The sequence below is a fragment of the Nerophis ophidion genome, linkage group LG14 (assembly GCF_033978795.1).
Source record: "Nerophis ophidion isolate RoL-2023_Sa linkage group LG14, RoL_Noph_v1.0, whole genome shotgun sequence".
Classification (NCBI taxonomy): Eukaryota; Metazoa; Chordata; class Actinopteri; order Syngnathiformes; family Syngnathidae; genus Nerophis; species Nerophis ophidion.
The window spans coordinates 55,390,181-55,462,269 of NC_084624.1; the positions used below are offsets into that span (position 1 = coordinate 55,390,181).

The following is a 72,089-nucleotide window of genomic DNA, read 5'->3' on the forward strand; positions in this document are numbered from 1 at the left end:
AGGGGGCATCCGATGATCTTCTGGGCGGTCTTTATGAGCCTCTGGAGCGCCGTTGTCTGTGCGGCCGTGCAGCTGCTGAAGCACACGCAGATGCAGCAGGTCAGGATGCTCTCAATGGAGCAGCGCTAGAAGGACACCAGCAGTTCCTGAGAGAGCTGCTTGTTCCTCAGTATTCTCAGCAAGTGCAGTCTCTGGTGGGCCTTCTTGATGGTAGCCCTGCTGTTGGTGCTCCAGGATAGGTGGTCGGCCAGGTGGACTCCCAGGGAGCAGAAGTCAGAGACCCTCTCCACGCTGTCACCGATACTGCTTTTGTAAAATACCATCATATTTATTCTTCATGGACAGGATGTGTGCCAGGCAGCACAGGGGTTAGGGCTAAGAGACGGTTTCTCCGAATAAGAAGGTCCTGAGTTCGATTCCCGGGCTCGGGGTCTTTCTGTGTGGAGTTTGAATGTTGTCCTGGTGATTTATCCACCTTCCACCCAAATGCAGCGGGAATAGGCTCCGGCTCCCCCGCCACCCCGAGAGAAACAAGCGGTAGGAAATGGATGGATGAATGACGTAATAATGGCAATGCTGGCATACAAGCCGAGGCACATGTTTGTCAACACACACACACGCACACACACACACACACACACGCACACACACACACACACACACACACGGAGGACGTGCAAGCATACACAGTGTAGAGACAGAAGATGGAGAATAGACGTAGTTTGGCTTTAAAGCCAACTATAAAGTTGGAGCTAAAAACACTGAAGGGCTGCTCTGTTCTACTTCAAGTTGTCCAAGTCCAAGTCCATGTCCAAGTCCATGTCCAAGTCCATGTCCAAGTCCATGTCCAAGTCCATGTCCAAGTCCATGTCCAAGTCCTCCTTACTCACAAAGGTAAAAAAGTCAACATTTTCAAATAACATGCAAATGTACACTAAAAACAGCAATAACTCATATCTGTACATGAATGCACACCTTGACAATCCTTCACTATTACATACATTAATAAAAGGAAATGAAGCCAACTTCTTGCAGTCCACAAAAGATGTCAGGCTTTACTTCCAATGTTGGACAAAGGTGTCTGCATAGAAGATTCTCCCGCGGGGCAAAGAGCACGGAGGTCAGCCAACATCACGATAGTCCAGCTCTCACAAATGTCCATCACTACTGTCTCTCCGGCTGGACATGTCTGCTCTTAGCCGTCTTCATCAATAAATAACACCAAACTTACATTTCAGAGTCATCAATAGATAACACCAAACTTACATTTCAGAGTCATCAATAGATAACACCAAACTTACATTTCAGAGTCATCAATAGATAACACCAAACTTACATTTCAGAGTCATCAATAGATAACACTAAACTTACATTTCAGAGTCATCAATAGATAACACTAAACTTACATTTCAGAGTCATCAATAGATAACACCAAACTTACATTTCAGAGTCATCAATAAATAACACTAAACTTACATTTCAGAGTCATCAATAAATAACACTAAACTTACATTTCAGAGTCATCAATAGATAACACTAAAGTTACATTTCAGAGTCATCAATAGATAACACCAAACTTACATTTCAGAGTCATCAATAAATAACACTAAACTTACATTTCAGAGTCATCAATAAATAACACTAAACTTACATTTCAGAGTCATCAATAGATAACACTAAAGTTACATTTCAGAGTCATCAATAAATAACACTAAACTTACATTTCATAGTCATCAATAGATAACACTAAACTTACATTTCAGAGTCATCAATAGATAACACCAAACTTACATTTCAGAGTCATCAATAAATAACACTAAACTTACATTTCAGAGTCATCAATAGATAACACCAAACTTACATTTCAGAGTCATCAATAGATAACACTAAACTTACATTTCAGAGTCATCAATAAATAACACTAAACTTACATTTCAGAGTCATCAATAGATAACACCAAACTTACATTTCAGAGTCATCAATAAATAACACTAAACTTACATTTCAGAGTCATCAATAAATAACACTAAACTTACATTTCAGAGTCATCAATAGATAACACTAAAGTTACATTTCAGAGTCATCAATAGATAACACCAAACTTACATTTCAGAGTCATCAATAAATAACACTAAACTTACATTTCAGAGTCATCAATAAATAACACTAAACTTACATTTCAGAGTCATCAATAGATAACACTAAAGTTACATTTCAGAGTCATCAATAAATAACACTAAACTTACATTTCATAGTCATCAATAGATAACACTAAACTTACATTTCAGAGTCATCAATAGATAACACCAAACTTACATTTCAGAGTCATCAATAAATAACACTAAACTTACATTTCAGAGTCATCAATAGATAACACCAAACTTACATTTCAGAGTCATCAATAGATAACACTAAACTTACATTTCAGAGTCATCAATAAATAACACTAAACTTACATTTCATAGTCATCAATAGATAACACTAAACTTACATTTCAGAGTCATCAATAGATAACACTAAAGTTACATTTCAGAGTCATCAATAAATAACACTAAACTTACATTTCATAGTCATCAATAGATAACACTAAACTTACATTTCAGAGTCATCAATAGATAACACCAAACTTACATTTCAGAGTCATCAATAAATAACACTAAACTTACATTTCAGAGTCATCAATAGATAACACCAAACTTACATTTCAGAGTCATCAATAGATAACACTAAACTTACATTTCAGAGTCATCAATAAATAACACTAAACTTACATTTCATAGTCATCAATAGATAACACTAAACTTACATTTCAGAGTCATCAATAGATAACACCAAACTTACATTTCAGAGTCATCAATAAATAACACTAAACTTACATTTCATAGTCATCAATAGATAACACCAAACTTACATTTCAGAGTCATCAATAGATAACACTAAAGTTACATTTCAGAGTCATCAATAGATAACACCAAACTTACATTTCAGAGTCATCAATAGATAACACCAAACTTACATTTCAGAGTCATCAATAGATAACACCAAACTTACATTTCAGAGTCATCAATAGATAACACCAAACTTACATTTCAGAGTCATCAATAGATAACACTAAAGTTACATTTCAGAGTCATCAATAGATAACACTAAACTTACATTTCAGAGTCATCAATAGATAACACCAAACTTACATTTCAGAGTCATCAATAAATAACACTAAACTTACATTTCAGAGTCATCAATAAATAACACTAAACTTACATTTCAGAGTCATCAATAGATAACACTAAAGTTACATTTCAGAGTCATCAATAGATAACACCAAACTTACATTTCAGAGTCATCAATAAATAACACTAAACTTACATTTCAGAGTCATCAATAAATAACACTAAACTTACATTTCAGAGTCATCAATAGATAACACTAAAGTTACATTTCAGAGTCATCAATAAATAACACTAAACTTACATTTCATAGTCATCAATAGATAACACCAAACTTACATTTCAGAGTCATCAATAGATAACACTAAAGTTACATTTCAGAGTCATCAATAGATAACACTAAACTTACATTTCAGAGTCATCAATAGATAACACCAAACTTACATTTCAGAGTCATCAATAAATAACACTAAACTTACATTTCAGAGTCATCAATAAATAACACTAAACTTACATTTCAGAGTCATCAATAGATAACACTAAAGTTACATTTCAGAGTCATCAATAGATAACACCAAACTTACATTTCAGAGTCATCAATAAATAACACTAAACTTACATTTCAGAGTCATCAATAAATAACACTAAACTTACATTTCAGAGTCATCAATAGATAACACTAAAGTTACATTTCAGAGTCATCAATAAATAACACTAAACTTACATTTCATAGTCATCAATAGATAACACTAAACTTACATTTCAGAGTCATCAATAGATAACACCAAACTTACATTTCAGAGTCATCAATAAATAACACTAAACTTACATTTCAGAGTCATCAATAGATAACACCAAACTTACATTTCAGAGTCATCAATAGATAACACTAAACTTACATTTCAGAGTCATCAATAAATAACACTAAACTTACATTTCATAGTCATCAATAGATAACACTAAACTTACATTTCAGAGTCATCAATAGATAACACTAAAGTTACATTTCAGAGTCATCAATAAATAACACTAAACTTACATTTCATAGTCATCAATAGATAACACTAAACTTACATTTCAGAGTCATCAATAGATAACACCAAACTTACATTTCAGAGTCATCAATAAATAACACTAAACTTACATTTCAGAGTCATCAATAGATAACACCAAACTTACATTTCAGAGTCATCAATAGATAACACTAAACTTACATTTCAGAGTCATCAATAAATAACACTAAACTTACATTTCATAGTCATCAATAAATAACACTAAACTTACATTTCATAGTCATCAATAGATAACACTAAACTTACATTTCAGAGTCATCAATAGATAACACCAAACTTACATTTCAGAGTCATCAATAAATAACACTAAACTTACATTTCAGAGTCATCAATAGATAACACCAAACTTACATTTCAGAGTCATCAATAGATAACACTAAACTTACATTTCAGAGTCATCAATAAATAACACTAAACTTACATTTCATAGTCATCAATAGATAACACTAAACTTACATTTCAGAGTCATCAATAGATAACACCAAACTTACATTTCAGAGTCATCAATAAATAACACTAAACTTACATTTCATAGTCATCAATAGATAACACCAAACTTACATTTCAGAGTCATCAATAGATAACACTAAAGTTACATTTCAGAGTCATCAATAGATAACACCAAACTTACATTTCAGAGTCATCAATAGATAACACCAAACTTACATTTCAGAGTCATCAATAGATAACACCAAACTTACATTTCAGAGTCATCAATAGATAACACCAAACTTACATTTCAGAGTCATCAATAGATAACACTAAAGTTACATTTCAGAGTCATCAATAAATAACACTAAACTTACATTTCATAGTCATCAATAGATAACACTAAACTTACATTTCAGAGTCATCAATAGATAACACCAAACTTACATTTCAGAGTCATCAATAAATAACACTAAACTTACATTTCAGAGTCATCAATAGATAACACCAAACTTACATTTCAGAGTCATCAATAGATAACACTAAACTTACATTTCAGAGTCATCAATAAATAACACTAAACTTACATTTCATAGTCATCAATAGATAACACTAAACTTACATTTCAGAGTCATCAATAGATAACACCAAACTTACATTTCAGAGTCATCAATAGATAACACCAAACTTACATTTCAGAGTCATCAATAAATAACACTAAACTTACATTTCAGAGTCATCAATAAATAACACTAAACTTACATTTCAGAGTCATCAATAGATAACACTAAAGTTACATTTCAGAGTCATCAATAGATAACACCAAACTTACATTTCAGAGTCATCAATAAATAACACTAAACTTACATTTCAGAGTCATCAATAAATAACACTAAACTTACATTTCAGAGTCATCAATAGATAACACTAAAGTTACATTTCAGAGTCATCAATAAATAACACTAAACTTACATTTCATAGTCATCAATAGATAACACCAAACTTACATTTCAGAGTCATCAATAGATAACACTAAAGTTACATTTCAGAGTCATCAATAGATAACACTAAACTTACATTTCAGAGTCATCAATAGATAACACCAAACTTACATTTCAGAGTCATCAATAAATAACACTAAACTTACATTTCAGAGTCATCAATAAATAACACTAAACTTACATTTCAGAGTCATCAATAGATAACACTAAAGTTACATTTCAGAGTCATCAATAGATAACACCAAACTTACATTTCAGAGTCATCAATAAATAACACTAAACTTACATTTCAGAGTCATCAATAAATAACACTAAACTTACATTTCAGAGTCATCAATAGATAACACTAAAGTTACATTTCAGAGTCATCAATAAATAACACTAAACTTACATTTCATAGTCATCAATAGATAACACTAAACTTACATTTCAGAGTCATCAATAGATAACACCAAACTTACATTTCAGAGTCATCAATAAATAACACTAAACTTACATTTCAGAGTCATCAATAGATAACACCAAACTTACATTTCAGAGTCATCAATAGATAACACTAAACTTACATTTCAGAGTCATCAATAAATAACACTAAACTTACATTTCATAGTCATCAATAGATAACACTAAACTTACATTTCAGAGTCATCAATAGATAACACTAAAGTTACATTTCAGAGTCATCAATAAATAACACTAAACTTACATTTCATAGTCATCAATAGATAACACTAAACTTACATTTCAGAGTCATCAATAGATAACACCAAACTTACATTTCAGAGTCATCAATAAATAACACTAAACTTACATTTCAGAGTCATCAATAGATAACACCAAACTTACATTTCAGAGTCATCAATAGATAACACTAAACTTACATTTCAGAGTCATCAATAAATAACACTAAACTTACATTTCATAGTCATCAATAGATAACACTAAACTTACATTTCAGAGTCATCAATAGATAACACCAAACTTACATTTCAGAGTCATCAATAAATAACACTAAACTTACATTTCATAGTCATCAATAGATAACACCAAACTTACATTTCAGAGTCATCAATAGATAACACTAAAGTTACATTTCAGAGTCATCAATAGATAACACCAAACTTACATTTCAGAGTCATCAATAGATAACACCAAACTTACATTTCAGAGTCATCAATAGATAACACCAAACTTACATTTCAGAGTCATCAATAGATAACACCAAACTTACATTTCAGAGTCATCAATAGATAACACTAAAGTTACATTTCAGAGTCATCAATAAATAACACTAAACTTACATTTCATAGTCATCAATAGATAACACTAAACTTACATTTCAGAGTCATCAATAGATAACACCAAACTTACATTTCAGAGTCATCAATAAATAACACTAAACTTACATTTCAGAGTCATCAATAGATAACACCAAACTTACATTTCAGAGTCATCAATAGATAACACTAAACTTACATTTCAGAGTCATCAATAAATAACACTAAACTTACATTTCATAGTCATCAATAGATAACACTAAACTTACATTTCAGAGTCATCAATAGATAACACCAAACTTACATTTCAGAGTCATCAATAAATAACACTAAACTTACATTTCATAGTCATCAATAGATAACACCAAACTTACATTTCAGAGTCATCAATAAATAACACTAAACTTACATTTCAGAGTCATCAATAGATAACACTAAACTTACATTTCAGAGTGTTGCTATGTTGAAGGCAGCTTTCACAGCGCAGCGCCCAAAAGGTTTTAAAAAGGAAGTGAAATTGACATTGATGCACACCTTATGCTAGAAGGAGAAAAGACACATTGTCGGCCAGATTTGAAGGACACTTGGAACTATTTAGAATTGGGACAGCCTTGGCACGGTGGCATGATGTCAGCATTGCACCAATGTGCACTGCCCAGGATGCAAGTGCCCACTTCAGATACTGCTAACAGCTCCCAGTCAGCGATAACAGCAAGCTGCTGCTCCTGGATGGAGACAACACAGATATCTACTGGAATGATATCAAGGAAAAGAGCTGTATGATACTACAATGATTGCATCCACATGTTTTATCCACACTAAATTCTTGTTTCCTTTTTTTTCTTACTATGTTTATAAAGTGAGGAACAACTAATGTGGGCAGCACGGTGGGAGAGGGGTTAGTGCGTCTGCTTCACAATACGAAGGACCGGAGTAGTCCTGGGTTCAATCCTGGGCTCGGGATCTTTCTGTGTGGAGTTTGCATGTTCTCCCTGCAAAGACATGCACCTGGGGATAGGCCCCTCCCACCTCCAAAGACATGCACCTGGGGATAGGCCCCTCCCACCTCCAAAGACATGCACCTGGGGATAGGCCCCTCCCACCTCCAAAGACATGCACCTGGGGATAGGTTGATTGGCAACACTAAAATTGGCCCTAGTGTGTGAATGTTGTCTGTCTATCTGTGTTGGCCCCGTGATGAGGTGGCGACTTGTCCAGGGTGTACACCGCCTTCCGCCCGATTGGAGCTGAGATAGGCACCAGCGCTCCCCGCGACCCTAAAAGGATTAAGTGGTAGAAAATGGATGGATGGATGGTGTATATAACACTTCATTTTGTGGTCAGAGGCCAACTGCACTTTTTAAAAAAGTTCACAATCCTTATGTCAGACAATCTTTCTCTTTTTACTGCAGTCTAAATCCTAAGTAAACGCTAGAAAAGAGGTGGCTAGCAATTCTGGTAATAGAGATTGGATTTATTCCCACTAAAAACATCCAACAAGCTCCGTTATACGCACATTCTGTAAGTATATAAGTCATTTAGTATGAGGCACATTTCATATTTACCATATTTTTGTCATTTTAAGCATAAGCAGAACTTATTAGCAGCACATTGGTTTGACTGAGTGCATCACAACGTTGACTATTTGCTTCCACAAAATACAACTGCTACTAATCATGGCAGACTTCATGAGAGCCAACAAGGACTATTTTGGGACAAATGATCATTCAGAACCTTATATTTTTGAGCCTGAATATACGGAGGATGACTCACAAGCTTTAGAAGCGTCATGTAGCAACAGTGCCAAGTGCTAAACGAGCAATACAACATAATAAAACAATCATTTGCTGTACAATGTGGGATGACAACTCCACAGGTCAAAAAAAAATGTGGGGCGCAAAGGCTTATGGTCACAACTCTCTCAAGTCTGAGTCCTAAACTAACACAAACTTTCACCAGGTCACAGGTCAAGAGGTCAAGTTAAGGTTAAAGTAGCAATGATTGTCACACACACACACTAGGTGTGGTGAAATGTGTCCTCTGCATTTGACCCATTCTCTTGATTACCCCCTGGGAGGTGAGGGGAGCAGTGAGCAGCAGCGGTGCCGCGCCTGGGAATCATTTATGGTGATTTAACCCCCAATTCCAAGCCTTGATACTGAGTGCCAAGCAGGGAGGCAATGGCTCCCATTTTTTTAGTCTTTGGTATGACTCGGCCGGGGTTTGAACTCACAACCTAGCCATCTCAGGGCGGACACTCTAACCACTAGGCCACTGAGTAAATTTGTTGTGTTCTACTTCAAACATGACAATGACATTAAAGACTAGTCTATTCGTCTACTATGTGGAAATAAGCGACTTTTACTTAGTAGGTTTGTTGTGTTCTACTTTTTTGTTCCCTGGACATCTGACCTGATGCTAAACATCTGCCTCCCTCTGGGATGTGTTGTTTTTGTGGACATCTGGCTGGCAGATGTTGATAAACAGTGGACTTGCACTACAGTTGTTGAGACAACTGTAAGAAAGAAGCTGCGACTCAGCGCTGCACTGAGTCAATCAATCAATCTATGTTTACTTATATAGCCCTAAATCACTAGTGTCTCAAAGGGCTGCACAAACCACTACCACATCCTCGGTAGGCCCACATAAGGGCAAGGAAAACTCACACCCAGTGGGACGTCGGTGACAATGATGACTATGAGAACCTTGGAGAGGAGGAAAGCAATGGACGTGGAGCGGGTCTAACATGATACTTTGAAAGTTCAATCCATAATGGATCCAAAACAGTCGCGAGAGTCCAGTCCAAAGCGGATCCAACACAGCAGCGAGAGTCCCGTTCACAGCGGAGCCAGCAGGAAACCATCCCAAGCGGAGGCGGATCAGCAGCGCAGAGATGTCCCCAGCCGATACACAGGCGAGCAGTACATGGCCACCGGATCGGACCAGACCCCCTCCACAAGGGAGAGTGGGACATAGGAGAAAAAGAAAAGAAACGGCAGATCAACTGGTCTATAAAGGAGTCTATTTAAAGGCTAGAGTATACAAATGAGTTTTAAGGTGAGACTTAAATGCTACTACAGAGGTGGCATCTCCAACTGTTACCGGGAGGGCATTCCAGAGTACTGGAGCCCGAAATGAAAACGCTCTATAGCCCGCAGACTTTTTTTGGGCTTTGGGAATCACTAATAAGCCGGAGTCCTTTGAAGGCAGATTTCTTGCCGGGACATATGGTACAATACAATCAGCAAGATAGGATGGAGCTAGACCGTGAAGGGAAAGGTGTGTTCCCATTCCTGCATTCCACTGGATGATGAGTGTGTGTGTGTGTGTGTGTGTGTGTGTGTGTGTGTGTGTGTGTGTGTGTGTGTGTGTGTGTGTGTGTGTGTGTGTGTGTGTGTGTGTGTGTGTGTGTGTGTGTGTGTGTGTGAACAATGTCAGCTCCCTGATTCATGCTGCGACTCCACCACTGATCCGTAGGATGATGCTTCAAGGCGTCAGCAGACTGCACTCATCCATCACCTGACTTCAAAGCCTGGCTCATGTACACACACACAAACACTCTACTGTACACACACACACACACACACACACACACACACACACACACACACACTGTACTGTACACACACAAGATGACAACATCCCTGTAAAGCTTTCAGAGGCTAAAAGCCAAGGCAGTAAATAATGATGTAATATTCTTCAGAACATCACTTGATGTTTGTTTGTGAACCGTCGCTGTGGTTTTCCCGGGCCGTCTCCCAAACAGAAGCCGGGGTTGGCTGCAGGGTGTCCACGGTCTGGGTGAGTTGTTGCCGGCTGACAGCGTGAGGCTGAGATGCTGTGGAGAGAGAAGTGGGTCACTTTGTGCAGCAGTCGGCAAAGCCTCGTCTTGTTTTGTCACCCAGACAGAAACTCTGCTAGATTTGAAGTTGATCTTCAAGGCCAACGTTGTTTCTCTCACAGGGCAGGCATACCCTCATTTGTCCTTGAATTCTTTACGCGAATCTAACCTCTCGTTAGAACACCTTCAAAGTCAATCTATAAAACTGTAAAACCCTTTCCCAACTCTAGCGTTTAAACAAAATGGATGAAGGTCGCCTTAATGAGGAGGTTGAAGGGTTGCCGACCCCTGTTCTAAACCCTATGATATGCCTCTGGGACCCCTGTTCTAAACCCTATGATATGCCTCTGGGACCCCTGTTCTAAACCCTATGATATGCCTCTGGGACCCCTGTTCTAAACCCTATGATATGCCTCTGGGACCCCTGTTCTAAACCCTATGATATGCCTCTGGGACCCCTGTTCTAAACCCTATGATATGCCTCTGGGACCCCTGTTCTAAACCCTATGATATGCCTCTGGGACCCCTGTTCTAAACCCTATGATATGCCTCTGGGACCCCAGTTCTAAACCCTATGATATGCCTCTGCGACCCCTGTTCTAAACCCTATGATATGCCTCTGGGACCCCTGTTCTAAACCCTATGATATGCCTCTGGGACCCCTGTTCTAAACCCTATGATATGCCTCTGGGACCCCAGTTCTAAACCCTATGATATGCCTCTGGGACCCCTGTTCTAAACCCTATGATATGCCTCTGGGACCCCTGTTCTAAACCCTATGATATGCCTCTGGGACCCCTGTTCTAAACCCTATGATATGCCTCTGGGAGTTCCAGTGGTAAACACATGTCAAAATCAATTAGGAAAGCAACTGTCATACTGCAGTGTACATCATCAAACAAGCAAGCAAGCATGACGTAACAACAGTAAAACACGGTCAAATCAAAAGGAGTTTGTCACAGTGGCAAACGCAAGCAAGAAACAGAAGATAACCTAAATGATGAAGGTTATGATGTGTAGAAAACACCTGAGAAAATGTAAAACACTTGTACAATGCACTTGCAAAAACCCTCATGTCACAAAAAATGCACCTTATTATTCTGTCTAAATGAAAGATTTTTCAGATTGTACATTTACATTTAGCTGTTTGTGGCAAAGCTTTAGCCTCGTTAACAACATCTTTTCTAGTATATCTGTGGCAGGTGGTTTCAGGCATTGAGGGGTCCTCCCTTCTCGGTGAAGTGCTTTCAGTGTCTGAAAAAGCGCTATATAAATGTAATCTATAATTATTATTAGTATTATTATGTCTACGTGCTTGGTTGCAAAGTGCAAAGCACGCTGGGTGTTGAAGTGAGTTGGAAGTGTTTACAAGCAGACATTTAGCAGTAACGGAGCCTTTAAGCTGGTCTTGAACAGCTCACTAGAAGGAACATGTTGCAGAAGGTCATGTTGTGAGTTGTCCAGTGAAAGGTTGTACAAAGACTTTCAGGTTCAAATCCTAAGTGTGCCGTGCACATGTCTCAGAAAGACAGACATTTTGCAGACACGGGTGTTGGTGACAGGGCAGCATGGTGCCAGTGTTGCTAGCATTCATGCTACATAGTGAGAAAGAAGGGTCTGGGTTCCATTTCCGGGCTCGGGGTCTTTGTGTGCGTGGAGTTTGCATCTTCGCTGGGTGGCTTCTCTCTGGGTACTTGGCTTCCCCCCAACCTCAAAGGCATGCACCTGTGGATAGGCTGATTGGCCCTCAGAGAGTACCTGGCAACCACGGCTGACAATATTTTACCTTCAATTCTGTAGGGATTTTTTGGAACTGGTTAACAATAAAAACAATTTTCCATATTAATTTACCGTAAGCAAAAACAGTTCTCAACTTTAGAATTTACAGATTTGCCATCAACTTACCGTAATGTAAATGCATTTTTTACAGTGAACCACAGCTGCCGGTTTTTTACCGTAAATTGTGCGGATTTTTTTTTTACGATGTACATAGATGGGGAGTTAATGTAGTCAATGTTTAGCTTGGAGAACATTAGCGTATGGTTGCATTACCCACAACCAGTGAGTACGTGACTGTTAGCAAGACACAGTTAGCTTGTGTTGCCATTGAAACAATATTGGCTATGTGTTGATTGATTGATTGATTGACTTTCATTAGTAGATTGCACAGTACAGTACATATTCTGTACAATTGACCACTAAATGATAACACCCCAATAAGTTTTTCAACTTGTTTAAGTCGGGGTCCACCTTCTGAGTAGGGTTGAGTCCTTTTCAGTGGGAAGCATATATATATATATATATATATATATATATATATATATATATATATATATATATATATATATATATATATATATATCTTGATTGGATTATCCGGAGAATAGTGCTCGATACCGTGGTAGAGCGCAATATGTAGGTGTGGGAAAAAATCACAAGACTACTTCATCTCTACAGAACTGTTTCATGAGGGGTTCCCTCAATCATCCTGATGATTGAGGGAACCCCTCATGAAACAGATCTGTAGAGATGAAGTAGTCTTGTGATTTTTTCCCACACCTACATATATATATATATATATATATATATATATATATATATATATATATATATATATATATATATATATATATATATATATATATATATACATATATATATATATATATATATACATATATATATATATATATATATATATATATATATATATATATATATATATATATATATATATATATATAGCTGTACAATGACTCCTCTAAATTAGCACCAAGTTGTAGTTCTAGAGCACAGGTGTCCAAACTAATTCCACTCAGGGCCATATACTGAAAAGGCAAAGCTTGCAGGGGCCTTTTTTTTCTTTTTTAAAGATATGCTAAAAGCAGACGTTGTATAAATATTCAAGATAAATGTTTGTAATGAGTGACAAAGCGGGTTATTGTTATTAATATCAATTTTAATTACATTACAGCCTGTTACTCTTTTTTTCTTACTGTTTTTTGTTAGATTGTATTTTGGACATTATCTTGCCGGCAAACAAAACCCGCAAAGGGCCCCAGCGCCTCACTTTGGACACTAAGTATGCCTTGAGGAGATTTACTATTAATCAATCAATGCAAATGTGTGTTTATAGCTCTTATAGACAAGTGTCTCGAAGGGCTTCACACATCACGACATCCATCGAGCTAAATCCACATCAGTGAAAAAGTCAAAAGAACCCGGCAGGGGGGGGAGAAGAAGGGAGTGCAGATCTAGGGAGGCCACTTCAATGGATGTGTAGGTATAACTATTGAATTATTCCAGTAAATGATAATGTGGGAGTCCAGTCCATTGGGAAGCAAACAGATAGTCCTAGGGGAATCTTTTTCTGGGTTGATCCAGGCCAACGTCCACAGCAGTGCATGGAAGAGTGATGCACCCTGGGTCACAACTAGGGTTAGCTAGCATTAGCATAACAATGTTTTTTGAAATGAGGAGGGTGTACTCACTGATAAGATTTGGTGTACAATTTCCATTTACCTGGATTTTCCATTGCCTTATCTGGAAAGGACTTTTTGCAGACTTCTGACTAGCTCAAATAAAGGTTTATTCAAGGTTTAGGGGTTAGGGTGGCATCTTTTGTGTTTGGCATGCTCTTGTCAATGCCCGGAATGCCAAGCATCGACCCAAGCAAGAGGGTAAATTAATGTGAACTGTAGCTTGAAGGTCTCCGACTGGACCAGCGATTTTGAAAGGGTAGCTTTTGTGGTGCAGTCCTCTCACTCACACTGTAAGACATTTGTGTCCAAGTGGACGCACAGACCAAGTTGAAGATGTAATGACCAGCGGTGACTGAGTAGAAAGAAGCGTGTGGGAAGGATGAGAGGTTGCCCAAAGGAATGTTGAAGCACGAGTGATTCATGGCTTCTGTGCGACTAAAAGGAGGGCCAGTAAAGGGCCTCGTCCTACGCACACATGCATCATCGCACACCTGACCAAAAAGACTTGAGTCTGTGAGTCAACCTACTTCTCTTTGTTTATGCAGGCTGATGATATATTCATTGTGTTTGCAAGGAGAAGCAGCAACATTCTGTCATCCATCTGAAACCTGGGATGAATTAGTTCAATGACAAATTCTCCTAAATATCTTAAATGGAGCCGCGTGCCCGACCAGAGCCTGTCAGTTGTATTTTAAAGCCGTGTCATGATAGGCTGCAAATCTGCACGGCTTCAGTACCAAATGACTTAACCAGAAGAAGCATGGATCATTTACTGCGGACTGGATGTCATTTTTATGAGCCTTCAAGATGGTAGGAGATAGGCTTCATCTTTCTCTTGAGAGAGACTATCTCTGCTCGTGCAAATATTTGACTTCCTCTTCCTGTCTTCTGTATTTTTCTCTCACAGGTCCAAGTTACCCTGCCTGCAATAGGCGAGGAGTCCAAAAACCAGGGCCATGGTTGGCTCTCCTGGCCCTGGTGGGCGTGCCTTAGTGCCATGGCCGAAGATGTGGTGGGGGGTCCTGGCTGCTTCTCTGGTAGCCGTCTTAACTTTGACGCTGCCAGGAAGTAGCCAGGCCTGCCCGCCGCGGTGCGAGTGCTCGGCTCAGCTGAGGTCGGTGTCGTGTCAGCGGCGGCGGCTCACCAACATCCCCGAAGGCATCCCCACCGAGACACAACTCCTGGATCTCAGCAAGAACCGACTCCGATGGGTACAAGCAGGGGATCTGGCACCGTACCCCCGGCTGGAGGAGGTGGATCTTAGTGAAAACCTCATCGCCACATTAGAGCCCAATTCCTTTGCCAGTCTGCCAGGTCTTAAAGTGCTGAAGTTACGAGGCAACCAGCTGAAGTTAGTGCCCATGGGGGCTTTCGCCAAGCTGGGCAATCTGACCAGCCTGGACCTGAGTGAAAACAAGATTGTCATTCTGCTGGACTACACCTTCCAAGACCTGAAGAGTCTAAAACACCTGGAAGTGGGAGACAATGACCTGGTTTATATTTCCCACAAGGTATGTTATGTCATTGTAGATACGATAAGCATGACTCTATGAGACTAGAACTTGCATTTGAAAGCTGCTGAAAGTCGTTGCCAAGCCAAAAATGCAACAGAAAGTCTGGATTGAGGACAATGAAACAAGTTAATACCGTACAAACCAATCCTCTAGCAGAGCCATTGATATGGAAGTAATCTGATGCATGGTATTATTGCTGTATCACTGGTTATGTTGCCCTGGTCTTGCCTTTCATCGTCTTACAAGTTGAATATTTCCTAACCATTACTTTCTTTCAGTGCAAAAAACCCAGCATTGTCTCTTCAAATAAATTCTCTGTTTACCAAATCCACAGGCATTCTCGGGTCTGCTGGGACTGGAAGATCTCACCATAGCTCGCTGTAACTTGACATCCATTTCAGGCCAAACGTTGTCCTACCTGCGCAGCCTCGTCACCCTTCGCCTCCGTCACGTCAGCATTACGGCTCTTGAGGACCAGAACTTCCGAAAGCTCTCGAACCTTCGAGGTCTAGATATCGATCACTGGCCCTACCTGGAATACATCTCCCCTCTTAGTTTCCAGGGTCTTGACCTCCACTGGCTGTCCATTACAAACACCAACATCACCTCCGTCCCTTCTGGTTCCTTCAAAAACATGGTGCATCTAACGCACCTCAACCTCTCCTACAACCCCATCACCACACTGGAGCCATGGGCCTTCAGAGACCTGATGAGGCTGAAGGAGCTAATCATGGTCAGCACAGGCTTGACGACGGTGGAGCCCCACGCCCTTGGAGGCCTTCGGCAGCTTCGGGTCCTCAACTTCTCATCGAATGACCTGCAGACATTGGAAGAGGGTTCCTTCCACTCTGTCAACAGCCTGGAGACCCTCAGAGTGGATGGGAACCCTCTAATGTGTGACTGCCGTCTGTTGTGGATCCTGCAAAGGCGCAAGACCCTCAATTTTGACGGCAGGGTGCCTGTGTGTGCAGGACCTGTGGAGGTGCAAGGGGTCAGCCTGAGTACCTTCACTGATTCTGCACTCTTTGATCATTTTACATGCCAAAAACCCAAAATACGCAACCGTAAGCTTCAGCAGGTAACAATGCATACTTTACATACAATCATTAAGTGTGAGCCGTGTATTGTTTGACAGTACTAGTTTAAAGTTCAATTACTATATGACATGTATTCTCTACAACATTGTTTGACGGTACTAATTTAAAGTTCAATTACTATATGACATGTATTCTCTAAAACATTGTTTGACAGTACTAATTTAAAGTTCAATTACTATATGACATGTATTCTCTACAACATTGTTTGACAGTACTAATTTAAAGTTCAATTACTATATGACATGTATTCTCTAAAACATTGTTTGACAGTACTAATTTAAAGTTCAATTACTATATGACATGTATTCTCTAAAACATTGTTTGACAGTACTAGTTTAAAGTTCAATTACTATATGACATGTATTCTCTACAACATTGACAGTACTAATTTAAAGTTCAATTACTATATGACATGTATTCTCTACAACATTGACAGTACTAATTTAAAGTTCAATTACTATATGACATGTATTCTCTACAACATTGACAATACTAATTTAAAGTTCAATTACTATATGACATGTATTCTCTAAAACATTGTTTGACAGTACTAATTTAAAGTTCAATTACTATATGACATGTATTCTCTACAACATTGTTTGACAGTACTAATTTAAAGTTCAATTACTATATGACATGTATTCTCTAAAACATTGTTTGACAGTACTAATTTAAAGTTCAATTACTATATGACATGTATTCTCTAAAACATTGTTTGACAGTACTAATTTAAAGTTCAATTACTATATGACATGTATTCTCTACAACATTGTTTGACAGTACTAATTTAAAGTTCAATTACTATATGACATGTATTCTCTAAAACATTGTTTGACAGTACTAATTTAAAGTTCAATTACTATATGACATGTATTCTCTAAAACATTGTTTGACAGTACTAGTTTAAAGTTCAATTACTATATGACATGTATTCTCTACAACATTGACAGTACTAATTTAAAGTTCAATTACTATATGACATGTATTCTCTACAACATTGACAGTACTAATTTAAAGTTCAATTACTATATGACATGTATTCTCTACAACATTGACAATACTAATTTAAAGTTCAATTACTATATGACATGTATTCTCTAAAACATTGTTTGACAGTACTAATTTAAAGTTCAATTACTATATGACATGTATTCTCTACAACATTGTTTGACAGTACTAATTTAAAGTTCAATTACTATATGACATGTATTCTCTAAAACATTGTTTGACAGTACTAATTTAAAGTTCAATTACTATATGACATGTATTCTCTAAAACATTGTTTGACAGTACTAATTTAAAGTTCAATTACTATATGACATGTATTCTCTACAACATTGTTTGACAGTACTAATTTAAAGTTCAATTACTATATGACATGTATTCTCTAAAACATTGTTTGACAGTACTAATTTAAAGTTCAATTACTATATGACATGTATTCTCTAAAACATTGTTTGACAGTACTAGTTTAAAGTTCAATTACTATATGACATGTATTCTCTACAACATTGACAGTACTAATTTAAAGTTCAATTACTATATGACATGTATTCTCTACAACATTGACAGTACTAATTTAAAGTTCAATTACTATATGACATGTATTCTCTACAACATTGACAATACTAATTTAAAGTTCAATTACTATATGACATGTATTCTCTAAAACATTGTTTGACAGTACTAATTTAAAGTTCAATTACTATATGACATGTATTCTCTACAACATTGTTTGACAGTACTAATTTAAAGTTCAATTACTATATGACATGTATTCTCTAAAACATTGTTTGACAGTACTAATTTAAAGTTCAATTACTATATGACATGTATTCTCTAAAACATTGTTTGACAGTACTAATTTAAAGTTCAATTACTATATGACATGTATTCTCTACAACATTGTTTGACAGTACTAATTTAAAGTTCAATTACTATATGACATGTATTCTCTAAAACATTGTTTGACAGTACTAATTTAAAGTTCAATTACTATATGACATGTATTCTCTAAAACATTGTTTGACAGTACTAGTTTAAAGTTCAATTACTATATGACATGTATTCTCTACAACATTGACAGTACTAATTTAAAGTTCAATTACTATATGACATGTATTCTCTACAACATTGACAGTACTAATTTAAAGTTCAATTACTATATGACATGTATTCTCTACAACATTGACAATACTAATTTAAAGTTCAATTACTATATGACATGTATTCTCTAAAACATTGTTTGACAGTACTAATTTAAAGTTCAATTACTATATGACATGTATTCTCTACAACATTGTTTGACAGTACTAATTTAAAGTTCAATTACTATATGACATGTATTCTCTACAACATTGACAATACTAATTTAAAGTTCAATTACTATATGACATGTATTCTCTACAACATTGTTTGACAATACTAATTTAAAGTTCAATTACTATATGACATGTATTCTCTACAACATTGACAATACTAATTTAAAGTTCAATTACTATATGACATGTATTCTCTACAACATTGACAGTACTAATTTAAAGTTCAATTACTATATGACATGTATTCTCTACAACATTGTTTGACAGTACTAGTTTAAAGTTCAATTACTATATGACATGTATTCTCTACAACATTGACAATACTAATTTAAAGTTCAATTACTATATGACATGTATTCTCTAAAACATTGTTTGACAGTACTAATTTAAAGTTCAATTACTATATGACATGTATTCTCTACAACATTGACAGTACTAATTTAAAGTTCAATTACTATATGACATGTATTCTCTACAACATTGTTTGACAGTACTAGTTTAAAGTTCAATTACTATATGACATGTATTCTCTACAACATTGACAATACTAATTTAAAGTTCAATTACTATATGACATGTATTCTCTACAACATTGTTTGACAATACTAATTTAAAGTTCAATTACTATATGACATGTATTCTCTACAACATTGACAGTACTAGTTTAAAGTTCAATTACTATATGACATGTATTCTCTACAACATTGACAGTACTAATTTAAAGTTCAATTACTATATGACATGTATTCTCTACAACATTGACAATACTAATTTAAAGTTCAATTACTATATGACATGTATTCTCTAAAACATTGTTTGACATTACTAATTTAAAGTTCAATTACTATATGACATGTATTCTCTACAACATTGACAATACTAATTTAAAGTTCGATTACTATATGACATGTATTCTCTACAACATTGTTTGACAGTACTAGTTTAAAGTTCAATTACTATATGACATGTATTCTCTACAACATTGACAGTACTATTTTAAAGTTCAATTACTATATGACATGTATTCTCTACAACATTGACAATACTAATTTAAAGTTCAATTACTATATGACATGTATTCTCTAAAACATTGTTTGACAGTACTAATTTAAAGTTCAATTACTATATGACATGTATTCTCTAAAACATTGTTTGACAGTACTAGTTTAAAGTTCAATTACTATATGACATGTATTCTCTACAACATTGACAGTACTAATTTAAAGTTCAATTACTATATGACATGTATTCTCTACAACATTGACAGTACTAATTTAAAGTTCAATTACTATATGACATGTATTCTCTACAACATTGACAATACTAATTTAAAGTTCAATTACTATATGACATGTATTCTCTAAAACATTGTTTGACAGTACTAATTTAAAGTTCAATTACTATATGACATGTATTCTCTACAACATTGTTTGACAGTACTAATTTAAAGTTCAATTACTATATGACATGTATTCTCTAAAACATTGTTTGACATTACTAATTTAAAGTTCAATTACTATATGACATGTATTCTCTAAAACATTGTTTGACAGTACTAATTTAAAGTTCAATTACTATATGACATGTATTCTCTACAACATTGACAATACTAATTTAAAGTTCAATTACTATATGACATGTATTCTCTACAACATTGACAGTACTAGTTTAAAGTTCAATTACTATATGACATGTATTCTCTACAACATTGACAGTACTAATTTAAAGTTCAATTACTATATGACATGTATTCTCTACAACATTGACAATACTAGTTTAAAGTTCAATTACTATATGACATGTATTCTCTACAACATTGACAGTACTAATTTAAAGTTCAATTACTATATGACATGTATTCTCTACAACATTGACAATACTAATTTAAAGTTCAATTACTATATGACATGTATTCTCTACAACATTGTTTGACAGTATTAATTTAAAGTCCAATTACTATATGACATGTATTCTCTACAACATTGACAGTACTAATTTAAAGTTCAATTACTATATGACATGTATTCTCTACAACATTGACAATACTAATTTAAAGTTCAATTACTATATGACATGTATTCTCTAAAACATTGTTTGACAGTATTAATTTAAAGTTCAATTACTATATGACATGTATTCTCTACAACATTGACAGTACTAATTTAAAGTTCAATTACTATATGACATGTATTCTCTACAACATTGACAATACTAATTTAAAGTTCAAATACTATATGACATGTATTCTCTACAACATTGACAGTACTAGTTTAAAGTTCAATTACTATATGACATGTATTCTCTACAACATTGACAGTACTAATTTAAAGTTCAATTACTATATGACATGTATTCTCTAAAACATTGTTTGACGGTACTAATTTAAAGTTCAATTACTATATGACATGTATTCTCTACAACATTGACAATACTAATTTAAAGTTCAATTACTATATGACATGTATTCTCTACAACATTGACAGTACTAATTTAAAGTTCAATTACTATATGACATGTATTCTCTACAACATTGACAATACTAATTTAAAGTTCAATTACTATATGACATGTATTCTCTACAACATTGACAATACTAATTTAAAGTTCAATTACTATATGACATGTATTCTCTACAACATTGTTTGACAATACTAATTTAAAGTTCAATTACTATATGACATGTATTCTCTACAACATTGACAGTAGTAGTTTAAAGTTCAATTACTATATGACATGTATTCTCTACAACATTGACAGTACTAATTTAAAGTTCAATTACTATATGACATGTATTCTCTAAAACATTGTTTGACGGTACTAATTTAAAGTTCAATTACTATATGACATGTATTCTCTACAACATTGACAATACTAATTTAAAGTTCAATTACTATATGACATGTATTCTCTACAACATTGACAGTACTAATTTAAAGTTCAATTACTATATGACATGTATTCTCTACAACATTGACAATACTAATTTAAAGTTCAATTACTATATGACATGTATTCTCTACAACATTGTTTGACAATACAAATTTAAAGTTCAATTACTATATGACATGTATTCTCTACAACATTGACAATACTAATTTAAAGTTCAATTACTATATGACATGTATTCTCTAAAACATTGTTTGACAATATTAATTTAAAGTTCAATTACTATATGACATGTATTCTCTACAACATTGACAGTACTAATTTAAAGTTCAATTACTCTATGACATGTATTCTCTACAACATTGTTTGACAGTACTATTTTAAAGTTCAATTACTATATGACATGTATTCTCTACAACATTGACAATACTAATTTAAAGTTCAATTACTATATGACATGTATTCTCTACAACATTGTTTGACAGTACTAGTTTAAAGTTCAATTACTATATGACATGTATTCTCTACAACATTGACAGTACTAATTTAAAGTTCAATTACTATATGACATGTATTCTCTACAACATTGACAATACTAATTTAAAGTTCAATTACTATATGACATGTATTCTCTACAACATTGTTTGACAATACTAATTTAAAGTTCAATTACTATATGACATGTATTCTCTATAACATTGACAATACTAATTTAAAGTTCAATTACTATATGACATGTATTCTCTACAACATTGACAATACTAATTTAAAGTTCAATTACTATATGACATGTATTCTCTACAACATTGTTTGACAGTATTAATTTAAAGTTCAATTACTATATGTCATGTATTCTCTACAACATTGACAATACTAATTTAAAGTTCAATTACTATATGACATGTATTCTCTAAAACATTGTTTGACAGTACTAATTTAAAGTTCAATTACTATATGACATGTATTCTCTACAACATTGACAATACTAATTTAAAGTTCAATTACTATATGACATGTATTCTCTACAACATTGTTTGACAGTACTAGTTTAAAGTTCAATTACTATATGACATGTATTCTCTACAACATTGACAGTACTAATTTAAAGTTCAATTACTATATGACATGTATTCTCTACAACATTGTTTGACAGTACTAGTTTAAAGTTCAATTACTATATGACATGTATTCTCTACAACATTGACAATACTAATTTAAAGTTCAATTACTATATGACATGTATTCTCTAAAACATTGTTTGACAGTACTAATTTAAAGTTCAATTACTATATGACATGTATTCTCTACAACATTGACAGTACTAATTTAAAGTTCAATTACTATATGACATGTATTCTCTACAACATTGTTTGACAGTACTAGTTTAAAGTTCAATTACTATATGACATGTATTCTCTACCACATTGACAATACTAATTTAAAGTTCAATTACTATATGACATGTATTCTCTACAATATTGACAGTACTAGTTTAAAGTTCAATTACTATATGACATGTATTCTCTACAACATTGACAGTACTAATTTAAAGTTCAATTACTATATGACATGTATTCTCTACAACATTGACAATACTAATTTAAAGTTCAATTACTATATGACATGTATTCTCTAAAACATTGTTTGACATTACTAATTTAAAGTTCAATTACTATATGACATGTATTCTCTACAACATTGACAATACTAATTTAAAGTTCGATTACTATATGACATGTATTCTCTACAACATTGTTTGACAGTACTAGTTTAAAGTTCAATTACTATATGACATGTATTCTCTACAACATTGACAGTACTATTTTAAAGTTCAATTACTATATGACATGTATTCTCTACAACATTGACAATACTAATTTAAAGTTCAATTACTATATGACATGTATTCTCTAAAACATTGTTTGACAGTACTAATTTAAAGTTCAATTACTATATGACATGTATTCTCTAAAACATTGTTTGACAGTACTAGTTTAAAGTTCAATTACTATATGACATGTATTCTCTACAACATTGACAGTACTAATTTAAAGTTCAATTACTATATGACATGTATTCTCTACAACATTGACAGTACTAATTTAAAGTTCAATTACTATATGACATGTATTCTCTACAACATTGACAGTACTAATTTAAAGTTCAATTACTATATGACATGTATTCTCTAAAACATTGTTTGACAGTACTAATTTAAAGTTCAATTACTATATGACATGTATTCTCTAAAACATTGTTTGACAGTACTAATTTAAAGTTCAATTACTATATGACATGTATTCTCTACAACATTGACAATACTAATTTAAAGTTCAATTACTATATGACATGTATTCTCTACAACATTGACAGTACTAGTTTAAAGTTCAATTACTATATGACATGTATTCTCTACAACATTGACAGTACTAATTTAAAGTTCAATTACTATATGACATGTATTCTCTACAACATTGACAATACTAGTTTAAAGTTCAATTACTATATGACATGTATTCTCTACAACATTGACAGTACTAATTTAAAGTTCAATTACTATATGACATGTATTCTCTACAACATTGACAATACTAATTTAAAGTTCAATTACTATATGACATGTATTCTCTACAACATTGTTTGACAGTATTAATTTAAAGTCCAATTACTATATGACATGTATTCTCTACAACATTGACAGTACTAATTTAAAGTTCAATTACTATATGACATGTATTCTCTACAACATTGACAATACTAATTTAAAGTTCAATTACTATATGACATGTATTCTCTAAAACATTGTTTGACAGTATTAATTTAAAGTTCAATTACTATATGACATGTATTCTCTACAACATTGACAGTACTAATTTAAAGTTCAATTACTATATGACATGTATTCTCTACAACATTGACAATACTAATTTAAAGTTCAATTACTATATGACATGTATTCTCTACAACATTGACAGTACTAGTTTAAAGTTCAATTACTATATGACATGTATTCTCTACAACATTGACAGTACTCATTTAAAGTTCAATTACTATATGACATGTATTCTCTAAAACATTGTTTGACGGTACTAATTTAAAGTTCAATTACTATATGACATGTATTCTCTACAACATTGGCAATACTAATTTAAAGTTCAATTACTATATGACATGTATTCTCTACAACATTGACAATACTAATTTAAAGTTCAATTACTATATGACATGTATTCTCTACAACATTGACAATACTAATTTAAAGTTCAATTACTATATGACATGTATTCTCTACAACATTGTTTGACAATACTAATTTAAAGTTCAATTACTATATGACATGTATTCTCTACAACATTGACAGTAGTAGTTTAAAGTTCAATTACTATATGACATGTATTCTCTACAACATTGACAGTACTAATTTAAAGTTCAATTACTATATGACATGTATTCTCTAAAACATTGTTTGACGGTACTAATTTAAAGTTCAATTACTATATGACATGTATTCTCTACAACATTGACAATACTAATTTAAAGTTCAATTACTATATGACATGTATTCTCTACAACATTGACAGTACTAATTTAAAGTTCAATTACTATATGACATGTATTCTCTACAACATTGAGAGTACTAATTTAAAGTTCAATTACTATATGACATGTATTCTCTACAACATTGACAATACTAATTTAAAGTTCAATTACTATATGACATGTATTCTCTACAACATTGTTTGACAATACAAATTTAAAGTTCAATTACTATATGACATGTATTCTCTACAACATTGACAATACTAATTTAAAGTTCAATTACTATATGACATGTATTCTCTAAAAAATTGTTTGACAGTATTAATTTAAAGTTCAATTACTATATGACATGTATTCTCTACAACATTGACAGTACTAATTTAAAGTTCAATTACTCTATGACATGTATTCTCTACAACATTGTTTGACAGTACTATTTTAAAGTTCAATTACTATATGACATGTATTCTCTACAACATTGACAATACTAATTTAAAGTTCAATTACTATATGACATGTATTCTCTACAACATTGTTTGACAGTACTAGTTTAAAGTTCAATTACTATATGACATGTATTCTCTACAACATTGACAGTACTAATTTAAAGTTCAATTACTATATGACATGTATTCTCTACAACATTGACAATACTAATTTAAAGTTCAATTACTATATGACATGTATTCTCTACAACATTGTTTGACAATACTAATTTAAAGTTCAATTACTATATGACATGTATTCTCTACAACATTGACAATACTAATTTAAAGTTCAATTACTATATGACATGTATTCTCTACAACATTGACAATACTAATTTAAAGTTCAATTACTATATGACATGTATTCACTACAACATTGTTTGACAGTATTAATTTAAAGTTCAATTACTATATGTCATGTATTCTCTACAACATTGACAATACTAATTTAAAGTTCAATTACTATATGACATGTATTCTCTAGAACATTGTTTGACAGTACTAATTTAAAGTTCAATTACTATATGACATGTATTCTCTACAACATTGACAATACTAATTTAAAGTTCAATTACTATATGACATGTATTCTCTACAACATTGTTTGACAGTACTAGTTTAAAGTTCAATTACTATATGACATGTATTCTCTACAACATTGACAGTACTAATTTAAAGTTCAATTACTATATGACATGTATTCTCTACAACATTGTTTGACAGTACTAGTTTAAAGTTCAATTACTATATGACATGTATTCTCTACAACATTGACAATACTAATTTAAAGTTCAATTACTATATGACATGTATTCTCTAAAACATTGTTTGACAGTACTAATTTAAAGTTCAATTACTATATGACATGTATTCTCAACAACATTGACAGTACTAATTTAAAGTTCAATTACTATATGACATGTATTCTCTACAACATTGTTTGACAGTACTAGTTTAAAGTTCAATTACTATATGACATGTATTCTCTACAACATTGACAATACTAATTTAAAGTTCAATTACTATATGACATGTATTCTCTACAACATTGTTTGACAATACTAATTTAAAGTTCAATTACTATATGACATGTATTCTCTACAACATTGACAATACTAATTTAAAGTTCAATTACTATATGACATGTATTCTCTACAACATTGTTTGACAGTACTAGTTTAAAGTTCAATTACTATATGACATGTATTCTCTACAACATTGACAGTACTAATTTAAAGTTCAATTACTATATGACATGTATTCTCTACAACATTGTTGGACAGTACTAGTTTAAAGTTCAATTACTATATGACATGTATTCTCTACAACATTGACAATACTAATTTAAAGTTCAATTACTATATGACATGTATTCTCTAAAACATTGTTTGACAGTACTAATTTAAAGTTCAATTACTATATGACATGTATTTTCTACAACATTGACAGTACTAATTTAAAGTTCAATTACTATATGACATGCATTCTCTACAACATTGTTTGACAGTACTAGTTTAAAGTTCAATTACTATATGACATGTATTCTCTACAACATTGACAATACTAATTTAAAGTTCGATTACTATATGACATGTATTCTCTACAACATTGTTTGACAGTACTAGTTTAAAGTTCAATTACTATATGACATGTATTCTCTACAACATTGACAGTACTATTTTAAAGTTCAATTACTATATGACATGTATTCTCTACAACATTGACAATACTAATTTAAAGTTCGATTACTATATGACATGTATTCTCTACAACATTGTTTGACAGTACTAGTTTAAAGTTCAATTACTATATGACATGTATTCTCTACAACATTGACAGTACTATTTTAAAGTTCAATTACTATATGACATGTATTCTTTACAACATTGACAATACTAATTTAAAGTTCAATTACTATATGACATGTATTCTCTAAAACATTGTTTGACAGTACTAATTTAAAGTTCAATTACTATATGACATGTATTCTCTAAAACATTGTTTGACAGTACTAGTTTAAAGTTCAATTACTATATGACATGTATTCTCTACAACATTGACAGTACTAATTTAAAGTTCAATTACTATATGACATGTATTCTCTACAACATTGACAGCACTAATTTAAAGTTCAATTACTATATGACATGTATTCTCTACAACATTGACAATACTAATTTAAAGTTCAATTACTATATGACATGTATTCTCTAAAACATTGTTTGACAGTACTAATTTAAAGTTCAATTACTATATGACATGTATTCTCTACAACATTGTTTGACAGTACTAATTTAAAGTTCAATTACTATATGACATGTATTCTCTAAAACATTGTTTGACAGTACTAATTTAAAGTTCAATTACTATATGACATGTATTCTCTAAAACATTGTTTGACAGTACTAATTTAAAGTTCAATTACTATATGACATGTATTCTCTACAACATTGACAATACTAATTTAAAGTTCAATTACTATATGACATGTATTCTCTACAACATTGACAGTACTAGTTTAAAGTTCAATTACTATATGACATGTATTCTCTACAACATTGACAGTACTAATTTAAAGTTCAATTACTATATGACATGTATTCTCTACAACATTGACAATACTAGTTTAAAGTTCAATTACTATATGACATGTATTCTCTACAACATTGACAGTACTAATTTAAAGTTCAATTACTATATGACATGTATTCTCTACAACATTGTTTGACAGTATTAATTTAAAGTCCAATTACTATATGACATGTATTCTCTACAACATTGACAGTACTAATTTAAAGTTCAATTACTATATGACATGTATTCTCTACAACATTGACAATACTAATTTAAAGTTCAATTACTATATGACATGTATTCTCTAAAACATTGTTTGACAGTATTAATTTAAAGTTCAATTACTATATGACATGTATTCTCTACAACATTGACAGTACTAATTTAAAGTTCAATTACTATATGACATGTATTCTCTACAACATTGACAATACTAATTTAAAGTTCAATTACTATATGACATGTATTCTCTACAACATTGACAGTACTCATTTAAAGTTCAATTACTATATGACATGTATTCTCTAAAACATTGTTTGACGGTACTAATTTAAAGTTCAATTACTATATGACATGTATTCTCTACAACATTGACAATACTAATTTAAAGTTCAATTACTATATGACATGTATTCTCTACAACATTGACAATACTAATTTAAAGTTCAATTACTATATGACATGTATTCTCTACAACATTGACAATACTAATTTAAAGTTCAATTACTATATGACATGTATTCTCTACAACATTGTTTGACAATACTAATTTAAAGTTCAATTACTATATGACATGTATTCTCTACAACATTGACAGTAGTAGTTTAAAGTTCAATTACTATATGACATGTATTCTCTACAACATTGACAGTACTAATTTAAAGTTCAATTACTATATGACATGTATTCTCTAAAACATTGTTTGACGGTACTAATTTAAAGTTCAATTACTATATGACATGTATTCTCTACAACATTGACAATACTAATTTAAAGTTCAATTACTATATGACATGTATTCTCTACAACATTGACAGTACTAATTTAAAGTTCAATTACTATATGACATGTATTCTCTACAACATTGACAGTACTAATTTAAAGTTCAATTACTATATGACATGTATTCTCTACAACATTGACAATACTAATTTAAAGTTCAATTACTATATGACATGTATTCTCTACAACATTGTTTGACAATACAAATTTAAAGTTCAATTACTATATGACATGTATTCTCTACAACATTGACAATACTAATTTAAAGTTCAATTACTATATGACATGTATTCTCTAAAAAATTGTTTGACAGTATTAATTTAAAGTTCAATTACTATATGACATGTATTCTCTACAACATTGACAGTACTAATTTAAAGTTCAATTACTCTATGACATGTATTCTCTACAACATTGTTTGACAGTACTATTTTAAAGTTCAATTACTATATGACATGTATTCTCTACAACATTGACAATACTAATTTAAAGTTCAATTACTATATGACATGTATTCTCTACAACATTGTTTGACAGTACTAGTTTAAAGTTCAATTACTATATGACATGTATTCTCTACAACATTGACAGTACTAATTTAAAGTTCAATTACTATATGACATGTATTCTCTACAACATTGACAATACTAATTTAAAGTTCAATTACTATATGACATGTATTCTCTACAACATTGTTTGACAATACTAATTTAAAGTTCAATTACTATATGACATGTATTCTCTACAACATTGACAATACTAATTTAAAGTTCAATTACTATATGACATGTATTCTCTACAACATTGACAATACTAATTTAAAGTTCAATTACTATATGACATGTATTCACTACAACATTGTTTGACAGTATTAATTTAAAGTTCAATTACTATATGTCATGTATTCTCTACAACATTGACAATACTAATTTAAAGTTCAATTACTATATGACATGTATTCTCTAGAACATTGTTTGACAGTACTAATTTAAAGTTCAATTACTATATGACATGTATTCTCTACAACATTGACAATACTAATTTAAAGTTCAATTACTATATGACATGTATTCTCTACAACATTGTTTGACAGTACTAGTTTAAAGTTCAATTACTATATGACATGTATTCTCTACAACATTGACAGTACTAATTTAAAGTTCAATTACTATATGACATGTATTCTCTACAACATTGTTTGACAGTACTAGTTTAAAGTTCAATTACTATATGACATGTATTCTCTACAACATTGACAATACTAATTTAAAGTTCAATTACTATATGACATGTATTCTCTAAAACATTGTTTGACAGTACTAATTTAAAGTTCAATTACTATATGACATGTATTCTCTACAACATTGACAGTACTAATTTAAAGTTCAATTACTATATGACATGTATTCTCTACAACATTGTTTGACAATACTAATTTAAAGTTCAATTACTATATGACATGTATTCTCTACAACATTGACAATACTAATTTAAAGTTCAATTACTATATGACATGTATTCTCTACAACATTGTTTGACAGTACTAGTTTAAAGTTCAATTACTATATGACATGTATTCTCTACAACATTGACAATACTAATTTAAAGTTCAATTACTATATGACATGTATTCTCTACAACATTGTTTGACAATACTAATTTAAAGTTCAATTACTATATGACATGTATTCTCTACAACATTGACAATACTAATTTAAAGTTCAATTACTATATGACATGTATTCTCTACAACATTGTTTGACAGTACTAGTTTAAAGTTCAATTACTATATGACATGTATTCTCTACAACATTGACAGTACTAATTTAAAGTTCAATTACTATATGACATGTATTCTCTACAACATTGTTGGACAGTACTAGTTTAAAGTTCAATTACTATATGACATGTATTCTCTACAACATTGACAATACTAATTTAAAGTTCAATTACTATATGACATGTATTCTCTAAAACATTGTTTGACAGTACTAATTTAAAGTTCAATTACTATATGACATGTATTCTCTACAACATTGACAGTACTAATTTAAAGTTCAATTACTATATGACATGTATTCTCTACAACATTGTTTGACAGTACTAGTTTAAAGTTCAATTACTATATGACATGTATTCTCTACAACATTGACAATACTAATTTAAAGTTCAATTACTATATGACATGTATTCTCTACAACATTGTTTGACAGTACTAGTTTAAAGTTCAATTACTATATGACATGTATTATCTACAACATTGACAGTACTAATTTAAAGTTCAATTACTATATGACATGTATTCTCTACAACATTGACAGTACTAATATAAAGTTCAATTACTATATGACATGTATTCTATACAACATTGTTTGACAGTACTAATTTAAAGTTCAATTACTATATGACATGTATTCTCTACAACATTGACAGTACTAATTTAAAGTTCAATTACTATATGACATGTATTCTCTACAACATACAACATAATTTAAAGTTCAATTACTATATGACATGTATTCTCTACAACATTGACAGTACTAATTTAAAGTTCAATTACTATATGACATGTATTCTCTACAACATTGTTTGACAGTACTAGTTTAAAGTTCAATTACACTATGACAAGTATTCTCTACAACATTGACAATACTAATTTAAAGTTCAATTACTATATGACATGTATTCTCTAAAACATTGTTTGACAGTACTAATTTAAAGTTCAATTACTATATGACATGTATTCTCTACAACATTGACAGTACTAATTTAAAGTTCAATTACTATATGACATGTATTCTCTACAACATTGTTTGACAGTACTAGTTTAAAGTTCAATTACTATATGACATGTATTCTCTACAACATTGACAATACTAATTTAAAGTTCAATTACTATATGACATGTATTCTCTACAACATTGTTTGACAGTACTACTTTAAAGTTCAATTACTATATGACATGTATTATCTACAACATTGACGGTACTAATTTAAAGTTCAATTACTATATGACATGTATTCTCTACAACATTGACAGTACTAATATAAAGTTCAATTACTATATTACATGTATTCTATACAACATTGTTTGACAGTACTAATTTAAAGTTCAATTACTATATGACATGTATTCTCTACAACATTGTTTGACAGTACTAGTTTAATGTTCAATTACTATATGACATGTATTCTCTACAACATTGACAGTACTAATTTAAAGTTCAATTACTATATGACATGTATTCTCTACAACATTGACAGTACTAATTTAAAGTTCAATTACTATACGACATGTATTCTCTACAACATTGTTTGACAATACAAATTTAAAGTTCAATTACTATATGACATGTATTCTCTACAACATTGACAATACTAATTTAAAGTTCAATTACTATATGACATATATTCTCTACAACATTGACAGTACTAGTTTAAAGTTCAATTACTATATGACATGTATTCTCTACAACATTGACAGTACTAATTTAAAGTTCAATTACTATATGACATGTATTCTCTACAACATTGTTCGACAATACTAATTTAAAGTTCAATTACTATATGACATGTATTCTCTACAACATTGACAATACTAATTTACAGTTCAAATACTATATGACATGTATTCTCTACAACATTGACAATACTAATTTAAAGTCCAATTACTATATGACATGTATTCTCTACAACATTGACAGTACTAATTTAAAGTTCAATTACTATATGACATGTATTCTCTACAACATTGACAGTACTAATTTAAAGTTCAATTACTATATGACATGTATTCTCTACAACATTGTTTGACAATACTAATTTAAAGTTCAATTACTATATGACATGTATTCTCTACAACATTGACAGTACTAATTTAAAGTTCAATTACTATATGACATGTATTCTCTACAACATTGACAATACTAATTTAAAGTCCAATTACTATATGACATGTATTCTCTACAACATTGACAGTACTAATTTAAAGTTCAATTACTATATGACATGTATTCTCTACAACATTGACAGTACTAATTTAAAGTTCAATTACTATATGACATGTATTCTCTACAACATTGTTTGACAATACTAATTTAAAGTTCAATTACTATATGACATGTACTCTCTACAACATTGACAATACTAATTTAAAGTTCAATTACTATATGACATATATTCTCTACAACATTGACAATACTAATTTAAAGTCCAATTACTATATGACATGTATTCTCTACAACATTGACAGTACTAATTTAAAGTCCAATTACTATATGACATGTATTCTCTACATTATTGACAGTACTAATTTAAAGTTCAATTACTATATGACATGTATTCTCTACAACATTGTTTGACAATACTAATTTAAAGTTCAATTACTATATGACATGTATTCTCTACAACATTGACAATACTAATTTACAGTTCAAATACTATATGACATGTATTCTCTACAACATTGACAATACTAATTTAAAGTCCAATTACTATATGACATGTATTCTCTACAACATTGACAGTACTAATTTAAAGTTCAATTACTATATGACATGTATTCTCTACAACATTGACAGTACTAATTTAAAGTTCAATTACTATATGACATGTATTCTCTACAACATTGTTTGACAATACTAATTTAAAGTTCAATTACTATATGACATGTATTCTCTACAACATTGACAATACTAATTTAAAGTTCAACTACTATATGACATGTATTCTCTACAACATTGACAATACTAATTTAAAGTTCAATTACTATATGACATGTATTCTCTACAACATTGACAGTACTAATTTAAAGTTCAATTACTATATGACATGTATTCTCTACAACATTGACAGTACTAATTTAAAGTTCAATTACTATATGACATGTATTCTCTACAACATTGACAATACTAATTTAAAGTTCAATTACTATATGACATGTATTCTCTACAACATTGTTTGACAATACAAATTTAAAGTTCAATTACTATATGACATGTATTCTCTACAACATTGACAATACTAATTTAAAGTTCAATTACTATATGACATGTATTCTCTAAAAAATTGTTTGACAGTATTAATTTAAAGTTCAATTACTATATGACATGTATTCTCTACAACATTGACAGTACTAATTTAAAGTTCAATTACTCTATGACATGTATTCTCTACAACATTGTTTGACAGTACTATTTTAAAGTTCAATTACTATATGACATGTATTCTCTACAACATTGACAATACTAATTTAAAGTTCAATTACTATATGACATGTATTCTCTACAACATTGTTTGACAGTACTAGTTTAAAGTTCAATTACTATATGACATGTATTCTCTACAACATTGACAGTACTAATTTAAAGTTCAATTACTATATGACATGTATTCTCTACAACATTGACAATACTAATTTAAAGTTCAATTACTATATGACATGTATTCTCCACAACATTGTTTGACAATACTAATTTAAAGTTCAATTACTATATGACATGTATTCTCTACAACATTGACAATACTAATTTAAAGTTCAATTACTATATGACATGTATTCTCTACAACATTGACAATACTAATTTAAAGTTCAATTACTATATGACATGTATTCACTACAACATTGTTTGACAGTATTAATTTAAAGTTCAATTACTATATGTCATGTATTCTCTACAACATTGACAATACTAATTTAAAGTTCAATTACTATATGACATGTATTCTCTAGAACATTGTTTGACAGTACTAATTTAAAGTTCAATTACTATATGACATGTATTCTCTACAACATTGACAATACTAATTTAAAGTTCAATTACTATATGACATGTATTCTCTACAACATTGTTTGACAGTACTAGTTTAAAGTTCAATTACTATATGACATGTATTCTCTACAACATTGACAGTACTAATTTAAAGTTCAATTACTATATGACATGTATTCTCTACAACATTGTTTGACAGTACTAGTTTAAAGTTCAATTACTATATGACATGTATTCTCTACAACATTGACAATACTAATTTAAAGTTCAATTACTATATGACATGTATTCTCTAAAACATTGTTTGACAGTACTAATTTAAAGTTCAATTACTATATGACATGTATTCTCTACAACATTGACAGTACTAATTTAAAGTTCAATTACTATATGACATGTATTCTCTACAACATTGTTTGACAGTACTAGTTTAAAGTTCAATTACTATATGACATGTATTCTCTACAACATTGACAATACTAATTTAAAGTTCAATTACTATATGACATGTATTCTCTACAACATTGTTTGACAATACTAATTTAAAGTTCAATTACTATATGACATGTATTCTCTACAACATTGACAATACTAATTTAAAGTTCAATTACTATATGACATGTATTCTCTACAACATTGTTTGACAGTACTAGTTTAAAGTTCAATTACTATATGACATGTATTCTCTACAACATTGACAGTACTAATTTAAAGTTCAATTACTATATGACATGTATTCTCTACAACATTGTTGGACAGTACTAGTTTAAAGTTCAATTACTATATGACATGTATTCTCTACAACATTGACAATACTAATTTAAAGTTCAATTACTATATGACATGTATTCTCTAAAACATTGTTTGACAGTACTAATTTAAAGTTCAATTACTATATGACATGTATTCTCTACAACATTGACAGTACTAATTTAAAGTTCAATTACTATATGACATGTATTCTCTACAACATTGTTTGACAGTACTAGTTTAAAGTTCAATTACTATATGACATGTATTCTCTACAACATTGACAATACTAATTTAAAGTTCAATTACTATATGACATGTATTCTCTACAACATTGTTTGACAGTACTAGTTTAAAGTTCAATTACTATATGACATGTATTATCTACAACATTGACAGTACTAATTTAAAGTTCAATTACTATATGACATGTATTCTCTACAACATTGACAGTACTAATATAAAGTTCAATTACTATATGACATGTATTCTATACAACATTGTTTGACAGTACTAATTTAAAGTTCAATTACTATATGACATGTATTCTCTACAACATTGACAGTACTAATTTAAAGTTCAATTACTATATGACATGTATTCTCTACAACATACAACATAATTTAAAGTTCAATTACTATATGACATGTATTCTCTACAACATTGACAGTACTAATTTAAAGTTCAATTACTATATGACATGTATTCTCTACAACATTGTTTGACAGTACTAGTTTAAAGTTCAATTACACTATGACAAGTATTCTCTACAACATTGACAATACTAATTTAAAGTTCAATTACTATATGACATGTATTCTCTACAACATTGTTTGACAGTACTAGTTTAATGTTCAATTACTATATGACATGTATTCTCTACAACATTGACAGTACTAATTTAAAGTTCAATTACTATATGACATGTATTCTCTACAACATTGACAGTACTAATTTAAAGTTCAATTACTATATGACATGTATTCTCTACAACATTGTTTGACAGTACTAATTTAAAGTTCAATTACTATATGACATGTATTCTCTACAACATTGACAGTACTAATTTAAAGTTCAATTACTATACGACATGTATTCTCTACAACATTGTTTGACAATACAAATTTAAAGTTCAATTACTATATGACATGTATTCTCTACAACATTGACAATACTAATTTAAAGTTCAATTACTATATGACATATATTCTCTACAACATTGACAGTACTAGTTTAAAGTTCAATTACTATATGACATGTATTCTCTACAACATTGACAGTACTAATTTAAAGTTCAATTACTATATGACATGTATTCTCTACAACATTGTTCGACAATACTAATTTAAAGTTCAATTACTATATGACATGTATTCTCTACAACATTGACAATACTAATTTAAAGTCCAATTACTATATGACATGTATTCTCTACAACATTGACAGTACTAATTTAAAGTTCAATTACTATATGACATGTATTCTCTACAACATTGACAGTACTAATTTAAAGTTCAATTACTATATGACATGTATTCTCTACAACATTGTTTGACAATACTAATTTAAAGTTCAATTACTATATGACATGTATTCTCTACAACATTGACAATACTAATTTAAAGTTCAATTACTATATGACATGTATTCTCTACAACATTGACAATACTAATTTAAAGTCCATTTACTATATGACATGTATTCTCTACAACATTGACAGTACTAATTTAAAGTTCAATTACTATATGACATGTATTCTCTACAACATTGACAGTACTAATTTAAAGTTCAATTACTATATGACATGTATTCTCTACAACATTGTTTGACAATACTAATTTAAAGTTCAATTACTATATGACATGTACTCTCTACAACATTGACAATACTAATTTAAAGTTCAATTACTATATGACATATATTCTCTACAACATTGACAATACTAATTTAAAGTCCAATTACTATATGACATGTATTCTCTACAACATTGACAGTACTAATTTAAAGTCCAATTACTATATGACATGTATTCTCTACATTATTGACAGTACTAATTTAAAGTTCAATTACTATATGACATGTATTCTCTACAACATTGTTTGACAATACTAATTTAAAGTTCAATTACTATATGACATGTATTCTCTACAACATTGACAATACTAATTTACAGTTCAAATACTATATGACATGTATTCTCTACAACATTGACAATACTAATTTAAAGTCCAATTACACTATGACATGTATTCTCTACAACATTGACAGTACTAATTTAAAGTTCAATTACTATATGACATGTATTCTCTACAACATTGACAGTACTAATTTAAAGTTCAATTACTATATGACATGTATTCTCTACAACATTGTTTGACAATACTAATTTAAAGTTCAATTACTATATGACATGTATTCTCTACAACATTGACAATACTAATTTAAAGTTCAACTACTATATGACATGTATTCTCTACAACATTGACAATACTAATTTAAAGTTCAATTACTATATGACATGTATTCTCTACAACATTGACAGTACTAATTTAAAGTTCAATTACTATATGACATGTATTCTCTACAACATTGACAGTACTAATTTAAAGTTCAATTACTATATGACATGTATTCTCTACAACATTGACAATACTAATTTAAAGTTCAATTACTATATGACATGTATTCTCTACAACATTGTTTGACAATACAAATTTAAAGTTCAATTACTATATGACATGTATTCTCTACAACATTGACAATACTAATTTAAAGTTCAATTACTATATGACATGTATTCTCTAAAAAATTGTTTGACAGTATTAATTTAAAGTTCAATTACTATATGACATGTATTCTCTACAACATTGACAGTACTAATTTAAAGTTCAATTACTCTATGACATGTATTCTCTACAACATTGTTTGACAGTACTATTTTAAAGTTCAATTACTATATGACATGTATTCTCTACAACATTGACAATACTAATTTAAAGTTCAATTACTATATGACATGTATTCTCTACAACATTGTTTGACAGTACTAGTTTAAAGTTCAATTACTATATGACATGTATTCTCTACAACATTGACAGTACTAATTTAAAGTTCAATTACTATATGACATGTATTCTCTACAACATTGACAATACTAATTTAAAGTTCAATTACTATATGACATGTATTCTCTACAACATTGTTTGACAATACTAATTTAAAGTTCAATTACTATATGACATGTATTCTCTACAACATTGACAATACTAATTTAAAGTTCAATTACTATATGACATGTATTCTCTACAACATTGACAATACTAATTTAAAGTTCAATTACTATATGACATGTATTCACTACAACATTGTTTGACAGTATTAATTTAAAGTTCAATTACTATATGTCATGTATTCTCTACAACATTGACAATACTAATTTAAAGTTCAATTACTATATGACATGTATTCTCTAGAACATTGTTTGACAGTACTAATTTAAAGTTCAATTACTATATGATATGTATTCTCTACAACATTGACAATACTAATTTAAAGTTCAATTACTATATGACATGTATTCTCTACAACATTGTTTGACAGTACTAGTTTAAAGTTCAATTACTATATGACATGTATTCTCTACAACATTGACAGTACTAATTTAAAGTTCAATTACTATATGACATGTATTCTCTACAACATTGTTTGACAGTACTAGTTTAAAGTTCAATTACTATATGACATGTATTCTCTACAACATTGACAATACTAATTTAAAGTTCAATTACTATATGACATGTATTCTCTAAAACATTGTTTGACAGTACTAATTTAAAGTTCAATTACTATATGACATGTATTCTCTACAACATTGACAGTACTAATTTAAAGTTCAATTACTATATGACATGTATTCTCTACAACATTGTTTGACAGTACTAGTTTAAAGTTCAATTACTATATGACATGTATTCTCTACAACATTGACAATACTAATTTAAAGTTCAATTACTATATGACATGTATTCTCTACAACATTGTTTGACAATACTAATTTAAAGTTCAATTACTATATTGTATTCTCTAAAACATTGTTTGACAGTACTAATTTAAAGTTCAATTACTATATGACATGTATTCTCTACAACATTGACAGTACTAATTTAAAGTTCAATTACTATATGACATGTATTCTCTACAACATTGTTTGACAGTACTAGTTTAAAGTTCAATTACTATATGACATGTATTCTCTACAACATTGACAATACTAATTTAAAGTTCAATTACTATATGACATGTATTCTCTACAACATTGTTTGACAATACTAATTTAAAGTTCAATTACTATATGACATGTATTCTCTACAACATTGACAATACTAATTTAAAGTTAAATTACTATATGACATGTATTCTCTACAACATTGTTTGACAGTACTAGTTTAAAGTTCAATTACTATATGACATGTATTCTCTACAACATTGACAGTACTAATTTAAAGTTCAATTACTATATGACATGTATTCTCTACAACATTGTTGGACAGTACTAGTTTAAAGTTCAATTACTATATGACATGTATTCTCTACAACATTGACAATACTAATTTAAAGTTCAATTACTATATGACATGTATTCTCTAAAACATTGTTTGACAGTACTAATTTAAAGTTCAATTACTATATGACATGTATTCTCTACAACATTGACAGTACTAATTTAAAGTTCAATTACTATATGACATGTATTCTCTACAACATTGTTTGACAGTACTAGTTTAAAGTTCAATTACTATATGACATGTATTATCTACAACATTGACAGTACTAATTTAAAGTTCAATTACTATATGACATGTATTCTCTACAACATTGACAGTACTAATATAAAGTTCAATTACTATATGACATGTATTCTATACAACATTGTTTGACAGTACTAATTTAAAGTTCAATTACTATATGACATGTATTCTCTACAACATTGACAGTACTAATTTAAAGTTCAATTACTATATGACATGTATTCTCTACAACATACAACATAATTTAAAGTTCAATTACTATATGACATGTATTCTCTACAACATTGACAGTACTAATTTAAAGTTCAATTACTATATGACATGTATTCTCTACAACATTGTTTGACAGTACTAATTTAAAGTTCAATTACTATATGACATGTATTCTCTACAACATTGACAGTACTAATTTAAAGTTCAATTACTATATGACATGTATTCTCTACAACATTGTTTGACAGTACTAGTTTAAAGTTCAATTACTATATGACATGTATTCTCTACAACATTGACAATACTAATTTAAAGTTCAATTACTATATGACATGTATTCTCTACAACATTGTTTGACAGTACTACTTTAAAGTTCAATTACTATATGACATGTATTATCTACAACATTGACAGTACTAATTTAAAGTTCAATTACTATATGACATGTATTCTCTACAACATTGACAGTACTAATATAAAGTTCAATTACTATATGACATGTATTCTATACAACATTGTTTGACAGTACTAATTTAAAGTTCAATTACTATATGACATGTATTCTCTACAACATTGTTTGACAGTACTAGTTTAATGTTCAATTACTATATGACATGTATTCTCTACAACATTGACAGTACTAATTTAAAGTTCAATTACTATATGACATGTATTCTCTACAACATTGACAGTACTAATTTAAAGTTCAATTACTATATGACATGTATTCTCTACAACATTGTTTGACAGTACTTATTTAAAGTTCAATTACTATATGACATGTATTCTCTACATCATTGACAGTACTAATTTAAAGTTCAATTACTATACGACATGTATTCTCTACAACATTGTTTGACAATACTAATTTAAAGTTCAATTACTATATGACATGTATTCTCTACAACATTGACAATACTAATTTAAAGTTCAATTACTATATGACATATATTCTCTACAACATTGACAGTACTAGTTTAAAGTTCAATTACTATATGACATGTATTCTCTACAACATTGACAGTACTAATTTAAAGTTCAATTACTATATGACATGTATTCTCTACAACATTGTTTGACAATACTAATTTAAAGTTCAATTACTATATGACATGTATTCTCTACAACATTGACAATACTAATTTACAGTTCAAATACTATATGACATGTATTCTCTACAACATTGACAATACTAATTTAAAGTCCAATTACTATATGACATGTATTCTCTAACACATTGACAGTACTAATTTAAAGTTCAATTACTATATGACATGTATTCTCTACAACATTGTTTGACAATACTAATTTAAAGTTCAATTACTATATGACATGTATTCTCTACAACATTGACAATACTAATTTAAAGTTCAATTACTATATGACATGTATTCTCTACAACATTGACAATACTAATTTAAAGTCCAATTACTATATGACATGTATTCTCTACAACATTGACAGTACTAATTTAAAGTTCAATTACTATATGACATGTATTCTCTACAACATTGACAGTACTAATTTAAAGTTCAATTACTATATGACATGTATTCTCTACAACATTGTTTGACAATACTAATTTAAAGTTCAATTACTATATGACATGTACTCTCTACAACATTGACAATACTAATTTAAAGTTCAATTACTATATGACATATATTCTCTACAACATTGACAATACTAATTTAAAGTCCAATTACTATATGACATGTATTCTCTACAACATTGACAGTACTAATTTAAAGTCCAATTACTATATGACATGTATTCTCTACATTATTGACAGTACTAATTTAAAGTTCAATTACTATATGACATGTATTCTCTACAACATTGTTTGACAATACTAATTTAAAGTTCAATTACTATATGACATGTATTCTCTACAACATTGACAATACTAATTTACAGTTCAAATACTATATGACATGTATTCTCTACAACATTGACAATACTAATTTAAAGTCCAATTACTATATGACATGTATTCTCTACAACATTGACAGTACTAATTTAAAGTTCAATTACTATATGACATGTATTCTCTACAACATTGACAGTACTAATTTAAAGTTCAATTACTATATGACATGTATTCTCTACAACATTGTTTGACAATACTAATTTAAAGTTCAATTACTATATGACATGTATTCTCTACAACATTGACAATACTAATTTAAAGTTCAACTACTATATGACATGTATTCTCTACAACATTGATAATACTAATTTAAAGTCCAATTACTATATGACATGTATTCTCTACAACATTGACAGTACTAATTTAAAGTTCAATTACTATATGACATGTATTCTCTACAACATTGACAGTACTAATTTAAAGTTCAATTACTATATGACATGTATTCTCTACAACATTGTTTGACAATACTAATTTAAAGTTCAATTACTATATGACATGTATTCTCTACAACATTGACAATACTAATTTAAAGTTCAATTACTATATGACATATATTCTCTACAACATTGACAATACTAATTTAAAGTCCAATTACTATATGACATGTATTCTCTACAACATTGACAGTACTAATTTAAAGTTCAATTACTATATGACATGTATTCTCTACAACATTGACAGTACTAATTTAAAGTTCAATTACTATATGACATGTATTCTCTACAACATTGTTTGACAATACTAATTTAAAGTTCAATTACTATATGACATGTATTCTCTACAACATTGACAATACTAATTTAAAGTTCAATTACTATATGACATGTATTCTCTACAACATTGACAATACTAATTTAAAGTCCAATTACTATATGACATGTATTCTCTACAACATTGACAGTACTAATTTAAAGTTCAATTACTATATGACATGTATTCTCTACAACATTGACAGTACTAATTTAAAGTTCAATTACTATATGACATGTATTCTCTACAACATTGTTTGACAATACTAATTTAAAGTTCAATTACTATATGACATGTATTCTCTACAACATTGACAATACTAATTTAAAGTTCAATTACTATATGACATATATTCTCTACAACATTGACAATACTAATTTAAAGTCCAATTACTATATGACATGTATTCTCTACAACATTGACAGTACTAATTTAAAGTCCAATTACTATATGACATGTATTCTCTACATTATTGACAGTACTAATTTAAAGTTCAATTACTATATGACATGTATTCTCTACAACATTGACAGTACTAATTTAAAGTTCAATTACTATATGACATGTATTCTCTACAACATTGACAATACTAATTTACAGTTCAAATACTATATGACATGTATTCTCTACAACATTGTTTGACAATACTAATTTAAAGTTCAATTACTATATGACATGTATTCTCTACAACATTGACAATACTAATTTAAAGTTCAATTACTATATGACATATATTCTCTACAACATTGACAATACTAATTTAAAGTCCAATTACTATATGACATGTATTCTCTACAACATTGACAGTACTAATTTAAAGTTCAATTACTATATGACATGTATTCTCTACAACATTGACAGTACTAATTTAAAGTTCAATTACTATATGACATGTATTCTCTACAACATTGTTTGACAATACTAATTTAAAGTTCAATTACTATATGACATGTATTCTCTACAACATTGACAATACTAATTTAAAGTTCAATTACTATATGACATGTATTCTCTACAACATTGACAATACTAATTTAAAGTCCAATTACTATATGACATGTATTCTCTACAACATTGACAGTACTAATTTAAAGTTCAATTACTATATGACATGTATTCTCTACAACATTGACAGTACTAATTTAAAGTTCAATTACTATATGACATGTATTCTCTACAACATTGTTTGACAATACTAATTTAAAGTTCAATTACTATATGACATGTATTCTCTACAACATTGACAATACTAATTTAAAGTCCAATTACTATATGACATGTATTCTCTACAACATTGACAGTACTAATTTAAAGTTCAATTACTATATGACATGTATTCTCTACAACATTGACAGTACTAATTTAAAGTTCAATTACTATATGACATGTATTCTCTACAACATTGTTTGACAATACTAATTTAAAGTTCAATTACTATATGACATGTATTCTCTACAACATTGACAATACTAATTTAAAGTTCAACTACTATATGACATGTATTCTCTACAACATTGATAATACTAATTTAAAGTCCAATTACTATATGACATGTATTCTCTACAACATTGACAGTACTAATTTAAAGTTCAATTACTATATGACATGTATTCTCTACAACATTGACAGTACTAATTTAAAGTTCAATTACTATATGACATGTATTCTCTACAACATTGTTTGACAATACTAATTTAAAGTTCAATTACTATATGACATGTATTCTCTACAACATTGACAATACTAATTTAAAGTTCAATTACTATATGACATATATTCTCTACAACATTGACAATACTAATTTAAAGTCCAATTACTATATGACATGTATTCTCTACAACATTGACAGTACTAATTTAAAGTCCAATTACTATATGACATGTATTCTCTACAACATTGACAGTACTAATTTAAAGTTCAATTACTATATGACATGTATTCTCTACAACATTGTTTGACAATACTAATTTAAAGTTCAATTACTATATGACATGTATTCTCTACAACATTGACAATACTAATTTACAGTTCAAATACTATATGACATGTATTCTCTACAACATTGACAATACTAATTTAAAGTCCAATTACTATATGACATGTATTCTCTACAACATTGACAGTACTAATTTAAAGTTCAATTACTATATGACATGTATTCTCTACAACATTGACAGTACTAATTTAAAGTTCAATTACTATATGACATGTATTCTCTACAACATTGTTTGACAATACTAATTTAAAGTTCAATTACTATATGACATGTATTCTCTACAACATTGACAATACTAATTTAAAGTTCAATTACTATATGACATGTATTCTCTACAACATTGACAATACTAATTTAAAGTCCAATTACTATATGACATGTATTCTCTACAACATTGACAGTACTAATTTAAAGTTCAATTACTATATGACATGTATTCTCTACAACATTGACAGTACTAATTTAAAGTTCAATTACTATATGACATGTATTCTCTACAACATTGTTTGACAATACTAATTTAAAGTTCAATTACTATATGACATGTATTCTCTACAACATTGACAATACTAATTTAAAGTTCAATTACTATATGACATATATTCTCTACAACATTGACAATACTAATTTAAAGTCCAATTACTATATGACATGTATTCTCTACAACATTGACAGTACTAATTTAAAGTCCAATTACTATATGACATGTATTCTCTACATTATTGACAGTACTAATTTAAAGTTCAATTACTATATGACATGTATTCTCTACAACATTGTTTGACAATACTAATTTAAAGTTCAATTACTATATGACATGTATTCTCTACAGCATTGACAATACTAATTTACAGTTCAAATACTATATGACATGTATTCTCTACAACATTGACAATACTAATTTAAAGTCCAATTACTATATGACATGTATTCTCTACAACATTGACAGTACTAATTTAAAGTTCAATTACTATATGACATGTATTCTCTACAACATTGACAGTACTAATTTAAAGTTCAATTACTATATGACATGTATTCTCTACAACATTGTTTGACAATACTAATTTAAAGTTCAATTACTATATGACATGTATTCTCTACAACATTGACAATACTAATTTAAAGTTCAACTACTATATGACATGTATTCTCTACAACATTGACAATACTAATTTAAAGTCCAATTACTATATGACATGTATTCTCTACAACATTGACAGTACTAATTTAAAGTTCAATTACTATATGACATGTATTCTCTACAACATTGACAGTACTAATTTAAAGTTCAATTACTATATGACATGTATTCTCTACAACATTGTTTGACAATACTAATTTAAAGTTCAATTACTATATGACATGTATTCTCTACAACATTGACAATACTAATTTACAGTTCAAATACTATATGACATGTATTCTCTACAACATTGATAATACTAATTTAAAGTCCAATTACTATATGACATGTATTCTCTACAACATTGACAGTACTAATTTAAAGTTCAATTACTATATGACATGTATTCTCTACAACATTGACAGTACTAATTTAAAGTTCAATTACTATATGACATGTATTCTCTACAACATTGTTTGACAATACTAATTTAAAGTTCAATTACTATATGACATGTATTCTCTACAACATTGACAATACTAATTTAAAGTTCAATTACTATATGACATATATTCTCTACAACATTGACAATACTAATTTAAAGTCCAATTACTATATGACATGTATTCTCTACAACATTGACAGTACTAATTTAAAGTCCAATTACTATATGACATGTATTCTCTACAACATTGACAGTACTAATTTAAAGTTCAATTACTATATGACATGTATTCTCTACAACATTGTTTGACAATACTAATTTAAAGTTCAATTACTATATGACATGTATTCTCTACAACATTGACAATACTAATTTACAGTTCAAATACTATATGACATGTATTCTCTACAACATTGACAATACTAATTTAAAGTCCAATTACTATATGACATGTATTCTCTACAACATTGACAGTACTAATTTAAAGTTCAATTACTATATGACATGTATTCTCTACAACATTGACAGTACTAATTTAAAGTTCAATTACTATATGACATGTATTCTCTACAACATTGTTTGACAATACTAATTTAAAGTTCAATTACTATATGACATGTATTCTCTACAACATTGACAATACTAATTTAAAGTTCAATTACTATATGACATATATTCTCTACAACATTGACAATACTAATTTAAAGTCCAATTACTATATGACATGTATTCTCTACAACATTGACAGTACTAATTTAAAGTCCAATTACTATATGACATGTATTCTCTACAACATTGACAGTACTAATTTAAAGTTCAATTACTATATGACATGTATTCTTTACAACATTGATAATACTAATTTAAAGTCCAATTACTATATGACATGTATTCTCTACAACATTGTTTGACAATACTAATTTAAAGTTCAATTACTATATGACATGTATTCTCTACAACATTGACAATACTAATTTACAGTTCAAATACTATATGACATGTATTCTCTACAACATTGACAATACTAATTTAAAGTCCAATTACTATATGACATGTATTCTCTACAACATTGACAATACTAATTTAAAGTTCAATTACTATATGACATGTATTCTCTACAACATTGACAATACTAATTTAAAGTTCAATTACTATATGACATATATTCTCTACAACATTGACAATACTAATTTAAAGTCCAATTACTATATGACATGTATTCTCTACAACATTGACAGTACTAATTTAAAGTCCAATTACTATATGACATGTATTCTCTACAACATTGACAGTACTAATTTAAAGTTCAATTACTATATGACATGTATTCTCTACAACATTGTTTGACAATACTAATTTAAAGTTCAATTACTATATGACATGTATTCTCTACAACATTGACAATACTAATTTACAGTTCAAATACTATATGACATGTATTCTCTACAACATTGACAATACTAATTTAAAGTCCAATTACTATATGACATGTATTCTCTACAACATTGACAGTACTAATTTAAAGTTCAATTACTATATGACATGTATTCTCTACAACATTGTTTTCACCAACAGTACAGTTTGTTTCAGTTCAAGACTTGACATGTTTTATTACCTTTTAGTCCACATGACCAAACTATTCTTCGCCGCTGTTTGCCTACATCAGTGAGTCGTGTGGTACTCAAACTCAACAAGTAAATGTCATCTATTCTATCTCCACTAAGACATTTGTCACTTTATTGACAAATAAATAAATAAATAAATGTCATCTATTCTATCTCCACTAAGACATTTGTCACTTTATTGACAAACACAGCAACCGTGAGTCTTGTTGCTAGCTGAAAATTAAAAAAAAAAAAAAAGACAGGAGGCAAAACGTTTTGATTTGAACAATATCAGTAGTTATATTAAACAATAGTCATATTTATCAGTAGTTATATTTATCAATAGTTATATTTATCAGTAGTTATATTTATCAGTGGTTATATCTGTCAATAGTTATATTTATCAGTAGTTATATTTATCAGTGGTTATATTTATCAATAGTTATATTTATCAGTGGTTATATTAAATAATAGTCATATTTATCAGTAGTTATATTTATCAGTAGTTATATTTATCAGTAGTTATATTAAACAATAGTCATATTTATCAGTAGTTATATTTATCAGTAGTCATATTTATCAGTAGTTATATTTATCAGTGGTTATATCTGTCAATAGTTATATTTATCAGTAGTTATATTTATCAGTGGTTATATTTATCAATAGTTATATTTATCAGTGGTTATATTTATCAGTAGTTATAGTAGACCTAAGTATTCATTAAGTACCACCATAATGACAACATTAAATACAGTAGTGTAGTAGACCTAAGTATTCATTAAGTACCACCATAATGACAACATTAAATACAGTAGTGTAGTAGAGCTAAGTATTCATTAAGTACCACCATAATGACAACATTAAATACAGTAGTGTAGTAGACCTAAGTATTCATTAAGTATCACCATAATGACAACATTAAATACAGTAGTGTAGTAGAGCTAAGTATTCATTAAGTACCACCATAATGACAACATTAAATACAGTAGTGTAGTAGACCTAAGTATTCATTAAGTACCACCATCATGACAACATCAAATACAGTAGTGTAGTAGACCTAAGTATTCATTAAGTACCACCATAATGACAACATTATATGCAGTAATGTAGTAGACCTAAGTATTCATTAAGTACCACCATCATGACAACATCAAATACAGTAATGTAGTAGACCTAAGTAGTCATTAAGTACCACCATAATGACAACATTAAATACAGTAGTGTAGTAGACCTAAGTATTCACTAAGTACCACCATGATGACAACATTAAATAAAGTTGTGTAGTAGACCTAAGTATTCATTAAGTACCACCATAATGACAACATTAAATACAGTAGTGTAGTAGACCTAAGTATTCATTAAGTACCACCATAATGACAACATTAAATACAGTAGTGTAGTAGACCTAAGTATTCATTAAGTACCACCATAATGACAACATTAAATACAGTAGTGTAGTAGACCTAAGTATTCATTAAGTACCACCATAATGACAACATTAAAATACAGTTGTGTAGTAGACCTAAGTATTCATTAAGTACCACCATAATGACAACATTAAATACAGTAGTGTAGTAGACCTAAGTATTCATTAAGTACCACCATCATGACAACATCAAATACAGTAGTGTAGTAGACCTAAGTATTCATTAATTACCACCATAATGACAACATTAAATGCAGTAATGTAGTAGACCTAAGTATTCATTAAGTACCACCATCATGACAACATCAAATACAGTAATGTAGTGGACCTAAGTATTCATTAAGTACCACCATAATGACAACATTAAATACAGTAGTTTAGTAGACCTAAGTATTCACTAAGTACCACCATGATGACAACATTAAATAAAGTTGTGTAGTAGACCTAAGTATTCATTAAGTACCACCATAATGACAACATTAAATACAGTAGTGTAGTAGACCTAAGTATTCATTAAGTACCACCATAATGACAACATTAAAATACAGTTGTGTAGTAGACCTAAGTATTCATTAAGTACCACCATAATGACAACATTAAATACAGTAGTGTAATAGACCTAAGTATTTATTAAGTACCACCATAATGACAACATTAAATACAGTAGTGTAGTAGACCTAAGTATTCATTAAGTACCACCATCATGACAACATCAAATACAGTAGTGTAGTAGACCTAAGTATTCATTAATTACCACCATAATGACAACATTAAATGCAGTAATGTAGTAGACCTAAGTATTCATTAAGTACCACCATCATGACAACATCAAATACAGTAATGTAGTGGACCTAAGTATTCATTAAGTACCACCATAATGACAACATTAAAATACAGTTGTGTAGTAGACCTAAGTATTCATTAAGTACCACCATAATGACAACATTAAATAAAGTTGTGTAGTAGACCTAAGTATTCATTAAGTACCACCATAATGACAACATTAAATACAGTAGTGTAGTAGACCTAAGTATTCATTAAGTACCACCATAATGACAACATTAAATACAGTAGTGTAGTAGACCTAAGTATTCATTAAGTACCACCATAATGACAACATTAAATACAGTAGTGTAGTAGACCTAAGTATTCATTAAGTACCATCATAATGACAACATTAAATACAGTAGTTATAGTAGACCTAAGTATTCATTAAGTACCACCATAATGACAACATTAAATACAGTAGTGTAGTAGACCTAAGTATTCATTAAGTACCACCATAATGACAACATTAAATACAGTAGTGTAGTAGACCTAAGTATTCATTAAGTACCACCATAATGACAACATTAAATACAGTAGTGTAGTAGACCTAAGTATTCATTAAGTACCATCATAATGACAACATTAAATACAGTAGTTATAGTAGACCTAAGTATTCATTAAGTACCACCATAATGACAACATTAAATACAGTAGTGTAGTAGACCTAAGTATTCATTAAGTACCACCATCATGACAACATTAAATACAGTAGTGTAGTAGACCTAAGTATTCATTAAGTACCACCATAATGACAACATTAAATACAGTAGTGTAGTAGACCTAAGTATTCATTAAGTACCACCATAATGACAACATTAAATACAGTAGTGTAGTAGACCTAAGTATTCATTAAGTACCACCATCATGACAACATCAAATACAGTAGTGTAGTAGACCTAAGTATTCATTAATTACCACCATAATGACAACATTATATGCAGTAATGTAGTAGACCTAAATATTCATTAAGTACCACCATCATGACAACATCAAATACAGTAATGTAGTAGACCTAAGTATTCATTAAGTACCACCATAATGACAACATTAAATACAGTAGTGTAGTAGACCTAAGTATTCACTAAGTACCACCATGATGACAACATTAAATAAAGTTGTGTAGTAGACCTAAGTATTCATTAAGTACCACCATAACGACAACATTAAATACAGTAGTGTAGTAGACCTAAGTATTCATTAAGTACCACCATAATGACAACATTAAATACAGTAGTGTAGTAGACCTAATTATTCATTAAGTACCACCATAATGACAACATTAAATACAGTAGTGTAGTAGACCTAAGTATTCATTAAGTACCACCATAATGACAACATTAAAATACAGTTGTGTAGTAGACCTAAGTATTCATTAAGTACCACCATAATGACAACATTAAATACAGTAGTGTAGTAGACCTAAGTATTCATTAAGTACCACCATCATGACAACATTAAATACAGTAGTGTAGTAGACCTAAGTATTCATTAAGTACCACCATAATGACAACATTAAATACAGTAGTGTAGTAGACCTAAGTATTCATTAAGTACCACCATAATGACAACATTAAATACAGTAGTGTAGTAGACCTAAGTATTCATTAAGTACCACCATAATGACAACATTAAATACAGTAGTGTAGTAGACCTAAGTATTCATTAAGTACCACCATAATGACAACATTAAATACAGTAGTGTAGTAGACCTAAGTATTCATTAAGTACCACCATCATGACAACATCAAATACAGTAGTGTAGTAGACCTAAGTATTCATTAAGTACCACCATAATGACAACATTAAATACAGTAGTGTAGTAGACCTAAGTATTCATTAAGTACCACCATAATGACAACATTAAATACAGTAGTGTAGTAGACCTAAGTATTCATTAAGTACCACCATGATGAAAACATTAAATAAAGTTGTGTAGTAGACCTAAGTATTCATTAAGTACCACCATAATGACAGCATTAAATACAGTAGTGTAGTAGACCTAAGTATTCATTAAGTACCACCATGATGACAACATTAAATAAAGTTGTGTAGTAGACCTAAGTATTCATTAAGTACCACCATAATGACAACATTAAAATACAGTAGTGTAGTAGACCTAAGTATTCATTAAGTACCACCATAATGACAACATTAAATACAGTAGTGTAGTAGACCTAAGTATTCATTAAGTACCACCATCATGACAACATTAAATACAGTAGTGTAGTAGACCTAAGTATTCATTAAGTACCACCATAATGACAACATTAAATACAGTAGTGTAATAGACCTAAGTATTCATTAAGTACCACCATCATGACAACATCAAATACAGTTGTGTAGTAGACCTAAGTATTCATTAAGTACCACCATAATGACAACATTAAATGCAGTAATGTAGTAGACCTAAGTATTCATTAATTACCACCATCATGACAACATCAAATACAGTAGTGTAGTAGACCTAAGTATTCATTAAGTACCACCATAATGACAACATTAAATACAGTAGTGTAGTAGACCTAAGTATTCATTAAGTACCACCATCATGACAACATTAAATACAGTAGTGTAGTAGACCTAAGTATTCATTAAGTACCACCATCATGACAACATCAAATACAGTAGTGTAGTAGACCTAAGTATTCATTAAGTACCACCATAATGACAACATTAAATACAGTAGTGTAGTAGACCTAAGTATTCATTAAGTACCACCATAATGACAACATTAAAATACAGTTATGTAGTAGGCCTAAGTATACATTAAAAAAGGCAGTGGTTTTATTTAACAAGTATATTTGATAGTTTTAGCAACCGTACCATTCCACCCAGTTTGAACAGTAACACTGTGTTTGAATGTGGTCAAATAAAACTCTGAGATTCTCTTGGGTACCACTAAGGGTACACGTACCACAGTTTGAGGATCCCTGAATTGCCAGTTTGAAATCAGTTGAATGGTCAAGCCAAGAATGTCAATAAAATGGAATCCAAAGCAAATAACAAGATTGAGGCCATGGAAGCTACATTGAGGTTTGATGTTGTTTCTACAGTAGACAAAGTGGGGGTGGTCATTAACTGTCCTCCCTCCCACAGGTGAGTGCTCGGGAGGGCCAACCCGTCAGTTTCTTCTGTCGTGCTGAGGGGGAACCAGCTCCCGCCATCATCTGGATTTCCCCGCAGCGCCGCCGGATCACGGCTAAGAGTTTGGGCCGCATCACGGTTCTCCCGAGTGGTACCCTGGAGATCCGCTACGCCCAGCTGACCGACAGCGGAACCTACATCTGCATCGCCAGCAACGCCGGCGGCAACGACACCTACTTCGCCACGCTCACAGTACGCGGCCAACCGCTGGACGCCGCCTCAGCGTTTTTTCTCAACCGCTCTCTGTACAGCGGCGAGTTCTTCAACGACACAAACTTGAACAGCACTCGGGTTTTCCTCAAGTTCACCCTGGACCTGACAACCATCCTGGTCTCCACGGCCATGGGTTGCATCACCTTCCTGGGGGTGGTGCTCTTCTGTTTCCTGCTGCTCTTCGTGTGGAGCCGAGGACGCGGCCAACGCAAGAACAACTTCACGGTGGAGTACTCCTTCCGGAAGTCTGAGCCCGCCACCGGGAGCACGACCGGAGGCACAAGGAAGTTCAACATGAAGATGATATGAAACAACGCAGCCAGGGGTCCCTCGGGGGAGGCATGAGCACGTCCCAAAACATACGCACACAGCTGTTGACTCGCACTAAAACTTAGAACATCCAAGTAGCCCCGACTGAAATGAATTAGCTAAGTGACCTGGCCATTGGAATACTTGAGTTGCTGGTACTTGGTGGAGGTATAACTAATACTTCAGAGCGCTCAAAGCCTTCATTTATAGAGTTTTAAAACTTAGAACATCCAAGTAGCCCCGACTGAAATGAATCAGCTAAGTGACCTGGCCATTGGAATAAGGCTGGAGTTGCTGGTACTTGGTGGAGGTATAACTAATACTTCAGAGCGCTCAAAGCCTTCATTCATAGAGTTTTTCAGAGGAAATCAAAGCTTCCATTGGATTGAGCCAAAACGAGGCTTAATTTGGCTGCGTTGCGACAACTTTAGCTGTGTGAGTTTGGGACGAGCACACTGGCCAACAATTGCCACGACATCCTGTGTCCGAGGGATTTGTTTTGTCAGAAGCCCATTGGACACAGGCTGCCACGGTAACCAAGGCAACCAACACAACAGAGAGCCGATGGGACAAAAGGGGTTTTGAGGGTAGGAAGGAAGAGGTCATCTTCTTCTTGAAAAAATACATTTGGCCCCCGAGCTCCTGGCCCCAGCTCTCTGCTGCGTGGTCGGACGTCTGACCTTCCAGGCGCTGCCAGGGGGGAGCAGCCTGGAGAGTTGGCCGCCACTCAGAGGCAGACCGAGGACACACCTGGCTGGCATAGATGTTCTCTCAGGAAAAGCCAGGTAGAGTGGGTATAACATTCCAGCAATAATGCGTGTCGAGCCATGAAAATGCAACTCATTCCCTGGGGATGTGAGAAAGTAAGCCCTAGTAATGGCGCTTGTTTTTATAGTCAGTCACACGACAAACGGAGAAGAATTAAAAGGATAATGAATGAAAACAAATTCCAACGGTGTCTGCCTCTGACATGGTCCGGTGTGCAAATGTCTCTGCCCCCCTAGCCCAGTGCATCCCCCCTACCTTCCCTGTGCACCCCCCACTGGGTCCTCCTTTGGGGAGGGGTCCCTGGCTGGAGACTGCAGATTGAAGATGTAAATGAAGTGGTGTTAACCCTACCCACGCCATGGTGTAGTGGACAGTCGGACTGTCTTTGTTGTTTGTTATTTCTCACAGCGGGTCTGTTGTTCCGCCTCCTGGTTTCATTTCCTGGGTTGTTGTGCTTCAAAGCTGCCATTCCTCCATGCAGGGCTGTTCTGTTCTCAACTAATCCGCAGGTCTTTGCTGTAAAACTCACCTCATTGTCACGTGTGGGTCAGTCTCCCCAAATGTGGGGCTGTCACTACCATCCATCCATCTTCTTCCACTTATCCCAGGTCATGTTGCGGGGTCAGTGCCCGGGCAGAGAAGTCCAAACTATCCTCTCCCCAGCCACTACATCCAGCCCCTCCCAGGGTATCCCTAAACATACCTACAGACCATAGGGCTCACCGGATTATAAGGCGCACTGCCAATGAGCGGGTCTATTCAGGTCTATTTTCATACAAAAGGCGCACAAGATTATAAGGTGCATTAAAGGGGTCATATTAAGATTATTTTCTACATTTAAAAGACTTCCTTGTGGTCTACATAACATGTAATAATGGTTCTTTGCTCAAAATGTTGCATTGATGATGTTTTACAAGGCACTTTTTGACCGTTGCCTCAGGATGCGTCGTTTTATGGGCGGTCTTATTTTGTTGTAGCGGTGTAGCGTGCAAGGACGGGAGTGGAAGAAGTGTCAATAGATGGCGCTAACTGTTTAATGGCATTCAGACTTTACTTCAATCAATAACGGAGCAGCATCTCCTCATCCGTGGCTCACTACATGTCTCCTAATAGGTGCTCTTTTAGAGTCCTCATACCCACTCTACCTCACAATAATAGTGTATGTTGAAGCACAGTACATCTGACTATGGAAGCCGTAATGCTCCGACAATCCATCAAGCGGTGCGGCTTCTTAGCTTACCAAAGTCGTACATAAACATGTTGACAGATTTCTGAGCGCCGTGTGTGATGTTCTATATTTTCAATGGAACTTTAAAGTTTTGGTCTTGTTTACTGGCGTCATCTTGCAGTCCACACGTATGTCTTATTTGTGACTGCCATCTACTGGTCATGCTTATTGTCCCATGTCCCAAATATAATTGCTTTGAGGTCAGTAAGCACAACCAGAATTAGGAGCACCGGGTTATAAGACGCACTGTCAATTTTTGAGAAAATGAAGTTATTTTAAGTGCACCTTATAGTCTGAAAAATACGGTAGTCCCCCCCAACGTGTCATTGGTCTTCCCCGTGGTCTCCCACCAGTCGGGCGTACCCTAAACACCTCCCCAAAGATGCCCGAACCACCTCCTCCCTCACGACCGATCCCTCACTACATGACATCAGTTTTTATTAACAGCACTAAAAACCGAAATGATTGAATCATTTCATTCCCAGGGGATTTGTTGTAATACTGAACACGGATCAAATCCAGTTCAGGTTTGATCTTTAAAATGACGAAAATGGTTTTACATGAATATAAACGTGTGGAAAAAATGTTGTAATGTGGGAGAGAGCCTCAGGATAAAAGTTTGCCAATGTGGCGTGTTGGCTCTGACAAGACACGGCTTGGACCCTAACCCATGCAGACGGCTTTCAGGGACCGGGAGTCACGCTGCCACGCAGACGGCTTTCAGGGACCGGGAGTCACGCTGCCACGCAGACGGCTTTCAGGGACCGGGAGTCACGCTGCCACGCAGACGGCTTTCAGGGACCGGGAGTCACGCTGCCACGCAGACGGCTTTCAGGGACCGGGAGTCACGCTGCCACGCAGACGGCTTTCAGGGACCGGGAGTCACGCTGCCACGCAGACGGCTTTCAGGGACCGGGAGTCACGCTGCCACGCAGACGGCTTTCAGGGGCCGGGAGTCACGCTGCCACGCAGACGGCTTTCAGGGACCGGGAGTCACGCTGCCACGCAGACGGCTTTCAGGGACCGGGAGTCACGCTGCCACGCAGACGGCTTTCAGGGACCGGGAGTCACGCTGCCACGCAGACGGCTTTCAGGGACCGGGAGTCACGCTGCCACGCAGACGGCTTTCAGGGACCGGGAGTCACGCTGCCACGCAGACGGCTTTCAGGGACCGGGAGTCACGCTGCCACGCAGACGGCTTTCAGGGACCGGGAGTCACGCTGCCACGCAGACGGCTTTCAGGGACCGGGAGTCACGCTGCCACGCAGACGGCTTTCAGGGACCGGGAGTCACGCTGCCACGCAGACGGCTTTCAGGGACCGGGAGTCACGCTGCCACGCAGACGGCTTTCAGGGACCGGGACTCACGCTGCCACGCAGACGGCTTTCAGGGACCGGGAGTCACGCTGCCACGCAGACGGCTTTCAGGGACCGGGAGTCACGCTGCCACGCAGACAGCTTTCAGGGACCGGGAGTCACGCTGGGACCGGGAGTCACGCTGCCACACAGACGGCTTTCAGGGACCGGGAGTCACGCTGCCACGCAGACGGCTTTCAGGGACCGGGAGTCACGCTGCCACGCAGACGGCTTTCAGGGACCGGGAGTCACGCTGCCACGCAGACGGCTTTCAGGGACCGGGAGTCACGCTGCCACGCAGACGGCTTTCAGGGACCGGGAGTCACGCTGCCACGCAGACGGCTTTCAGGGGCCGGGAGTCACGCTGCCACGCAGACGGCTTTCAGGGACCGGGAGTCACGCTGCCACGCAGACGGCTTTCAGGGACCGGGAGTCACGCTGCCACGCAGACGGCTTTCAGGGACCGGGAGTCACGCTGCCACGCAGACGGCTTTCAGGGACCGGGAGTCACGCTGCCACGCAGACGGCTTTCAGGGACCGGGAGTCACGCTGCCACGCAGACGGCTTTCAGGGACCGGGAGTCACGCTGCCACGCAGACGGCTTTCAGGGACCGGGAGTCACGCTGCCACGCAGACGGCTTTCAGGGGCCGGGAGTCACGCTGCCACGCAGACGGCTTTCAGGGACCGGGAGTCACGCTGCCACGCAGACGGCTTTCAGGGACCGGGAGTCACGCTGCCACGCAGACGGCTTTCAGGGACCGGGAGTCACGCTGCCACGCAGACGGCTTTCAGGGACCGGGAGTCACGCTGCCACGCAGACGGCTTTCAGGGACCGGGAGTCACGCTGCCACGCAGACGGCTTTCAGGGACCGGGAGTCACGCTGCCACGCAGACGGCTTTCAGGGACCGGGAGTCACGCTGCCACGCAGACGGCTTTCAGGGACCGGGAGTCACGCTGCCACGCAGACGGCTTTCAGGGACCGGGAGTCACGCTGCCACGCAGACGGCTTTCAGGGACCGGGAGTCACGCTGCCACGCAGACGGCTTTCAGGGACCGGGACTCACGCTGCCACGCAGACGGCTTTCAGGGACCGGGAGTCACGCTGCCACGCAGACGGCTTTCAGGGACCGGGAGTCACGCTGCCACGCAGACAGCTTTCAGGGACCGGGAGTCACGCTGGGACCGGGAGTCACGCTGCCACACAGACGGCTTTCAGGGACCGGGAGTCACGCTGCCACGCAGACGGCTTTCAGGGACCGGGAGTCACGCTGCCACGCAGACGGCTTTCAGGGACCGGGAGTCACGCTGCCACGCAGACGGCTTTCAGGGACCGGGAGTCACGCTGCCACGCAGACGGCTTTCAGGGACCGGGAGTCACGCTGCCACACAGACGGCTTCAGTGTGTTTACATTTTATTCCAATACATTTGCATTCGAGTGTTAAAGGAGCCATTTGTAACATTTAGACGGATGCCTATAGAGTGCACTAACTTTCCAAAGTGTTTTAAGCTTTATAGCCCACCTAATGATGCAACTACGCACATACCTAACACACGCATGAGCTTTGAGTGCTGTTAACCAATTAGCACTAATTAAGATGATGTTAGCTATCACTGAATGAATTTCCGCAATCGTCAATTATGAATCAAATATTGTCATAGCTAGAGCATAAACAAACTTTTTACGAGCATCTAAAAATGTTTTTTGACATCATTCAAGTCCTCTGGACATGAAATCACAGCCTTTTGTCAGCTGTCCAGTCTTCGATCCAAGCAAGTACTGTTGCCTGAGACTGAGCCAAGGAAAGCGGATCAAGTTGCAGTTGGGACTAGCCTACTTTATCATCAATGACTTGCTCAGTCCTGTTAGTGAATGAGAAAAGGTCAACATTTTGTAGGCCAACGCCAATGTTGAGAACAGAACTCCCCCATCATGGTTGCTTCCTCTCCCTCTGCCAAGCCACTTGTGTTTCCATCCCTAAGTGGAAAGTAGCTCTAGAGGACATCAAGAATGTCCACAGTGTTTTGCAATGGTGTTATTGTGTAAGAGAAGTTACAGGTGAGATTTATTGTCTACCTTCCTTCTCCACCCCCTTCCCTTCACAAATGTGGGCACCCTCCTTGTTCCAGTTCCCAGTATTAGGCCGGGGTATGGTTGTGTGGTAGTAGACACTGTACTGTGTGCTCTTTGACTCAATTGTTGTCGTCTTATGACTTGTGGCTCTTCTAGATGCCAGTTGTTAGATGGGTGAAGTTAAAAAAAAATGAAAGGAGTGACCCAGGTTTCCTTAAAAAAAAAACACCCTCTCTTCCAATAGCATCACTGGGACTTTCCTGCTCTGGACTGTGGTACCCTTTCCCTGAGCGTGAAAGACTCTTCTGCCTGTGTTTTGTTACACCTGAAGAGCAAAAGCCACCATCCGACTTCTTTGACACGCCCTGGTCAAGGTTGGAAAGCGCTTGTGTCCATTCTGAAAGAATCTGCTTGTCTTCATTGCCAATGTTTCTGCAAGGAGGCGAACGCCTTTTAATGGACTTGAAACATCCCCCAGCGTTTTCTCCACAAAGCCCTAAATTTGCTTTAAAGTGGAAGCCGTGGCCTCAGTCTCAGCTGGATTCATGTCTGCTGTGACTGTTGAGAAAATAGGCTGAGCAATACACCCCCACCACCGACTTGCCTTGCCTGGGGTTGCTTTCTCACGCAGCAGTCTCTCTATTAGGAAATGTTCCAATGGGGGATGCTTCAAACTGAGACCAAAAAAGGAAATAATCATAGTCCTACTATCAGTTATTTCATTGATTCTGTTTGGACAGTCATTTTGAGTCATTCCAAAGAGGCTGTCAGAGACGTCACCTTTGAGATTGAGGGTTTAAAGCCCTGGCCTTCTGTCGCTTGGCCTGGAAATGAATCCAGCTCCCACAGCTGCTATTTGGATTGGATTAGACTTGAGTTGAGTTACCATAGCTGAGAGGAGCATTAATAGGACGACAGGGAAAGCAGCTTGACTGATTTGGTGATTACTTAGCCTATTAGTCACATTTGTGAAACAGAAATACTGGCTCCAAAAAAGAAAATACAAGGCAAAGCCCCATTACAGACACATTGTTATTGATGTATATTTCATTTTGAAGTGATGCTATGGCTGCTTTGCTTAGACTGGACCTAAAAGTGCTTCAAAATAACCTTGACCAGGTTTCTATTTTGTGGCTGTACTCCCCTCTAGTGGCCACGGGGTGTAAACGCAAGATATTCTGCTGCTCTTAGACAACGTTGGGTTGCTGAAGTTTGAAAACAATGACGAAGAGACCAAACTGAGCCTCCAGTTGTTCAAAATTCATGAGAAAACTTCATTTAATTAAAACAAATCTCCCTCAGATGAAGAAAAAATGTGTTTTTGTGGTGAAATGAATGTTCTATACAGTCATTGCCAAACTGGCTACAAGTGCTGCTGTTTAAAAGTAGAGAATCAAACACGTTTGGACATAAAGACGTGAGATGACATTAATCTCAAGGCACAAAAGTGTAGTTAATATTACAACAACTGGTGGATGTTGTTTGGGGATCAGATGATCACTCTTCTGGTGCAGAGATGGGCGCTCATTCCTTTGGTTTATTGTTCCTTTTAATAGGAATCAAGAAGCCGTGTTTGTGTCATTTATGAAGCTGCTAATTAAGAGAGCGGCTCTGGAACAGAAAATAGACCATATCTCACTTGATCTTGTTCTTTTTTGAGACTGAATGGCTGAGCAGGGTTCTAGCTCATAGAAGAAGAGACTGTTCATTAGCATATCTGGACATCTGTGAGAGGGGGGGGGTATATTAGTGTGTATATACTAGACCTTTTAGTGTCATCCAACTCTTTAGACTTTCTGGCCATGTCTGACAGAGGAAAATGACTGTTGATTGTAAATATTGTAGCTACGTATATAGATTGGAGCTGTAAGTAGAGTGCTCCTTTTCTCCAGGGATGTTCTGCTCAGTCAGTGCCAGAGCTGCTTGCTCTCTGTTGGAAGGGAAAGACTATCATGTAGAATTGCCAACAATAAAAAAAAACATGACTTTCTTTTTATATACTGTCGGTCTTGTAATGTATTTAATTTTTGTCATAAAAGCATGATGTGACTCAACAGTCTCTTGTCGTGACCTCTCCCATGTTTGCTAGGAACACAACAAACACAAAGGCTCATCACACACAAACATCATCATCTAATAAGACTCTCATTTCCTGCCCACTTGCCTTTTACACAATTCTTACTTGCAGTATAGCTTGAACTAAATTGTCTTTCCTGGCCAGCTAAATAGCCTCTACTGTATTTAGATTGAGCAGCATAAATAATAAATATTCACACCACCATCTATTTTCTTGTACAGTTTGTTAAGATCAATTCAATTCCCTGTTGATTTGTGCATATTGGGATCTGCTTTACCTCCACATAAAGCATTTGAACATAAAGTAGGTCCGGCCCTTCTTGCAAATTTCTTCATAACATTTTGAGATAAAAAATGCCCATATTTTTCCATTAAATGTTCAATGTAGATTCTATACGTTAATTCTGATGATTTGGTATGTTAAAGGGTCATGAGATGCACCTATAACGGTATTAAAAATATATTATCAAAATCATTTAAAATAATCGTATATAATCATAGGCCTTGGCCTTAATCAAAAATTAAATCAATCTGGAAAAAAAAAAAATAAGAAGATGTACAATAGGTTGAAATTGTACTTTTTAGTTTAGACACTAGATGGTGCTGTTCAGACAGGGCAGCGTCTATATCACTCCAGCATCATCATCAAAGAAGAGCAATAGTGACGTCATACCACCTACAACCATAGACATGTTCTAAGTAGACGCAGCATTGGCTGCTGTGACTCGAGAAACTGGGACGCCATCTTGAAGTGGTGATGAGGAGCCGGCCAGCAGCCTAAAGTGACAGTTGACAGGTAGAAAACAAAGATGCTAAAGTGACAGTTGACAGGTAGAAAACAAAGATGCTGAACTGACAGTTGACAGGTAGAAAACAAAGATGCTAAAGTGACAGTTGACAGGTAGAAAACAAAGATGCTAAAGTGACAGTTGACAGGTAGAAAACAAAGATGTTAAAGTGACAGTTGACAGGTAGGAAACAAAGATGCTAAACTGACGGTTGACAGGTAGAAAACAAAGATGCTAAAGTGACAGTTGACAGGTAGGAAACAAAGATGCTAAAGTGACAGTTGACAGGTAGGAAACAAATATGCTAAACTGACAGTTGACAGGTAGAAAACAAAGATGCTAAAGTGACAGTTGACAGGTAGAAAACAAAGATGCTAAAGTGACAGTTGACAGGTAGTAAACAAAGATGCTAAAGTGACAGTTGACAGGTAGGAAACAAAGATGCTAAACTGACAGTTGACAGGTAGAAAACAAAGATGCTAAAGTGACAGTTGACAGGTAGAAAACAAAGATGCTAAAGTGACAGTTGACAGGTAGAAAACAAAGATGCTAAAGTGACAGTTGACAGGTAGAAAACAAAGATGCTAAAGTGACAGTTGACAGGTAGAAAACGAAGATGCTAAAGTGACAGTTGACAGGTAGAAGACAAAGATGCTAAAGTGACAGTTGACAGGTAGAAAACAAAGATGCTAACCTGACAGTTGACAGGTAGAAAACAAAGATGCTAAAGTGACAGTTGACAGGTAGAAAACAAAGATGCTAAAGTGACAGTTGACAGGTAGAAAACAAAGATGCTAAAGTGACAGTTGACAGGTAGAAAACAAAGATGCTAAACTGACAGTTGACAGGTAGAAAACAAAGATGCTAAAGTGACAGTTGACAGGTAGAAAACAAAGATGCTAAAGTGACAGTTGACAGGTAGAAAACGAAGATGCTAAAGTGACAGTTGACAGGTAGAAGACAAAGATGCTAAAGTGACAGTTGACAGGTAGAAAACAAAGATGCTAAACTGACAGTTGACAAGTGAAATTTGTCCTCTGCATTTGACCCATCCCCTTGATCCACCCCCAGGGAGGTGAGGGGAGCAGTGGGCAGCAGCGGTGCTGCGCCCGGGAATCATATTTGGTGATTTAACCCCATGTATTTAATCAATTGTTAACAAAGTGTACGTTGAATTGAATAATATTGTTATATTAGGAAAAAATCATTCAATGTTTTTGAATACTATCCAGGTAACAAGCAAAGTTATCGGTGATACTCGCCCAAAGGTGGGTTGTATCGGACACCTCCGGACAAAAATTAAGGCAAATTGTCTATTTCTGCTCCTGGGGTGAAGTGTTGTTGTTCATCCAGCAGAGGGCGGCATAGTATCTGATTTGCAAGCCATCAAACACAAGTGCAGAGTGGTGGGTCGTCCAGCAGAGGGCGACATCTGATTTGCAAGCCATCAAACACAGGTGCAGTGTTGTTAGTCGTCCAGCAGAGGGCGACATAGTATCTGATTTGCCAGCCATCAAACACAGGTGCAGTGTTGTTAGTCGTCCAGCAGAGGGCGACATAGTATCTGATTTGCAAGCCATCGATCACACTGAAACTCTGGCGTGCTCAATGGTTGATTCTTTATTTCTTTTCTTTGTTTGAGTCTAAACACACATTGTCTTTTACTTTTTCCATAGTTTGCGCGTGAAGCCAGAGAAATGTGACTTTTGCAGATGGAACTGTTTGGGAGAGCTGCAGAGTGTGTTGTTAACACGTGTGTGTGTGTGTGTGTGTGTGTGTGTGTGTGTGTGTGTGTGTGTGTGTGTGTGTGTGTGTGTGTGTACGTGCAGACATTTGAAGGAGGTCTTCGATTTAGATGTCTTCTTAACAAGTCAGAGCCCGCTCCCTTGGTCCAGGACTGAAAAGGTCAGTGTCCTTGGGTCAAAGGTGGGGACGCACACATGAACACATCTCTCCTGTCCAGTCAGTGTCCTCCTTCATCGCTCTCCCTCCATCTTTTTGATGTCTCTTTGCTCGATTGGAAAATTGATTGTCTGGTCCCGTCACAAAGACACTTGGCTGTGATTGATTGATCGGCTGCGGGAGGCAGAGGCAGAGGCAGAGGCAGAGAAGATGGAGCCACAGCTCTGAAGGGAAAAGAAGTGCCGCCATGTTGAGAAAGCAGGCTGGTGGTTTGCACTTGTGTCCAACTCCTGAAGCAGACAAACAGCCGTGGAATGCAAGGACTCTTGGACAGAGGCCAGCTGAGATAACAGAAACAAACAAAGACACTCACGCTCTTCTACATACTTGCATGATTGAAACTGAAATGAGAGGAACATGTGGGAAGATGACAGACATGACGCTGATAAATACACATCAATTAGAAAAGGGATGTACTTCTGTCTCTCCCTCTTTGCTGCTGCTGGATGTCCTCCTGAAGTCTGCAGTATTAAATACTCTCAAGTAGTACAAATATTCATCCCAGCCATCCAGCCGCAGTTTTTCTTGGCTCCCTTTTTTAAAAACACATAGATGACAGTCTTCCAATTCAAGATGATATTACTTTTAGACTGTTCATCGCCTCATTTTTACGGCCTAACTCATAATGTAAGACAACATGTTTTTTTTTACTTTTTTTAATGGAGTAGGACAGATGCAAACATGTACAATAAAACAATAAGCACACAAAGCCTTACATTAAACAGCAGCTTCTTTCACTAATAACAACAGATGATCTAAAAGCTTGATATGCAATGTAGCGTCACTCTTGTGGTTTTTTACATAAACATTCAAGATTTGAGGTATATCAAGATAAAGTGTCTCACACTAAAGTGAGTTGCTACCCTGGACAGAGGGTGAGGGTCTGTGATGGGCGGAGCCACAGGAAAGGCGGATCAATGCTCTTTGGATCAATGATTACAGCGCTTTGACTCACACACACACACACACACACACACACTCACACACACACACACACACACACACACACACACACACACACACACACACACACACACACACACTCCTGCACTACACTTACAAGTCACACTAAAATATCTCTGATAGGTGTGTGTGTGTGTTTGTGTGTGTGTGTGTGTGTGTGTGTGTGTGTGTGTGTGTGTGTGTGTGTGTGTGTGTGTGTGTGTGTGTGTGTGTGTGTGTGAGTGTGTGTGTGTGTGTGTGTGTGTGTGTGTGTGTGTGTGTGTGTGTGTGTGTGTGTGTGTGTGTGTGTGTGTGTGTGTGTGTGTGTGTGTGTGTCCCAAGTCAAGTGTGTGCACAGCAGGCAAGAAGTATCTTTGGTATAAATGTTTTGTAAAGTATCTTAGCTGAATCGTGTCTAACACTGTCAAGGTAACAAAATGACACCTCTGTTGGGGATTGTGTTGTAGTGCACTGTACATAACCAACCATTGTGTTGTAGTGCACTGTACATAACCAACCATTGTGTTGTAGTGCACTGTACATAACCAACCATTGTGTTGTAGTGCACTGTACATAACCACCCATTGTGTTGTAGTGCACTGTACATAACCACCCATTGTGTTGTAGTGCACTGTACATAACCGCCCATTGTGTTGTAGTGCACTGTACATAACCACCCATTGTGTTGTAGTGCACTGTACATAACGACCCAAACCCAAGTAGGGGAGGGAGAATGTGGCTTCCATTGCTAATAGGAAGAATGTTCCCCTGTTGCAACCTTCTCCACTTTGATTATCACCTGCTATGCAATTTATGTCGTGGCTTTGCCCACATACTGTACACATACCGTACACATACCGTAGACATACTGTACACATACTGTACACATACTGTACACATACTGTACACATACTGTACACATACTGTACACGGATAAGAAACACAATGTTATCCCTGCACACACACACACACAACCAATAATATGCAGTGCCAGTCCAGTTGAAAGGTGTTTAAAGTCCAGAGAACAAGGAAGAGTTGAAAGGTGTTTAAAGTCCAGAGAACAAGGAAGAGTTGAAAGGTGTTTAAGGTCCAGAGAACAAGGAAGTGGTCCACAAAGTCTATCTACACAAATGCACCGTCCCGTCCTGGTCTGTGCATAGTCAATGATTCTTCTTCATCTTTTTCTGTCTTTTCACTATTTTCTCAACAAGGTGCTTCTTTGCATGAAGTTTCAAGCACAACATAGCACAATAGTCATGTGTCTACGGTACTAGATCTACCCGCATGGATCTTAGGGAGGGAAGACAAGAAGAGATTAGACACAGATCAAGTAAATGTTATTTACATGTGCAGATCACATGAAAAGATGTCTTTGAGGTATGGGATAGGCAACGTGGCCTTGAAGATGGCGGCCATCTGTAGGCTGATTATCTTAAAGAGGCAAACATCATTGGCACTCAGGATCCTATTATGTGACATTTGACCTCTGTGTTTGGCCACTAAAAACAGAGCAGAACTGACACCAGTTCCTTTTTGATTGTTCTCCTCACATAACCTGAAAGTAACCTCTTAGGTGGCTGCCAGCGAGTAGCCATAGGGGCTAAGAACCCATATAGGAGATGGACATTCCAAAGTGTGAGGTCATTACCGTATTTCCTCAAATAGTGGCCTGCACTCAAGTAGAAGCTGACAGCAAGTTCAGACGCCTCTTTCCCGCCCTCCCAGGCTCGTTATTACCCTTACGAATGGCGATTCATCGGAGAATCATCTAAACCCGGGTTATGTCAAACAGGTTCAATCCAGCCCCGAGATGAGTTAGCTAAATGTCAAATTGAGCTGCATTTTTAACTTCAAGAAACTGCTGTTCTGGATGTGTCCCCTGGATGTCGCAATAACTATTCTGTTAGGCAAGCAAATAGTTTATAGCTGGGGGATACAAGCAAGAGGCACACGGTAAATAAATGGGTTAAATGATAAATGGGTTGTACTTGTATAGCACTTTTCTACCTTCAAGGTACTCAAAGCGCTTTGACACTACACTACGGTAAAGCCAGGCTGTGACTCCTCCCCCTCGACCCAACATAAAACTAATAAACAATTGGTCATCTTCTGTGAGAATGGAAAGAAAGTAAACGCTGTGTGATTTACTGCAATACTGTCAGTCTTTTAAGTGTCTTCAGTTTGTTGAAATAGTTGACATTGTAGTTTCCTCTCAATGCACAATGATGCCTAGAAGCCAGGGAGTAAGTCAACCCTCTCGAACAGTTTCTACCTCAGTATGTTGAAATAGTTAACATTGTATTTTCCTCTCAATGCACAATGATGCCTAGAAGCCAGGGAGTAAGTCAACCCTCTCGAACAGTTTCTACCTCAGTTTGTTGACTTAGCACGGGATGAATGTGTGGAAATGGGAAAATGAGGTAGTGGATACATAAAATGTATGCTTTATTTAGTTTTTGTTCAATCCTAGATGGGCTGTGATTCAAAGTTGAAGTGCTTTGTCGATACGCTGAGAGGAAGTCTAAGTTCATCCTGTTCTTCATGCTGGTTCTGAAACGGCAACAACTTTTTCCTCAGGATTTTCAAATATGTTTTGTCAAGAGGATTATTTATGCTATGTACATTTTCAGGATTTTCAAATATGTTTTGTCAAGAGGATTATTTGTGCTATGTACATTTTCAGAATGTGCTTGTTCTATTTGGGGCCTAAGTAAAACAAAGAAACAATCTGAAGTGGCCATAGTTGTACTTTGAAGTTATCAAGCCATGATTTGACCTGTCCGGCCCACATGGGAATAGATTTTCCTCCATGTTGTCCCTGAACTAACATGACTTTGACGCCTGGTCTAAAGCCACATCTAGAGCCTCAACCAACGTACGTCAGTTGTTCTCTTGCAATTCTCTCTGACTACGCCATCCCCTGAAAGTACACTAGTGGTTGTGTAGTTCCAGGTGTGGCCAAGCGTAAAGGCTGCTGACAGTCAAACAAGAAGAAGAAGTAAAGTTACACCAAAGTTCCATCCAGTCCGCTACACCGAAACGTAGCAGACAAATGAGCATCTTGTACCCAATAAGGAATGGTGTGTGTACTTGTTTGGGACACACCTTGGTAACAATAAGGACAACACGGACATGAAGAAGTCGATCAGTAGCTGAGAGTGGGACCATGGTGCACCAGGTAGAAGGTTCCATTCATGATATAGATTGTTGCCATAATCGCCCAGCACTAAGTACTATACAGTATGTGCAATGACTAAATCATACCTTTTGATTAAAACTAAATTATTGGATAACAAGGAGTGGCCAGAATTGAGAATGTGCGGACGTCATTTCTGCATGGTGCTTGTGTGTGAGCCATGTGACTATTCATCTTGCATTTGTGTTCATGCACACATCTTAACAAGACCATTTCAATGTTGATGATGTGCATTTTGTCCAAAACAGAATGAAGGTCGTGGCAAGTGTTGTCTATTTCAACTTTTTTATCTGAACTATGCATTGAGGGTCTTTTTTCCAATTACTCCAACTCACTAATCAATAGATGAGTTGATGACTAAAATAATTGAAAGCTGCAGGCCCACTAATGAGGATGGCATCCCTTCCCTTCCCAAAGTCTTATGCTACAACACATCAGCAGACCTAGCATCTGGAAAGATGACGTCTATGGCAAAGTCTAAAGGGAACAGCCCTTTTTTTCCAATGTTGCCTATTGTTCACAATCATTATGAGACAAGAAGATAAAAGTTGGGGTATTTTTGCGCTTTCTAATATAAAAATCATCTCGTTGTTGGTGGCTAGCAATGCAGCTAATGGGAGCAATCCATTTTAGCTCTAAATTACTTCAAAAGTGCATTCAAAAAGTGTCAACAATACTTCATTTACGTTGTGTAAACTGTATAATAACAAACTGTAGCAACATTGTTATTGTTAGAGTGAACACTGAGGACTCTTTTTCTAGCGTACTAACACGTCGCCATGCTACGGTATTATCCGTAGAAGCTAACTACGGAAAGAGATAAGTTAGCTTCTACAGCAACATGAAACAGGTTTGAGTTTGTAACACACAACCCTGTAATAGAACACCAAACTGTACTTAGTGAAAAACAACAATCATATTACAGTATCTGTAGAGTATTTGTCTGTACACAGCTAGCCAGCCAGTGTGTAGCATGGTCAATATCAAGTGTGATTCACTCCATGGACACTTGTCTGTTTGCTCCAGCTGGCCAGGGAGGTTTTTTCTGGTTATTTATGGCTAAGCACTCCATTTATGTCAACATAGTTTGTCTCCAAGTTCCACAAGTTGCAGCTTCCATTCACTTTCACCTCACTCACTCGGCTTCAGTCTCACTCTTCCTTCTTGCTCGCTTCTAGAAGCAGCAGTCTATGCTCCATAAATTCAGATTCAGAAAGATAAGGTTGTGAATCCTCATTTGTCCAAAGATAGTCGTCTTTGTTGTTTGTCACCCAGTCTGCCTTGTTTACTACACAGACACAATCAATTTGTATCCGGAAGGGGTTGTTGCCACAAGTCAGACGTGCGCTGCTATGGAAATGGAAATAAATGCGCCAAAGAATTACTTTGGCGAATGATTAAAATGATCAAAATAGAGTAAATATCGTACATATTAGTTATTGTTATGAAGGCGTCTGTTACTACATTTTATATATATATATATTTATATATATATAGTGTGTATATATCGTACATATTACATATTGTTATGAAGGTATCTGTTAGTACATTATATACATACCTGCAGTGTGTATATTACATATTGTTATGAAGGTGTGTATTACTACATGATGTACAGGATATACTTGCAGTGTGTATGCAAAAAGTGGATGGAGGGTTTGGAAGTATTTTAGAGACTTTGAAGGCTAAACTCCTAAATTAAACAGACAAGTGTGTTCTTGTCTCCCTTCATGATTGTGAAGGACAGGAAAAGTGCAGTTCCCCTTCAATGAAGACTTGCTACTCTCATCAGCAGCAACTGTTGGAGGAAATACGGTAGTTTGCATAATGCTAAGTTAGCGCTTTGGTTTGTGTTTGTGTTTGAGCAGAAGGTAGGTTGGTGTCCACCTCACTGGACAGCAAGCTGCCAGAAGATGTGGTGGAAATAAGCCAGCAGGTGGCAGTGATGGAGGGATTACATTGCATGCAAACTTAAAGAGTTTGGTTAGCAGGTCAAAGGACCGCTTGACTCCTTGAGGGTTTGGTGAAATGAGGCACGTCTGCTGTCTGATTAGGAGAAACATCTTGTGCTTGTCTCAACCTTAAGCCGAGCAGCACTAAAGCTACGTTGAAATAACTCTCCTCCTTCAAGTCCTTGGCTCCGATGGTTGATTATCCACCGCAGCGCCTAAAGAGACGTGATCTTTGGTACGAACAGTTGAGCCCTGATATTATGATGGGATTGCTTCATGAGATCTGACTTGCATCAAATACAAACCCTCCATCCTCCATGCATGTGTTCAACCTGCCGCCTCTCAGGCCTTGGAGAAAGTGGCCAGCCAGGAGCTACCGGGGTGGATGTTGGCGTGTCTGTGAGGAGCGTGGCCATGCAGGCCGTGACCGTGACCGTGACCTTGACCGTGACTGTGACCTTGACATTGCTCCTCCATGTCCCAGCGGTCCGGGCAGCGGCGGCGTGAGTTCATGAAGAAGTTGGAGACGGTGGAGAGCTCCAGGCCCAGCTGCTGGGAGATGGTGATCTGCATCTCCTTGGAGGGCCTGCGGTTCTCTCTGAAGATGGCTACCAAGGTACGACGCTGCAGGTCTGTGAAGACCAGTCGCTGCTTCTTTGGCACCTGCTGGCGCTCTCGTCCTCGCTCCTCCTCCTTACGTTTACATGCTGGAGACGGGAGGAGCACACCTCCATTTTAGT

At 34.1% G+C, this 72,089-nt stretch overlaps 1 protein-coding gene across 1 annotated transcript; it reads left to right on the forward strand.

Annotated features, from left to right (window-relative positions):
• The first annotated feature begins 15,182 nt into the window (after positions 1-15,182).
• Positions 15,183-57,781, forward strand: LOC133568892 (leucine-rich repeat and immunoglobulin-like domain-containing nogo receptor-interacting protein 3). The gene is made up of 3 exons (XM_061921087.1): positions 15,183-15,781; positions 16,119-16,862; positions 54,439-57,781. Exons 1-3 carry the CDS (start codon positions 15,227-15,229, stop codon positions 55,006-55,008), a joined length of 1,869 nt encoding a protein of 622 aa, XP_061777071.1. The 5' UTR covers positions 15,183-15,226; the 3' UTR covers positions 55,009-57,781.
• The last annotated feature ends 14,308 nt before the right edge of the window (positions 57,782-72,089 follow it).

Excerpts from the sequence above, each read along its gene's own strand:
- LOC133568892 (XM_061921087.1), top strand. The coding sequence starts at position 15,227 with ATGGTTGGCTCTCCTGGCCCTGGTGGGCGTGCCTTAGTGCCATGGCCG. Across the intron at positions 15,782-16,118 it reads TGGTTTATATTTCCCACAAG|GCATTCTCGGGTCTGCTGGG; the intron begins GTATGTTATGTC and ends CCAAATCCACAG. Across the intron at positions 16,863-54,438 it reads GCAACCGTAAGCTTCAGCAG|GTGAGTGCTCGGGAGGGCCA; the intron begins GTAACAATGCAT and ends TCCCTCCCACAG.